The 60,948-nt window shown below is 43.1% G+C and overlaps 1 long non-coding RNA gene across 1 annotated transcript; it reads left to right on the top strand.

Moving 5' to 3' along the window:
- Positions 1–948: 948 nt before the first annotated feature.
- LOC141059767 (uncharacterized) lies at positions 949–52,925 on the top strand. Its single transcript, XR_012222593.1, has 3 exons — positions 949–1,186; positions 1,581–1,717; positions 52,245–52,925. It is a non-coding gene; the product is annotated as an uncharacterized lncRNA (long non-coding RNA).
- Positions 52,926–60,948: the final 8,023 nt, after the last annotated feature.

Genomic DNA, 60,948 nt, shown 5'->3' with positions numbered 1-60,948 from the left:
TATGTAGTCATGGTATGCCTGTATTTCTCCTTTGTATGTGGTAGTGTTTGGTCACTATGTGGTGGTAATATGTGGTCTGGTCATGGTGTGACAGTATTTGGCCCTTGTATGTGGTATTAATGGTCATTTTAAAAAAATCTATGTGACTCATTCTCTTAAAGAAAAATACATAAAATATACTTAAAGAGTATTGGAAATTTTAAGATATTTTTAAAAGGTTAGAGCAGAGTAGGGCCTGGCCAAAAGAGTCTACCTTGTCGTGATGGCGGCTTAAAAAATCTTTTGGCCAAGACAAAAGCTGCTGGCTATGTATGTGATATGGTGTTTGATAGGAACTGTTAATATATGATTGGTGAGCACGTGGTGCAGAAGTTGAGTTTTCCCAAGAGTGGACGGTGGGAATGTGGAAGGTTCGAAGTGTGGAGATGGAGCTGGGGTGGGGCTTGGGAGGAGTATCAAGGGGGACCGAAACTTTTCCAGTATGGGACTCTGAAATTCCTAGTGGCAGCCCTTCTAACTGGTGTAGGATGAGGCCATGTCCGCTTGTTCAAATCTATTAAAAGTGATAGCTTTTTGAAGCCACAAATGCTACTCCAGTCCCCAATTGGAGTAACATTTATGTCTCGGCATAAGAAGGCGCACGCCATTTATAGATTGATTTAGTGTCATGCACCATTTAATTAATTAGGCACCTTGTATTCTATCAAGACTAACACAAGCGAGCACTATGCCAGTCTTGATGAATCGACCCCAATCTCTTGACAGCAGAGAACATAGGGATTCTATCAAAATGTACCAAGTAGCCCAGTAAGTGATACATATCTGGGATTAGAGACTTTGTCCAGAAAAATATTAGAATTGGAGAGTTCTTAGTGGTTGATGCCTTTTAATAGCAAACTGAGAAGATAGTAAAGATTTAAATATTTTTCTACCTACTGGATAACATGGTACACAGTCAGATATACAGTAGTCTTTGTCCAGACATAGCAAAAACCTGCTGACAGATTCCCTTTAAAATATGCACATTTGTTATTTTCTGCATTTACATTTTTTGCAGCTTGTGAGTGAGTTTTGACAAAATCCCGTCCACCTTGCTGCTGTTGTAACCACATATTCACGGGAGCATCGAATGATAAGAATATGCCTCTATATACACGAGATCAGGAAGATCTGGGCCGCGGGTACAGTACGTGTCCATATTATATGTGTGCCGCTTTACAGCGATACGTACTCATAATACGACGGTGACTGCGAGCACTTACAGCCGTGTTATTGGCGGTATTATTATAATTATGAGGATTAGTAGAAAGCATCTGTATGAATATGATCTCCATTAGTAATACAGTCATTGTGATGATTATTAGTAGTATTTGCAATATTATTGCGGGATGAGTTATTCGATTCAATTCGCTATAATTTATAATGATTTTTAATATAGGTTATTTGAACAGAATGCCTTTTTTTTATAAAATGCAATGGTGCAGAAGAAGATTCCAGTTTAATATTGCCATTATTTCCATTTTCTTGCTTGTCCTTTAGCCCCTATTACTTAGTGACACCTTCTGTTCCTTATTCCCCAGCAGACGATGTTAAGTGGTCTAGTCTTCGAGCAATGCCAGCATGTGGAAGCCGTGATTGCAGCACAAAGCCCTGTGTGTATTGTCGGAGCGGGCGCTGATGGAACGGGTCATGTGATCCTTTGTGTGATAAGCGAATGGTGGGTGGCATGCTTTCCTACCATAGCATCTGATCATTTGCCAGAGAGGCATGCTGAGGTGTAATGTACCACCCACATGGGCAAATTATACCATTCCAGGAAAACCATTCTCCTTCCTCGTTTTCCACTTTTCACACTTGCATCTATTGTTTCCTCATAACTCCGGTGCTTCCCTCGGCTGCGCCGCCTCACACTTCATTTATATTCACTCACACATTTCAGTTCCCTCATGTTCACAGCTCCAGTATGTCTCCCATCACACATAGCATCTAACACCGCACTCATTTACTCAATTGCCATGCAGACAAGTTACTGGAATCTCAGCCATTGAGTCTGGAACCAAATGCATCATGTGTGGTTTAGCTGAAAACAATTTACAGTGCGGTTCAGTAATATGGATTTATAATAAGAGTTTGCTTTTAACTCAGTGGTTTCCAAAGCAAATGTCTCCAGTAGGCGAATAAAACAAGGACTGACACCGAGATGCACTTTTAAAGGAGCAGTACTCCAAAAGGCAGAAGTATTGCTAATAGTGATGAGAACATGCTCGGATAAGGCTATCTGGCATGCTGAGGTGCTAGCTGAGTGTCTTCGACGTGCTTGAAAAATATGTTTGAGTCCCTGCGGCTGCATGTCTTACTGCTGCTTGACAGCCGCAACATATGCAGGGATTGCCTGTCTGTCTAACAGCAGTGAGACATGCAGCCGCGGGGACTCAAACATATTTTTCAAGCACGCCGAAGACACTCGGTTAGCGCCGAAGACACTCGGTTAGCACCGAACCATGCTCAGATATCACCTTATCCCAGCACGTTCACTCTTCACCAATTGCTAATTATCTGTTAATATATATAAAAATGTTTCTGTATCAGATCATAACATAAAGTAGTAGCAGTAAGGGTACCGTTATACGTAGCGATGCACCAGCGATCCCGACTAGCGATATGACGCGGTCAGGATCACTGGTGCATCGCTAGATGGTCGCTAGTGAGCTGCCACACAGGCAGATCACACCAGCGACATAGCGGTGGTCGGGGATCGCTACTTACCTGTCAGACGCGGCGATCCTGCGTCCTCCCGCCCGGCTCCATGCGTCGCTCGTTGGCGCCACAGGAAGCCCAGCAGGAAGTGGCCGACGAGGAATGGTCCAGGAGCTTCTCGCGCGATCAGCGATAACCAGCGGGGGAGCCGGTCGGAGGTAAGTATCACATGCAGCGATATCGCTAGCAATATCGCTGCAACGTCACAAAATCGGTGACTTTACAGCGATATTGCTAGCGATATCGCAGTGTGTAACGGGGGCTTTAGTTGGTTGTTTAATTAAAAACCACCACACACATCGTCTGGCTGGCAGCATCTCTGCCATACACAAGACAGATGAGAAAATGGAAAACAGTCTTAGGAGCTCAGGAAAGAGACTCGGACAAGAGATGGGGTTAAACCACAATGCGTTTCGACCGAGGATCCGTCTTCATCAGGTGGATCCTCCATCGAAACACATTGTGGTTTAACCCCATCTCTTGTCTGAGTCTCTTTCCTGCGCTCTTAAGACCGTTTTCCATTTTCTCATTGCTCCCATCCTCCATCGGAGGTTCTCGGCTGGAGCTGCGGTGGAGACCTGACATCCTGTCCACCCCTGGGTTGCTTCCTAAGCGCTCCTTTATGACCGCTTATCACTGACTTTTATACACAAGACAGGAGCACTCACTTGGCTGAGCTCCATGATAGAGCCACTGCTGGTGCTGGACATACCTAGGGGCAGCTTGTTTCAAGGGAAGCAACAGGCTCGGCTGTCCGACACTGAAAATGCTGGATTCTTATTTCCTCTGATAATCATCTGTCTGTAACTCCCATACATAACTGTTGGCCAAACCCGTTGATATCAGCAGGTTCACATTATTCTAATGTGCATGGGGGCTTTAGGCTCAAGGTTTGGTACTCCTTTAGGCTGGTTTCACACTTGCGTTTTTTTTCGCGGTATTTTAGCGCTAAATAGCGCATGCGTTTTTTTTCCTATACTTTGCATGGGATGCGCATATGTGCGCATACACATGCGTTTGTACGCGTTTTTCCGCGCATGCGTTTTTTTGCGGTATGCGCTCGGGCGCACAAAATGCATCCTGTTGCATTTTTTGGGCGTCCGACTTGCCTCAAAAAAACGCATGCGCGCAATGCGTTTTTTTACAGCAAGACACCCAATATAAGTCTATGGGTGCGCATATGTGCGCATTGGCATGCTTATGTATGCGTTTTTTTGCACATGCGTTTTTTTGTTAACCATGGAATTTAGGGGTTTGGGTTAGAGTTAGGGTTAGTTAAGGGGGTTTAGGGTTAGGGTTAGGGTCAGGGTTAGGGTTAGGGTCAGGGTCAGGGTTAGTTAGGGTTTAGGGTTTGGGTTAGGGTTAAGTATGGTTTGGTTAAGGGTTAGGGTCAGGGTTAGGGTTAAGGTCAGGGTTAGGGTCAGGGTTAGGGTTAGGGTCAGGGTTAGGGTTAGTTAGGGTTTAGGGTTTGGGTTAGGGTTAAGTATGGTTTGGTTAAGGGTTAGGGTCAGGGTTAGGGTTAGGGTCAGGGTTAGGGTTAGGGTTAGGGTCAGGGTTAGGGTTAGGGTTATTTAGGGTTTAGGGTTTGGGTTAGGGTTAAGTATGGTTTGGTTAAGGGTTAGGGTCAGGGTTAGGGTTAGGGTTAGGGTCAGGGTTAGGGTTAGTTAGGGTTTGGGTTAGGGTTAAGTATGGTTTGGTTAAGGGTTAGGGTCAGGGTTAGGGTTAGGGTCAGGGTTAGGGTTAGGGTTAGGGTTAGTAAAGTCATGGTTTGGGTTAGTGTGAGGGGCCACCTAATGTTTGGAAAAACGCAAACGCGGTAAAAACGCACTAAAAACGCATACAAACGCATAAAAACGCTGCGTTTTTTTCATGCATGCTCATAAAAATGCTTGAAAAAAACGCAGCATTTGTATGCATTTGTATGCGTTTTTTCAATGCGTTTTTTTGCGGGAAAAACGCGCTGCAAAAAAAAGCAAGTGTGAAACTAGCCTTAATCAGACTTAAAACAAAAAATGACCGAGCCCCACAATTACATTATTAATTGGGCGCTTCATATATATATACACATTTTAACATCCCCCAAACAATAATTATGAGTGCAGTTCTGATATGGTATCCAGTCAACCGTGCTTTTAGGACATATTATACATTCCTTTTGAGCTCAGCAGATTCTGAAATAAATATTCAGAGTGAAGGAGGTTTCCCTGAAATTGCAGGAACAGAGTGCATGTGTGTGCCCTATGTACAGTCAAATCTTTTCAAGACAACAATGGTTCAGTTCGTGGTTACAAGAATGAAACTTGGTATAGACATATATTGTCCAGTCAGCATTGATCACCCAATTACCTGCCCATATAGTAGGGATATGTCAACGATGAGAGGCATGAATGGCTACTGAAGAACTTAAGTTCCATTCATTCAGGATAAGGATGTACAACCTTTTTTCCGCTAAGGGCCACATTGTCAAACTGAGCCATTCCTTGAGGGCTGCTATAAGACTTAAGGGGTACTTGACACATAGTGAGATCGTTAGCGAGATCGCTGAAACGTCACAGGTTTTGTGACGCAACAGCGACCTCGCCAGCGATCTCGCTACATGTGACACATAGCGGCGACCGTCCCCCCACTGCGAAATCGCTGATCGTGCTCGAATGTCCTAGGCCATTTTTTGATCATTGGTGTCCCGCTGGCCAGCATGCATCGCTGTGTTTGACGCCGTGACAACGATGAGCGACCTCGTTGGCGACTCAAAAGGCAACGCTGAAGCACGCCTATCGAGGTCTGTGTCGTCAGAATAGCTGCTGTGTGACAAGGTCCCAACGACTGCCGAGGTCGTTATACGGATCGCCGTATCGATGCTGCTTCGTTGAGTAGATCTGCCTGTTTGACATCTTACTAGCGACCATGTAGCGACGTACCAGCGATCCTTACCAGGTCGTATCGTTGTTGGGATCGCTGGAGCGTCGCTATGTGTAATGGGGACCTTAGAGGAGCATAACTTCTGAGACAATTACGGCTTATCAAATTATTCCATAAATGTCTGGAAGGAGCTGATTTCTATTTCTATTAAATGAATTACGCAATTTCTGGAGGGTCATATAGAGGGCAAGAGGACACCTCTATTCTTCAAAAAATGGGGGTCACATATATATGACTACTCCGCTGCATTTGTACTTCCTTCTGAATTGTGCTCTACTCCTCATCTCGCTGACATGAAAAAATAAACATTCGAGCCACCACCAAACATGTCTGTGACCAAATGGTTGATCAAGAAGAATTAACAATAGATCCAACATGGCTGATCAAGTTTTTCACCAACAAAAGTATTTGGTAAGAACAAAAGTCTTCTTTGTTTGGAATCTAAAGTTTGTGTAAGGTATGACTGTTGGGGAAAAAGGGCTGTAAGCCCCTTAGACCGGTAACATGGGATATACAGCAGATCACTCTTTCATTTCTAATTTTTATGAGATTCTTCTTTCATCCCAATGTTAAGTGTCCTAGAAATCTTTTGAACTCCTCAGGAAACAGTCTTCTAGTGTTCTGCTGATTGCTTTGCAGTATGTTGTCATATACCTGGTCAGGGAAAGGGTTAATGAAAGCTGGGCTGGGATCTACCTCATAAAACAAGGTCTGTGGGATTTAGCTGCAGATCTGTGCTCCCATGCCGGGTTTGAAAATATTCCCAGCCCCAGAGCCCAGCAAGGGGCACTTCCATTACCACACATTTTACGAGCTGCTTGTTACCGACAGCAGCTGAGAGAATCACTCAGATGTAGAGGAAGGTCTGGAAGATGCATTAGGGGTTATTAGAGGAGAAGAAAGGAAGACATAGGCTCATTAACTCACTCACAAAGAAGCAGCACATGTGAGAAGGAGACTCATGAGGTCTTAAAATTATGACTGTGAAGACAGATTATGTGAAGAAGAGACCCCACCAACACAGTAGTGTGGTCTTACCATGTGCACACTTCTCGTGTTGACATGTGGCGGCCTGTGTTGTTTGGCTATTACTCATGTCAGTGTTTGGGCAGGATGATGTACATGCAATTATGTATTAATTTCCAATTAATAATATAGCATAAACATAATTTGACATCTTGTGTCCAACTCTGTTCACCCGCATTTATACCTTGGCCCTAGCGGGATGAAAATATAAATCTCTTTACTTAACTACAACTACATGGTGTATGGATAAATGCACAGGAAGCCACTTCACTGGTTATGACTATCAAGTCTGACATGGTTTCTTGATTTGCCATTGGACTGAAAAGAAGATCCACTAGAGGAAGTGATCTGCATCTTGTGAAGGTTCAAATGGCCACTCAGGCTGTAATAAAGGTCTAAAATTTAGCGTGATCACAGGTCTGAATGCTTGCAATGCAATTTAGTGACCCTATAGAGAGGTAGAAGACTTTACACCACCACCATTGCTCCTGACAGTTCTGCTGAGTTCAGGCATTCCATCAGTGATGCGGGTGATAAGGTTCATGTGGCTCATCCTACAACAAATTCCATCACTTCCATGGTTCAGTGCAGGCAACACCCCCACTGTGACTGATACATGCCTGTTCTGCACAATGATAACAGTGGGACTATTTACGTAATGGTCATTCTCATCTATTAGCAGAGGCAGGTCATGATTAAACGTGGCCTCTGTGCATACTAACACTACTAGACCTAGACTTTTGACCTCAAGTCCCAAGAATATCAGCCTACGTGACAATTTTGTTGTATGACCATGTATGGATAAGTATAGAAATAACATGGAGGACACTGTATAAGACAACGTTCACACATTCAGCATTTGGTCAAATTTTACATCAGTGTTGGTAGGCCAAAAACAGGACTGAGGAAAAAAATACAGAAGTAGTGACTTGTTTCTATTATACTTTTCCTCTCAATCTTCCACTCCTGATTTTGGCTTATAAATGCCAAGGTAAAAAAAAACTCACCAAATACTCAACGTGTGCCCTTGACCTAAGGGACTTGTGTCTCCTATTTTCACTATTAATTATGTTTTGTCTTTTTAGGACAAAATGCCCTATTAATCACTCCGGGATTTCTAATGTCTCATTTTATTTGTCTTGTTGTATTGTTTGACTTGTTTGCACCAAATAGAAAAATGCTCAATATTTCTCTCTTTAAAGGGGGTGTCCGGCTTAACCTGCAAGTCTGCAGTCACTTTATGTGACTGCAGCCTTGTGAATCCTCACATCGTGTGCACTGTGCAATGTGAGGATTCTCCAGCACCTGGATCAGCGGGCGAGTGACCGCAAATATATGATTTGCATACATACAGTCACATGCCGACTAGATGGGCATGACCTTGCTCAGTGTAAGTATATTGAGCAGGGCCGGACACAGTCTAGATAGAATGTGGTCGAAAGGATACGAATCAAATACTTGCTGTCACATGACCACCCACTTATGGCGCCGCCACAGGAAAATCACCAAATTACGCAGTGCGTGATGAGAGGATTCACAAGTCTCCAGTCATATAGAATCACTGGAGATTTATAAAGCAACTCCTTTAATGTTATAGCGATTTTTTCAAGATAAAAAAATTCACACTTTCCTCAAATATTATGCAAAATTTGAGCAATTTTCAGATGTATAGAAAACTACTCAAGAGAAATTTTGAGACTTTTTAAAAAATCGTAATTGATGAATTAATCAAAAACATTTAGAGACCCCAAAGTCTGTCCACAATGCGAATAAAGAAAAATAAAAAAAGCAGAGGTGAACTCTATAAATGAGCAGATTGATTAATTGGACTCAGTCTAGCCTCCAGACCACTGGTAACTGTCAGTTGGCTAGTTGGGAGGCCCGCAAATCTCTTCCTCTCTGGCATTTCTCGCATGGCTTTCGATTAGCAAGGACTGGTGCAACGTCATATTTGTGATATGATGCACAAATGATGTGGCGCCAGCCCTGACACATCAAATACTGCTGGATGTCGGAAGGTAAGAAATTCTCAGGCCTCCCATCTAGCCACCAGGTACCACTGACCTGGACGCTGAACCGGAGTCCCATGAATCGATCAGCTCATCTCTAGTAAACATAAACACATATAAAGCAGGCTTTAAAAGGTACAAGTGAAAAGAATAAGACCCAAATGAAAAACAAGCAAATAAATGCCAAAAAGAGGACAAGAAGGAGCAAATGCAATAGAGTCTGTAGTCTTAGGCTGTGTGCACACGCTGCGGATTCTGCTGTGGTTCCGCAGCGGTTTTGGCCGCTGTGGATCCGCAGCAGTTTTTGTTGCGGTGTACAGTAGCATTATACCCTATGGAAAAAAAAACGCTGTGCAGACGCTGCGGAATTTTCTGCGCGGATTTGCTGCGGTTTCAAATCCGCAGAAAGAATTGACATGTCAATTCTTTCTGCGGATTCCGCTGCGGTTTGCCATCGCCTCCATTGTTGAGATGAAAAACCGCAGGGCAAATCCGCAGGCTAATCCGCAGGTAAACCGCAGGTCTTTTGACCTGCGGATTTACCTGCGGATTTTACAAAATCCGCGCGGCCAAATTCGCAGAGCATTCCGCAGCGTGTGCATATACCCTTAAAGAACAGGGTTCACAGTGTCCAATCAACTGTATGGAATCAGCCTTGATGTGTCCAGTACCTTTCACAGACCAGGGGTGAAAAACTAATTTTCCCGATGGGTCACATGGGAGACTACTCAGCTCACTCTCATTCCCTCGGCGCTCTGATCTGGTCACCGGTGTACCAAATCTCCGCTCAGCTGAAGCCATGAAGTGATGTCATTTTGTCTGCTGGCTCAGTTGCACATACTGATTGTTGGAAGAAGGGGATGGCGGCCCATCCTCCACAAATATGTTCACCACTGATTTTTGATGATGTGGATAATGGTGACAGTGGTGGGTGAGGGTATGGTGCAGCCCGTTGGCTACTGTTTCAGCCCTTTGGTTGTCTCGGTCCATGGGCTGTAATGGAACAACCAGAGGACCGGATGTAGCTCGCAGGCCCCACTTTGCCCAGCTCTGTCATAGACCATAATCACGAGTATGTGAAAAAAAGGAGTATGCAAAATGGCACACACATTGGTGCAATGTATCTGACAGTATGCAACATGTAGTTCTGCCCCAAGTAAGGTCATATTGTCATAATCTAACTGCGTAGAAGGTCATTTAGTTCAGGGCTCCTTCACAGTGGCTTCTGGGTTTCTGATCGATGCAGGTAAGCCATGGTATGGACTCAGCGTTTATCTATTGGGGAATAAAGCATGATCTATATTCTTGTGTTGCAACAATAGGTATTATTATTAGGGGGCCATTTATTCCATGGCGCTTTACATGTGAAAAGGGGTATACATAATTAAAACGAGAAAAGTAATCTGAGGGTGTGTGCACACGCTGCGGATTTTGCTGCGGTTCCGCAGCGGTTTTGGCCGCTGCGGACCCGCAGCAGTTTCTGCTGCGGTGTACAGTACAATGATTCCCTATGGGAATCAAAAACCGCAGTGCAGACGGTGCGGAATTTTCCGCGCGGATTATCTGCGGTTTTCAATCCGCAGAAAGAATTGACATGTCAATTCTTTCTGCGGATTCTCCTGCGGTTTGCCATCTCCTCCATTGAGGAGATGAAAAACCGCAGGGCAAAACCGCAGAGCAATCCGCAGGTAAAACCGCAGGTCTTTTGACCTGCGGTTTCACCTGCGGATTGTACAAAATCCGTGCGGATGAATCCGCACCTAATCCGCAGCGTGTGCACACAGCCTTAAACAATACAAGTCACAACTGGTACAGGAGGAGAGAGGACCCTGCCCGCGAGGGCTAACAGTCTACAAGGGATGGGTGGGGATACAATAGGCAAGAGCTGGTCGTGCAGCGGTTTGGTGGATCGGTGGTTACTGCAGGTTGCATCTTCTGGAATGACAGGAACCAGGAGGGTATAACTTTAGTGGAAGTCTGAGCTTCTTTCCTCCTGGCAAAAGCAGAATTTTTAGCTTTCACCTTGAAGGTCACTTTAAGTTTCAGATAGTTACTAGCCTTGGCTTTTATAGGGGCCTGGCCTGCCTGCTAACAAAGTGTGAGGTGGAGGAGTACATAAGCATTTAATGGATTGTACGGAGGAATGGTATAAGTTTTGCTGCTTAATGTTAGAGAATGCTAGAAATATATAACGACTTTAACAAAAAAAAAGTTGTAATGGCCAAGGAATGTTAAAGCGGAGCATTCAATGAATTTAATTTCAGAGACAGTTTTATGTCTCTGGCACGTTCCAGTAAGTTTAATTCTGCGTTTCCTGGAATGTTGACTGACTGTTCTGTGCACCCTCCAGGGGTCACACGCTTTTTCTTTTTGTGGGTGACAGTCTATGTGCGGAAATGAGATTCAGCATAGAGCCCCAGGTCCTGGAAGAGGGAAACAGGTTGGAAAAGACTGAGAAACCTGTGAGCAGTGGGGAGTGATGTGTGAAGCGCAGTGTAAAGTAGTAGGAGCAGTTTGGGTTTTATTTTGCAGAAAACATACAGAACTGGGGCTTAACATACTTAGAAATTCATTTATGTGCTTGTTTTGGAAATATTAATGGTTCCTGAAACGTACTGAGATACTAGCATTACTTTACGATGACAGCTCTTTATAATAAATGCACATCTATTTACAAAAAATTGTAACTCAGAAAAACGACAGAATTCTACAGTGTTATAGGGGATATTCATCTACTCATGACACACTATAGTCTCAGCTGCCTATTTAAAGGGAATCTGTCACCTATTATTTCGTATATAAGCTGCAGCCACTGCCATCATGGGCTTATCTACAGCATTCCGTAATGCTGTAGATAAGCCCCCGATGTAACCTGAAAGAGAAGAAAAACAAGTTACTTTTCCTTACTGACCTTTCCCGGCGCCTGCGCATTGCAGTACTTTGGTCTTCCCTCAACAGGGCACATAAGTACACCTGCGCAGGAGCCGCGACAGGCAGCAAGGAAGAGGACATCATCGCATGAAGATGGGAGGCGCCGGACTGGACCGTGACACTCATCGGACTGGACCGGACCCTGGAGTGAGTATAATCTAACTTGTTTTCTTATCTTTCACTTTACATCGGGTGCTTATCTACAGCATTACAGAATGCTGTAGATAAGCCCCTAATGGCGGTGGCCGCAGCTTACCGTATAGGTGACAGATTCCCATTAGTAATTGCGCCCATAAAGCTCTATTGCCTCAGCTCTGACAAACACGTTGTCTTTGTCTATCGAGAGGAACAGATATCTTACCCGACAATCAGGGGCGGGACTACTGCTGTCGCAGGGTCCGGAGTGTTTAGGGGCCCGATCGCGGAGCTGCAGCCGCTCATTGGCTGTGCAGCTCCTTGCTTTGAGTGGCAGGATGGCTGCACACAGGACCTCTGATGAGGTCACAGGAGGGGAGGAGTCAGGGGTCACATGATCAGGAGCCTCGTGTATGCAGGACTCTGCCGACCTGCTTATCACGATGCACTGCTAGCTGAAGGTAAGTTTATGTGTGGGGTCAGGAGGACTCAGGAGGGGTTTACAGGGTGGATGTAGCACAGCCGTGTGTGTATGGGGTGTACTGAAAGGTGTGCGGAGCCTTGTGTGTATGAGGTGTACAGAGCAGAGCCACGTGTATATGAGGTGAGCAGAGCAGTGTGTGTACGAGGTGTGTGGAGCGGAGCCGTGTGTGTACAAGGTGTATTGAGCGGAGCCGTGTGTGTACGAGGTGTATGGAGCGGAGCCGTGTGTGTATGAGGTGTATGGAGCGGAGCCGTGTGTGTATGAGGTGTATGGAGCGGAGCCGTGTGTGTACGAGGTGTATGGAGCGGAGCTGTGTGTGTATGAGGTGAGCGGAGCCGTATGTGTACAAGGTGTACGGAGCAGAGCCGTGTGTGTATGACAATGACATGTACGGAGCAGAGCCGTGTGTGTACGACGTGTATGGAGCAAAGCTGTGTGTATGAAGTGTATGGAGCAGAACCGCGTGTGTACGAGGTGAGTGGAGCGGTGTGTGTACGGAGCGGAGCCGTGTGTGTACGAGGTGTACGGGACGGAGCCGTGTGTGTATGAGGTGAGTGGAGCCATGTGTGTACGAGGTGAGTGGAGCCATGTGTGTACGAGGTGAGTGGAGCCATGTGTGTACGAGGTGAGCGGAGCCATGTGTGTACGAGGTGAGCGGAGCCATGTGTGTACGAGGTGAGCGGAGCCATGTGTGTACAAGGTGTATGGAGCAGAGCCGCGTGTGTACGAAGTGTACGGAGCGGAGCCGCCTGTGTACGAGGTGAGTGGAAGTGTGTGTACAAGGTGTACGGAGCAGAGCCGCGTGTGTACGAAGTGTACGGAGCGGAGCCGCCTGTGTACGAGGTGAGTGGAAGTGTGTGTACAAGGTGTACGGAGCGGAGCCGTGTGTGTACGATGTACGGAGCAGAGCCGTGTGTGTATGACATGTACGGAGCAAAGCCGCGTGTGTACGAAGTGTACGGAGCAGAGCCGTGTGTGTACGACGTGTACAGAGCGGAGCCACGTGTGCACGAGGTGGACGGAGCAGAGCCGTGTGTGTACAAGGTGTACGGAGCAGAGCCATGTGTGTACGACATGTACAGAGCAGAGCCGTGAGTGTACAACATGTACAGAGCGGAGCCGCGTGTGTACGAGGTGAGCGGAGCCATGCGTGTATGAGGTGTACGGAGCAGAGATTGTGTATTTTGGCATAGGGGGGCCCCATTTGAAAGTTCGCACCGGGGCCCATTCATTTGTAGTTACGCCACTGTCGATAATGCCTAAAGCAGCGCGTCACTCTGTCACAATTTAGATCCCCAAAGTGGGGCCACTTATAAGATGATATATTGTTGATGTGTCCTTTAATTTCTGTCCATAATTTGCTGTTTATACAGGTATGTCATAAAACATTGTGTAGTTAGCTCCATAAGCGCTTTCACATTCCTTTCCAGAAAGCGTAAAAGTACTTCTACCAGTAGAAGTTAGACAATGCAGATAGGGGGAGGAGAGAAGAAACTGTTCGGCCAAGAGAAATATTGATTTATAACTATGTAGCAAGTGAAGGTGAGTATCACTCACTATTATGGTGCACTACACTAGGACTTGGTGAGGCCCACAGAGCGTCAAAAGTTCAATGTAACTTATCTGAAGTTCAGGGGATTGTCACACTTACCTCTGAAGAGATTACCACCATCTGACTGTCACAAATGTCACCAGCATTTCACCCATCATTGTAGCCGTGAAATGTCTATGTCTGTTCCTATTAAAGGAAATCTGTAAGCAGGTTTTTGTTATGTAATCTGAAGGCAGCAGGAGATAGAGGCTGAAACACGGATTTCAGCAATATGTCACTTTTTTGACTGTGTGCTGTTGTTTGCTTACAATGAAGGTTTTATCACCAGAAGATAATCACTGCCAGACTACAGCCCACATGACTGCTAGACCAACCATGCCCCACCTCTGATAAGCAGCTCACTGTCAACAGACAATTTACATAAAAAGCTGTGGTGTAGGCAGGGTTAGCTTTCTGAGCTCTGCTACATGTAAAAACTCTGATTGCGTCACAACGGCTGCACCCAGTAAACTAAGTGATACATTGCTGGAATGAGGGTCTGTCTTCCTACATTGTGCTTCTCTCAGATGAGGTAAAAAAAACCTGCTGACAGATTCTCTTTAATTAGTTGCTTTGTTAAAAAAGCAACTATGCTATTTTATTTGTATTTAAGTGTGCTCTCATTCTCTAGATAGTGATTTTTCACAGCTTTTTTGTAAAGGGGACCTATCACCAACGAAGCCTCGCAGTAGTTGCCAAATGTACAGTGTCTACAAGCTCTTCCCTACTGAGCTTGTAAGCACTGCATTGAGGCTGACTAGGATAACGAGACGAGAGCAATATTAGCTCTGAATCCCAGCTACCTCTCTGATGCATCAATTCAGAAGAGGCAGGACTCAATTAGCAGCATCAGTGCTTACAGAATACAGACAGAAGCCTGATGAAGCTGAGCTGTCAATCAAGTAGGAGCGCTACCCCTCAGCTATTAGGAAGTTTGTAGAGTGAAAAAATGTTTTCTCCTGAAGATATAGGATTACACAAAGACTCTAAGCATTCCTGCATCTTGTAAAACTCCATAACCACAAAGCTTGTTGCCTCATGTAAGACTGTAACCATCTCGCTCATTGCCTTACTGTCGGTAACATTGTTGAATTTTCATCTGTGTGCACCTGCATTCCTTACACCATCACTTAGTGGGGTACCACTCTACCACCAAGGGCCACTGTATTGTTTAATATAATTAAAGGGGCACACAATCAGCTATCCACCCCTTACACGTGATTTTAAAACTCAGTGCATTATTTTGGTGAACGTGTGTGCTCTAACACAGAGCATTTCAATTAGCAAAGCTCCATGAATATGTTAGTGCTATATTGGTAGGATTATTGGTATTTAGCACTGGCTTTCATAGCTGAGCACTATATAGGGCAAATGTGGTGGTGATCATCATAGTCTTACATATTCTTTTTCTATATAAAATTGACAACGTATGAAACCATGTTGCACACATTTTATTATTCTTGGTCTATTGTGGACCAATTAGAGTCCAAATCTATATCTGATTTCTTTCAGAGGTGATATACCTAAAAAAAAAAGCCCACGAGAAGTGATTTTTGTTTCCCGTCAGCAAAGATGATTGTGATGAAATCCTGGCTTCTATAACATTTACAGCATAATCCCATAACTCTCCCCCTCTAACCACTAGATCGCTGTAGACGAGATAATTCTGACATTCAAACAGACACATCAGCCATGGAATTCATTTCCCAATAAAAGAAAAGAATGATTCCAGATGCGCAAGGGATGAGGGGGAGCAATCAGATACCTTCCCTTTATTAAAACAGATAAAAGACCCAGCTGGAGAGGGAGGGGTGGTCCAATCTATGGGCCTCATATCTCCGGGAATCGGAGAGGTCTGATGTAAGGGGCCGCATCTAACCATCATGTAGAACATGAAAGAGGAGGGAAAAAAGAGGCTAGGACCTTACCGTATTGCGAAGGATCAGGGAATGGGAGCAATCCAGAAAACAAGAACTTACGAAATTAAAAATAATACACAATAAGGGGCGAGTAATGCAAAAGTGTTTTTTTTTTTTAGTGTTTTTGGCCCCATATTTTGTGCTTTATACTGATACCTTTTTAAGTCCATACGTTCCTTATAGCTTTGTTACATCTTTACGGTGCGAATACACGACGTGACCTACAGAGGAAGTGAGCACGTAAAGCGTACGAGGCGGCCTTTGATATTTTTTACTAGTTAGAAAATCTTCACATATTAATAAAAACAAACTGAAGAATTGCAATTTTTTTTTTTTTAAACTGAACCGCAAATTATATAGAAAAAAAAGACAATTCTCACCTGCATATCTCAAAAATGCAACAGTCCCCAAGCTATGAGCCAAAAGAGTGCAGCGCTTGATGATTGTGAGATTGTTGTAAGTTCGAGCTTTGCTGATGAGAATTGTCATTTTTCTATACAATTTGTGGTTCAGTTTAAAAAAAGAAAAGAAAAAGTATTTTTTTCAATTTGTTTGGATCCGACCTGGCCTTTAAATTTCTAGGCTGAAAAATATGCGCTAAGTACCTTAAGTTTATAAATGTTTTATTCCCAAGATACCAACTTTTCTAAGACCTATGGGCCCGACATAGATCTTCCTGAGAATCTGCCTCCAGGATTTATTTTAAATGAAAAGGAGAGCTACAAGTGTCAGGCATGTAGGTCAGGAGAGCGCACTGTCAATCATTACATGTCTCACACTGGTAACTCACCTTCCATTTATAATGATCTCTGGAGGCAAATTGTCAGGGAGATCTATGTCCGGCCCATAGTTCTGCACAACTCATTATATCCTGGAGGAAGACATATGTAGTGTCGAAACATGTCGTCCATAAGGGATTGACTATATGCAAAATTGTTACTGAAGAAACATGGAACCTTTTTAATGGAAAAATAAAAGTTATATTCTAAGGGCCTGTCACACTAAGCGATATCGCTAGCAATATCGCTATAACTTGTGATGTTATAGCGATATTGCTAGCGATATCGCTGTGTCTGATACTTACCTACGACCCGCTGGTTATCGCTGATCGCGCGAGAACGTCCAGGACTGTTTCTCGTCGTCAGCTTCCTGCTGTGACGACGAGCGACGAGCATGGACGTGGGCGGGAGGACGCAGGATCGCCTAGTGTAACAGGTAAGTAGCGACCCCCGTCCCCAGCGATGTCGCTAGTGAGATCTGCCTGTGTGGCAGCTCACTAGCGACCACTTAGCGATGTACCAGCGATCCTGGCCGCGTCATATCGCTGGTCGGGATCGCTGGTGCATCGCTAAGTGTGACAGCACCTTAACTCTACCATTGGACTGATCGCTGAAGAAGCAATACTATTTCCTATATATATATATAGTACGATGCGAGAAACTAGTGTGAGTCTCTCGCATCACTGCTGCAGGCACTCGGTACCGGAGTGTGCGGCTGCATTGTATTTCTATGGAGCATGAGAGAAAAGCAGTGTGTATCGAAGTCATGATCACCCAAAAAAATCCCTTGCACAATCAAAGCAATCAATGTAAAGAATTATAAATTTTTATTGTATCAAAGTACACAAATCTGAACACACAAAGTTAAAACCAATTAAAAAAGCCTAAAAGAGGCCAAAATAGAACCACCTAGAGTCCACGTAAAGACCCTTATGAACACATACACACCGAGCTGGCAGTCATTAGGAATAAGATAATAGTCACATGAATATAAGCAGGTAAAAAACCCCAGTTGTGAAAATAATGTCATAATACATGTACAGCCGTCATTCATTTGGCAAACAGTATATACATGGGTATGTAAAAACAACAAGAACCCAATAGATAAGATGATAAATAGTCTGTTGTTTCCCAATCAATAAGCCATAAAACACATGAAAGGTATATAACCAAAACCAATTTGGTAACCTAAGAACTAGCTGTGACCTATGTTTGGTCTAATGAGGCTATACCAAAAAAGAACTGTGTGGAATCAAGAAATGACCTGGAGGAGAAAAAATCCTGTTTAGCACAGAGAATGAAAAAATGAGCTGAATCAATCAAAGACATAATAATACTACCTCATAATAAAGGTAGACAATGGGTTAAACCTGCAGCCAGCATGAAGGTGTGATGTGGGGACAACCCCACGCGTATCACCACTAGAAAGCGTGGCTTCCTCAGGGGAAAGTGGACTAGCATCCAGAAAACGTGCTTATAAATATAGAAATAATTAAAGCATGATTGCTTACATCTGTCAGCCAAGCGTCCGGGAAGACGGCGTCCGGAAGTTGCAGCCGCGCATGCGCGGCTACATAACAACAAGACGCCGCTACGGACGCCTCCATGGAGACGGCAAAAAGGCAGGTGAATAACCGCGCCTGCGCAGTAGTGATCATAAGCAGACAAATGGATCCGTCGTGAAATAGAAGAGAGATCGTACATGCGCAGTAAATGGAAAATGAGGAGCGTAAACCTTACAAAAAATTAACATGATAAATACAGACAAATGATTCTTATATGTGTTCTATGACGAAAACAATAATCAATAAACAAAATAAAAAGCGCAACTGCATAAAGGAAAAAAGGACAAATAACCGCGCATACACAATGGATATGAAGGGCATAAAGTTGTTATGTTTATTGTATATTACGCATGCGCAGTGAAAAACCTGAAAAAGCAATAAAATAATCATGGATTTAGAAAAAATTCATGAATAAATGAAGATGTGTCAATGTTGCATGCGTCCCATGATGGACACAGTGAACAAAACTAAGGGACATAATATTAATGAAAATAAAAAAAAAAAAAAAAACAAAAACATTAGTTAATCTTTTCTTTATTTCTTATAGAAACCGGTGAATAACAGCTCCTCATTAAGCCCCTTAGGGGCTAGGCTGTCAAGTTTAAAAATCCACCTCGATTCCCTCCTTAGTAACTCATCAGTGCACATGCCACCTCTAATTGTACTATCAACCTTCTCAACAGCGATAACCCCTAAGTATCCAGGAATGCCGTTGTGCACTGTGAGAAAGTGATTAGCCACAGACGTAATGGGTTTACCCGAGGCTTTATCTTTTTTCGCACATGTAATACTAGAGACATGATGCTGTATACGTCGGCGCAGTTCCTGGCCCGTTTGCCCTACGTAAACCTTTGGACAACTACAAACAAGAATATAGACAACATTTTTTGTACGGCAGTTAGCATAACAGTGTGTTTTAATCAGGTTGGCCAAAGCTGGAAAAGCAATATTATCACTGGCCACCATATAAGGACACGCAGTACACCCTCCGCAAGGATAAGTACCAATAAGTCGGGAGCCCCTTCCCAAAGACTGGGTTGGGCGCCTGAAATGGCTTGAACAAAGAATATCCTTAAAATTCCTTGCACGTTTGGCAATGAGTCTAGGTCGTTCGCCTACAAAGGGTAATACCCTGGGCTCACTCAACAGGATATTCCAATTCCTGGACAAAATCTCATACACTGCTGTCCAATGGTTATTATACGGTGTGATAATGTTCGTAGTGGAAAATTCCTTCTTAGGTCTTGACCGTAACAATTCACTGCGCTCCTTCTTCTCTATAGCCTGGAATGCCTGTGAAATAACACGCTTGGGGTAACCCCTCTCCTTAAAGCGTGATGTCAAAGATCTCGCCTCCATGCGAAAAGTCTCGATTTCGCTGCAATTCCGTTTGATGCGATGAAATTGTCCTCGTGGTATCCCATTACGGACATGAGGTGGATGAAAACTTCCATAATGAAGTAAACTGTTAGAGGCCGTTGTTTTACGAAAGAGCGATGTACAAATGTTACCCTCCTTCTTAGCAATCCGTAGGTCCAAGAAATCAACAGTCTCCATCGAGATACTAGAAGTGAGAGAAATATTCCATGTATTACAATTTAAATTTTCAATGAATGTCTCACAATCTCCACGTGATCCCGACCAAAAAAAGAGCACATCATCGATATAACGATACCATCGCACCACATGCGTTTGAAATAAAGTCAAAGAACGTACATACGTCTCCTCCCACCAACCCAAAAAAAGGTTGGCGTAAGATGGCGCACACCTGGCACCCATGGCGGTGCCAGAGATTTGTTTATAAAAGGTGAGGTCAAAAACAAAATAATGATTCTCCAACACAAATTTCAATAGATCAAGAACAAAAGAATCATGCTGACGATCACCTGTGGTCTTTGAATCCAAAAAGAACGATACAGCCTGTAGGCCCAATGAGTGCTCGATACTGGTGTAGAGAGATTCTACGTCCATGGTTACCATTAGAGTGTCTTCCTGGATTGTGTATTTCTATGGAGCCGCACACTCCGGTCCGGAGAACCAGTGGCAGTGCCGGGTATAGATGCGACAGACTCGCGCGAGTTTCTCGTATTACACATGCAAGTCTGACCCCGGCCTATCATTTCATTCAGCTTTCTATGACCACCATGTCCATATAGACGGCGCATGATGTTGAACCTACTGACAAATTCCCATTGGGAAATGAATGCTGCACATGACGTTGCAAATTTCACTTGAATCTCCTGCAGCAGATGCTAGCAATCTGAAAATGAAGAATTGGTGTGAAACACACACCCAGATCCCTTGCACAAAAGCACTGTGGCTCAGTGGTTAACATTGTTGCTTTACAGCTTTGAGGGGCCTGGGTTCTAATCCTGCCACTGACAACTTCTGCAAGGAGTTTATATGTTCTCCCTGTGTTGCGTGGGTTTCCTTCTGCACCCTAAAGGCATACTTATGGGAAATCTAAGGCCCATTGGTGACAATGATTATGATGTCTGTAAGGTGCTGTGGAATAGACCACAGTCCTGATATATTATTGTGCGCTCCCCTCTAAGGCCACTTTCACACTTCAGGCTTTCGGTATCCGGCATGGTGCGGCGAAGATCCGGCGCCTGTTACGACCAGATCCGGCCTTTTCCCCGTGCTGTTTCATTGCTGCCGATCCGACGTCTGGAAAAAACGTTGCATGCAATGTTTTTTTCCCAACGCCGGACCGGTTTTTCGCACTGTGCATGCCCGGAAACCTTCTCTGCCAGGAATATATCCGGCAGAAAGAAGGATCCGGTGTCTGCGTTTGCGGCCAGATCCGGCAGTCCGGTTTTTCGCCGCAACATGCCGGATACCGAAAGATTGAAGTGTGAAAGCGGCCTTATGCCAGAATTGTTGGAAATGTGTATGACATTATACAAAACTGCTGGCGGTCCTTCCCTATAAATTCACCATGCTTCATCTTTCGGCTGCCTTTCTCCTGACTCATAGTTTAGACTCTGTTTACACATGACCCTCAATATATCAGCAACGTGTATGCTTGATCATATGTTCTTCTAACCCATCCAAAATACAAAGAAAAACGTTGGCACTGCCGTACTACAAGTGAGATGCAGTTAGTCCCAGCAGATACTCTGAAGCCTTTTATCAGACACGGTGATTCCACAAATTCTGGTGTGTTGGCAGGAAAAAAGCTGCATAAAATATGAGAGTTTGACATGCGTTTTTGTTGTGTATTTTTCCCACTGCTCCTTAAAACATAGCAAAAATTGACACACTGCAGATCTGAATCTGCTGCAAATCTGAATGGAAAAAATTAGCAACATGTGCATGAGACTTTAGAAATCTCATACACTTTGCTGGTACTGTAAAACACTGAGTATTTTCCGTGAGGAAAAAAACAATAAAAATGCATTGTGTACACAAAGCCTAAAATCACAATAGGCGGTGGCGTAACAACTGCAGTCGCCGATACCAGCCTCTACTTCAGCTGGATGTGCATCCTCAGATGCACATCCAGCTGAAGTCTATTGCAGCGCACAAACTCGCTGGAATCGTGAGCCGCAATGCTAGCTGCTGGCCAATCAGAGCCCAGCAACTGACGTCCGGATGCGCATGACTGGAGGCACATGGCAGTGAAGTCATGTGCTCCTGTTGCTTGTATGCCGAAGTCAGTTGCCGCCTTCAGAAGAGGACGTCGCACAGCAGGGGAGAGGAGGGAAGGTTAGTAGGAGCGTTTTTTTCCCATGCATTACATAACAGCGGCGTTGGCAGAATGAAGAACATATACCAGGGTGGGTTTATATACCAAGAGGGGGGAACATATACATTTATGGGGAACACATAGCAGAAAGGGGAGCATATACCAGGATCGGGAACATATACCAGGATGGGAACTGGGAACATATACCAGGATAGGGAACATATGCCAGGATGAGGGATATAAACCAGGAATGGGAATATATATAAAAGAATGGGGGACTTATACCAGGATGGTGGACATATACCAGGATAGGAACATATGCCTGGATGGGGGAACATATTCCAGGATAGGGAATATATACCAGGATAAGGAACATATACCAGGATCAGGGACATAAACCAGGATGGGGAATATATACCAAAATGGGGTACATATACCAGGATGGTGGACATATACCAAGATAGGAACATATGCCAGGATGGGGGAACATATTCCAGGATAGGGAATATATACCAGGATGGAGAAACATGTACCAGGATGGGGGACCATATACAAAGATGGGGAACATAAATCAGGATGGGGAATATATACCAGGATGAGGGACATAAACCAGGATGGGAAATATATACCATATTGGATAACACATACCAGGATAGAAAATATATACCAGGATGGGGAAACGTGTACCAGGTTTGGGGAACATATACCAAGTTGGGGGACATATACCAGGATGGGAAACATATACCAGGATGGGGAATATATACCAGGATGGGGGACCATATACAAAGATGGGGAACATAAATCAGCATGGGGGAACATAAATACGAGGATGGGGGAAGATATAACAGGATGAGGGACATATTCCAGAATGGGGGAACATATATCAAGATGGGGGACATATATAACAGGAATGGGACCATGATGGGGGGCATATATACCTAGAAGGGGCCAAGAATGAAGTTAGTATTTAATGGGGGAGGTGGTGCAAATTGTATGTCCTTATAGGAATTAGAACATCACAGGGACCCAAGCATTTGACCAACATGTGGGGGGGGGGCAGGTCCAAATTTTGCATCGGGGCCCATGAGACTTTAGTTACACCACTAACAACAGGTTTACACTTATTGGGAAGTGATGTGTATATTAGAATATTTTATATACTTGCTGCCATATCACAATAATGCCGAAATCATATTTTTTGTTTTCTTCATATTTTACATAGCAGAAATAGGCAATTGCTGAGTTCTGGGCAGTATGACAGACTGCTGATTGGATCCGCATTTCCAGGCGTGGAGGCATGGTCCTGGTGGCTCACATAATGTCCTGGACTCGTGTTGTTGCTTATCTCCTGTTTTTATCAGGCTTGTGCAATTCTGGCTTCCAGCAGCGTTTTCTGTATTACTTTGCTTTTACTTTATATGTGAAATTGTCATTTCTAAAAGGCCAAGGCGAGACATATATTCACTAGGTCTGTTGCAGCATGAGAATGTACATGTGGTTGTCTTTTTCAGGCCTAGATCCATGGTGGACAGATTGCAGACAGATGCTGAACAGAGGAAAATTGCAGCCAATATACTTCAATCTATTTTTAATTACTACACACATGGATGTTTTTTTAATGTGTCCAAGATCTGTTGCATCTTCTGTGGCCTCTATAAACATGGATCTCTGCTGTTTCCCAGAGTTTATTCGCAACATTTTTACTACTCAATCAATGTGATAGAAAGGACAAAAAAATCCTGGTATTAGCTACTAATAGCTGCGGTAAAAGCTCATTAACCCTGCGTGCAGTAATCCAGAAAGTCCAAACTTCCATCACTTGTGTCCAGCACAGAACTGTATTATAATTGATTTTTCGCATAATCGTAAGACTAAGGTTAAGTTCTCGCCATCAGTTTTTGGTGAGATTTTGACGCTGTGTCCAATCACTGCCTCAAAAAAAGCAGCGTCTTACAGTTCCAGCAAAGATGATGGGATTTATAGAAATTTCATGCACACTGTACTTTTTAATCTTACAAAACGTAAACTGATGCGTGGGGTAATTTTAAAATCTGCAACATGTCAATGTCACTTTTGATAAATATGCATTTTATTTTTTTTTTAAAAACACATACTAAAAATGCTTATGTTTCCACAGCAGTAAAAAACGGAAAAACTTAAAAATGCATGTTTTCTGCACATGACTTATCAATAAAGTTTTATTAAAAGAAAGTAACAGGAAGTATCAAAAACAAACAGCTTTATTTTAATACATGACATTCCAAAAAGAGACAAAAACTGCAGCTGAAAAAAACACAATAAAAACGCATGTAAAAAAGCGTACTCTAAAATGCAGTGAAAAAGCACAATGCTAATCAGTGCAGAAATAATGCAAAAAGATATGTAACATCAAAAACTCACCAAATACTCATTGTGGGAACTTAGCTTAAGGCTATGTGCACACGTTGAATATTTGTTGCGGCAAAAACTAAAATGATAGCAAGAAAAATATACCCAATCAGGAAACGCGCGTCGGGGCTGGCACATCCCGGGGACTAAAGCAGCTGAAAGGTATCCACATTGTGCTCGTAATTTTATTCATTGTTTCATCACTCTATTTAAATTACTTGTGTTGATTCACTTTATTATCGTTGCACATTGCACTTTATGTGTGGCATTTTATGTATTGTTTAATCTGCTATGCACTTTATTGTGGCTATATATTTATGTGTATATATACACTCACTGGCCACTTTATTAGGTACACCTGTCCAACTGTGTGTTAAGACTTAATTTCTAATCAGCCAATCACATGGCGGCAACTCAGTGCATTTAGGCATGTAGACATGGTCAAGACAATCTCCTGCAGTTCAAACCGAGCATCAGTATGGGGAAGAAAGGTGATTTGAGTGCCTTTGAACGTGGCATGATTGTTGGTGCCAGAAGGGCTGGTCTGAGTATTTCAGAAACTGCTGATCTACTGGGATTTTCACGCACAACCATCTCTAGGGTTTACAGAGAATGGTCCGAAAAAGAAAAAAAATCCAGTGAGCGGCAGTTCTATGGCCGGAAATGCCATGTTGATGCCAGAGGTCAGAGGAGAATGGGCAGACTGGTTCGAGCTGATAGAAAGGCAACAGTGACTCAAATTGCCACCCGTTACAACCAAGGTAGGCAGAAGAGCATCTCTGAACGCACAGTGCGTCGAACTTTGAGGCAGATGGGCTACAGCAGCAGAAGACCACACTGGGTACCACTCCTCTCAGCTAAGAACAGGAAACTGAGGCTACAATTTGCACAAGCTCATCGAAATTGGACAGTAGAAGATTGGAAAAACGTTGCCTGGTCTGATGAGTCTCGATTTCTGCTGCGACATTCGGATGGTAGGGTCAGAATTTGGCGTAAACAACATGAAAGCATGGATCCATCCTGCCTTGTATCAACGGTTCAGGCTGGTGGTGGTGGTGTCATGGTGTGGGGAATTTTTTCTGGGCACTCTTTGGGCCCCTTGGTACCAATTGAGCATCGTTGCAACGCCACAGCCTACCTGAGTATTGTTGCTGACCATGTCCATCCCTTTATGACCACAATGTACCCAACATCTGATGGCTACTTTCAGCAGGATAATGCGCCATGTCATAAAGCTCGAATCATCTCAGATTGGTTTCTTGAACATGACAATGAGTTTACTGTACTCAAATGGCCTCCTCAGTCACCAGATCTCAATCCAATAGAGCATCTTTGGGATGTGGTGGAACGGGAGATTCGCATCAGGGATGTGCAGCCGACAAATCTGCGCCAACTGTGTGATGCCATCATGTCAATATGGTCCAAAATCTCTGAGGAATGCTTCCAGCACCTTGTTGAATCTCTGCCATGAAGAATTGAGGCAGTTCTGAAGGCAAAAGGGGGTCCAACCCCTTACTAGCATGGTGTACCTAATAAAGTGGCCAGTGAGTGTATATATATATATATATATTTAGTCTTTTGCACAGTCTTTTGACTACACTTTATATTATTTATTTTGGCTCTTTTACACAAAGATATTGTATTGACACTAGTATTTTTTATTTATTTATTATTTATTATTTATTATTTTTTAACATTGTGAGATATTCTTTGTGATATATTGATATTGAGTAATTACTGTTGTCCCCAGGGTGTGCCTTTATTTTGGCATTGGCCTCCCCTGATTATCATTAATTTTAACTGTATTCTAATAAAATAAAGTATTTTATCATTGGACATTTTTTCGGTTTTTTCGTTTGTTTTATTCTATTATCCGAGTTGTCCTTTATATCTCCATGGGTGCATTATTATGATTTTAGGTTAACTTATTATATATTGCACTTTCCTTGAGTCATTTATTTTACATTTATATACGGTAGCTTCCCATTCCTGGGTGTCCATAGTTGGGCACCGGTCTTGCTCGGCCCTTATTCACATTGAGGTCACTTTTGACACATGGTGAGAATTTTAATATTAGAGATTAGGACTATCCCGACTGGGTCACCTTGACGCTGGTGTGATGGGTTTTATGCTTTTTTTTTTTTAATCAAAAACAATGTTTAGTAAGTACCCTGTGTTATGTATATGCCCTATTGATTTTTACTCACAGCAGTGTATATGTTCATTTAGATCTATCTTACATTTTCACCGTAGTTGTGAACATACGGTTAAGGTCCCAGTCAGATATCTGGACTCCCCTGTGCTGGACCCCTAGCTGTGCTTCAGTGTACGCTATAAACTCTATGTGTGAATCCATTTTTATGGTGGCTAATTTTATTCATGTCTGTCTTCATGAAGGTTTTCTTTTCTTCTAAACTGTTCTATACCTAACTAATAATATTTGCTAAACTTGCATATATCAAGTCAGGTTGATGTTGGATTCATGTATTTACCTCGTCTTCTTCTTTCTATATTAAAGCTCCTAAGTTCCTTTTTTTTCCACAGCAGCCTGTTTCTATTTTTCCCTGAGACGTCAATCAGAAGAAAGGCACCATACTTACTCTAAAGGACCCTTTGTACATGCTGTAACGTCATGTAAAGAGATAATGACTTAATTCCTACGTTATTTTTTTTAGGGCGAGACTGATGGGGCATTAACGTTGCAATTTGCTGAATTTGTTTTGCATTAATGCATGGTACTTGTATGGTCCATAAAAATCCTGAATTATGTTGCATAGCAGAGTTATATAGCAGAACCAGACATGAAGACAGGTGTACAATCTATATTTTATTACACACTGACAGAGTGTACAACAAGGAAACCATACTGTCAGAGTTGAACATATGGCTACAGACTGAGGTTGCTTTGACATGTAGAATTTATTGCTATAATATAGCACATGTTGCCGATGTCTGTAACTGTGCCTACATGGTACAAAGAACCTGGAGAATAAAATGATTAAAAATTACCCCATAGTCTTAAAGAGTAACCATCATTTTAGTTTTTATTTTAGAAATCAATGTTACATAGAAACTTTATAATATATCTTATCAGAGCAATCTGCTTCCCTATTCTCCTGGATTTATCTTTCATTCACAATTCAGTTTTATGTCCTTCCACATTACTCTATAGATAGTAAGCCTGTTAGGACAGGACCCTCTCACCCATCTGTACTAGTCGGTCACTGTTAGTTTATTATAATTTATATTTGTATTTTGTATATAAACTCTTTTGACATGTACAGCATCATGGAATAAAAAAAATAAATAATACAGATCTTACTTATTATTCAGCATAGCCAGATTTTCTAATTTCTGAGATAGGAATGACAGTTGGTGCTCATAAAGTTCTATGGTGAGTAGCTAAAAGCACTCACAGCCGAGTTTGTATCAGAATGTCTGTGTCTGCTTGGATGTTTTTCCAGGTCAGATAGATAAAGAATACGGGATATTATTGTCACATACAGTTGTGGCCAAAAGTATTGACACCCCTGCAATTTTGTCAGATAATACTCAGTTTCTTCCTGAAAATGATTGCAAACACAATTTCTTTGTTATTATTATCTTCATTTAATTTGTCTTAAATGAAAAAACACAAAAAGAATTGTCCTAAAGCCAAATTGGATATAATTCCACACCAAACATAAAAAAGAGGGTGGACAAAAGTATTGGCACTGTTCGAAAAGTCATGTGATGCTTCTCTAATTTGTGTAATTAACAGCACCTGTATCTTACCTGTGGCACCTAACAGGTGTTGGCAATAAATAAATCACACTTGCAGCCAGTTGACATGGATTAAAGTTGACTCAACCTCTGTCCTGTGTCCTTATGTGTACCACATTGAGCATGGAGAAAAGAAAGAACACCAAAGAACTGTCTGAGGACTTGAGAAACCAAATTGTGAGGAAGCATGAGCAATCTCAAGGCTACAAGTCCATCTCCAAAGACCTGAATGTTCCTGTGTCTACCGTGCGCAGTGTCATCAAGAAGTTTAAAGCCCATGGCACTGTGGCTAACCTCCCTAGATGTGGACGGAAAAGAAAAATTGACAAGAGATTTCAACGCAAGATTGTGCGGATGTTGGATAAAGAACCTCGACTAACATCCAAACAAGTTCAAGCTGCCCTGCAGTCTGAGGGTACAACAGTGTCAACCCGTGCTATCCATCGGCATCTGAATGAAAAGGGACTGTATGGTAGGAGACCCAGGAAGACCCCACTTCTTACCTCGAGACATAAAAAAGCCAGGCTGGAGTTTGCCAAAACTTACCTGAAAAAGCCTAAAACATTTTGGAAGAATGTTCTCTGGTCAGATGAGACAAAAGTAGAGTTTTTTGGGCAAAGGCATCAACATAGAGTTTACAGGAGAAAAATAGAGGCATTCAAAGAAAAAACATGGTCCCTACAGTCAAACATGGCGGAGGTTCCCTGATGTTTTGGGGTTGCTTTGCTGCCTCTGGCACTGGACTGCTTGACCGTGTGCATGGCATTATGAAGTCTGAAGACTACCAACAAATTTTGCAACATAATGTAGAGCCCAGTGTGAGAAAGCTGGGTCTCCCTCAGAGGTCATGAGTTTTCCAGCAGGACAATGACCCAAAACACACTTCAAAAAGTACTAGAAAATGGTTTGAGAGAAAGCACTGGAGACTTCTAAGGTGGCCAGACCTGAATCCCATAAAACACCTGTGGAGAGATCTAAAAATGGCAGTTTGGAGAAGGCACCCTTCTGAGGCTAGTTTCACACTAGCTTATTTTCCACGCAGTGCTCAGCACCGTTAAGCCCCGCCCCCTGCCGGCTCCCTGCCCGCCCCATCCGGTCATCGCCGCCTACTATCGCACACGGCTGCATGCGATCTGCGCACCCAATCTTTAGCATAGGGTGCGCAGACTGTGCGCTGGCCGTGCGATAGTAGGATTTTAGCGTGCGCTGTGCACTTTTGAAGGTGCGCCGAGTGCGCCAAAATGCAACATGGTGCGTTTGGCGCACACCGGCGCACCTTCAAAAGTGCGCAGCGCACGCTAAAATCCTACTAGCGCACGGCCAGCGCACAGTCTGCGCACCTTATGCTAAAGATAGGGTGCGCAGATCGCATGCAGCCGTGTGCGATAGTAGGCGGCGATGACCGGATGGGGCGGGCAGGGAGCCGGAAGGGGATGGGGCTTAGTGGCGCCGAGCGCTGCGTGGAAAATAAGCTAGTGTGAAACTAGCCTAATATCAGGGACCTGGAGCAGTTTGCCAAAATTCCAGCAGAGCATTGTAAGATACTCATTGATGGTTACTGGAAGCGGTTGGTCGCAGTTATTTTGGCTAAAGGTTGTGCAGCCAAGTATTAGGCTGAGGGTGCCAATACTTTTGTATGGCCCATTTTTGGAGTTTTGTGTGAAATGATCAATGTTTTGTTTTTTACTTCATTCTATTTTATGTTTTTTCATTTAAAACAAATTAAATGAAGATAATAATACCAAAGAATTTGTGTTTGCAATCATTTTCAGGAAGAAACTGAGTATTATCTGACAAAATTGCAGGGGTGTCAATACTTTTGGCCAAAACTGTACAGTACTCAAATAGTACAAGTAGTACTTGCCAGAAATTCCTGCAGCTCCTTTAATGTTGCTGCAGACCTCCTGTCATCCTCCTGCCCTCCTGCATCAATTTACTTCTTGTGTTTTCATATATCCAGTTCTAGGTAATGTAACGTTTGAGACAAATTAAAGCCACATCTTCATGACCATCTTCCCAGGGTTCCATTGTTTTGTACAATGCCTTGAAAAGGTATTCATACCCTGTGAAGTTTTCCATATTTTGTTTTCATGTTACACCCGCAAACTTAAATGTTTTTTATTGGGATTTTTTGATATACTGTACTAACAAAGTGGCAAGTATTTGTGAAATGTAAAGGAAATGATACATGATTTTCTAAAAATGATAAAAGCCTAAATCTGAAAATATTAATGTACATTTGTATTCAGCCCTCCTGAGTCAACGCTTTCTAGGAACATCTTTTGCTGCAATTACTGCTGCAAGTCTTTTGAGATATGTCTCTATCAGGTCTAGCTCAGTGAGATTGGATGAAGAGCATCTGTGAGCAGCAGTTTCCAAGTCTTGCCACAAATTCTCAATGGTATTAAAACACATGACTATGCTTTGATCTAAACCATTTCATTGTAGCACTGGCAATATGTTTAGGGTCGTTGTCCTGCCTGGAAGGTGAACCTATGCCCCAGTTTCAAATCCTTTCCAGCCTCTGCCAGGTTTTCCTCCAGGATTTCCTTTTATTTTGCTCCATCACTCTTCCCATCAACACTGACTAGCTTCCTTGTCACTGCTGAAGAAAAGCATTTGCACAGCATGATGCAGCCTCCACCATATTTGACAGTCGGGATGGTGTTTTCAGGGTGATGACCACTATTAGTTTTCCGCCACACATAGCATTTTGTATTTAACCCAAAAAGTTCTACTTTGGTCTCATCTGACCACAGCACCTTCTTCATGCTAGCGGTATCACCTATGTGGCTTTTTGAAAATTGCAAATGTTTCTTCTTATGGCTTGCTTTCAAAAATAGCTTTCATCTTGCCACACTTCCATAAAGGCCAGATTTGTGGAGTATACAGTGGGGCAAAAAAGTATTTAGTCAGTCAGCAATAGTGCAAGTTCCACCACTTAAAAAGATGAGAGGCGTCTGTAATTTACATCATAGGTAGACCTCAACTATGGGAGACAAACTGAGAAAAAAAATCCAGAAAATCACATTGTCTGTTTTTTTTTCATTTTATTTGCATATTATGGTGGAAAATAAGTATTTGGTCAGAAACAAGCAATCAAGATTTCTGGCTCTCACAGACCTGTAACTTCTTCTTTAAGAGTCTCCTCTTTCCTCCACTCATTACCTGTAGTAATGGCACCTGTTTAAACTTGTTATCAGTATAAAAAGACACCTGTGCACACCCTCAAACAGTCTGACTCCAAACTCCACTATGGTGAAGACCAAAGAGCTGTCAAAGGACACCAGAAACAAAATTGTAGCCCTGCACCAGGCTGGGAAGACTGAATCTGCAATAGCCAACCAGCTTGGAGTGAAGAAATCAACTGTGGGAGCAATAATTAGAAAATGGAAGACATACAAGACCACTGATAATCTCCCTCGATCTGGTGCTCCACGCAAAATCCCACCCCGTGGGGTCAGAATGATCACAAGAACGGTGAGCAAAAATCCCAGAACCACGCGGGGGGACCTAGTGAATGAACTGCAGAGAGCTGGGACCAATGTAACAAGGCCTACCATAAGTAACACACTACGCCACCATGGACTCAGATCCTGCAGTGTCAGACGTGTCCCACTGCTTAAGCCTGTACATGTCCGGGCCCGTCTGAAGTTTGCTAGAGAGCATTTGGATGATCCAGAGGAGTTTTGGGAGAATGTCCTATGGTCTGATGAAACCAAACTGGAACTGTTTGGTAGAAACACAACTTGTCGTGTTTGGAGGAAAAAGAATACTGAGTTGCATCCATCAAACACCATACCTACTGTAAAGCATGGTGGTGGAAACATCATGCTTTGGGGCTGTTTCTCTGCAAAGGGGCCAGGACGACTGATCCGGGTACATGAAAGAATGAATGGGGCCATGTATCGTGAGATTTTGAGGGCAAACCTCCTTCTATCAGCAAGGGCATTGAAGATGAAACGTGGCTGGGTCTTTCAACATGACAATGATCCAAAGCACACCGCCAGGGCAACGAAGGAGTGGCTTCGTAAGAAGCATTTCAAGGTCCTGGAGTGGCCTAGCCAGTCTCCACATCTCAACCCTATAGAAAACCTTTGGAGGGAGTTGAAAGTCCGTGTTGCCAAGCGAAAAGCCAAAAACATCACTGCTCTAGAGGAGATCTGCATGGAGGAATGGGCCAACATACCAACAACAGTGTGTGGCAACCTTGTGAAGACTTACAGAAAACGTTTGACCTCTGTCATTGCCAACAAAGGATATATCACAAAGTATTGAGATGAAATTTTGTTTCTGACCAAATACTTATTTTCCACCATAATATGCAAATAAAATGAAAAAAAAACAGACAATGTGATTTTCTGGATTTTTTTTTCTCAGTTTGTCTCCCATAGTTGAGGTCTACCTATGATGTAAATTACAGACGCCTCTCATCTTTTTAAGTGGTGGAACTTGCACTATTGCTGACTGACTAAATACTTTTTTGCCCCACTGTATGACTAATAGCTTATGACTAAAAGTTGTCCTGTCGACAGAATCTACCACCTGAGCTGTGGATCTCTGCAGTGCCTCCAGAGTGACTATGGGCCTCTTGCAGTTCCTCTATTTAGTACTCTCCTTGCTTGGGATGTCAGTTTAAGATAACAGTTATGTATTGGTAGGTTTGCAGTTGTGCTATGCTCCTTCCATTTTTGGATGATGTCTTGATCAGTGCTCCATGAGATGTTTAGAACTTGGGCTATTTTCTTATAACCTAACCGAACTTTACTCTTCTCCACTACTTTATCCCTGACCTGTCTGGTGTGTTCATTGGTCTTTATTATGCTGTTTAATCCCTATTATTCTCAAAAAACCTCTGAATCCTTCACAGAACAACTGTAGTTAAACTAAGAATAAATTACACACAGGTGGACTCAATTTACTAATTATCTGACTTCTGGAGGCAATTATTCACTCAGGATTTTATTTAGGGTTATCAAACTACAGAGGACTGAGTACTAATGCACGTAACAATTTTCAGATTTATATTTTTAAAATTATTTTAAAAAATTCCCATTACACTTCACAAATACTTGCTGCTTTCTGTTGGTATATCATAGAAAATCCCCCAAAAAATCTAAGTTTGGGGGTGTAACGTGAAAAAATGTGGAAAAGCTCAAGGTGTATGAATACTCTTTCAAGGCATTGTACAATACAATGGAACACTGTAAAGATGGTCATCAAGAAGTGGCTTTAATTTGGCACAAAAGTTACATTACCTAGAACTGGACAATCCTCAAAAATAGATGAAACACAAAAAGAAAATTGATGCAGGAGGCTGACACGAAGTCTGCAGCAACATGAAGGGAGCTGCAGGAATTTCTAATTTTTTTCTCTATGGATTTGTACAGAATATGGGTGACATTAAAGGTGGAAAAAGTTAGGAAATAATTTTTACTGATATGATATTTTTACATGACAAAAACCTGGCATTTTAAAATATATCCATAAATGAGCCCACACTCCCCTGTCTGTTCTCACCTTTGGCACTGAAGTCAATCCCCACATGATTGACATTATTGCCCTGATATAAAACAGACAGAGCTCATTTAATGGGTAATAAAGTCTAAAAAAAGAGCCACTTCAAGTGAAGGAAATTGAGCAGTCCCTAGTCTTATTGACTCACAAAATATGTAGCTTTGAGCACAGAGATCACAAGATCCATGGGACACTGTGTATTGAATTCACTTACCGCCCTTTTTCTCAACCATAAAATTCAATGGATTTAATCTCAAGACGAAAGATATGATATGTGGAAGGGAACTGAAGGTGCCCTGATCATTCTTCTGTATGGGACCCAGATGCTTTTGATGGCAGTCCTGCCTTCAGTAGGCCGAGGTGAGATTCCTCATTAGATGGAAGCATTTTAAAAAGCTGTTGAAATTATATTTCCTTGGTTTCCATCGCCATGCTGAGACAAATTACATTTGTGGTGGCTCCATTTTCGTTGAGCGCATAGCCTCCTGCTGACATATATTCAATTAGCATTACCAGTTGATTTAGACTTGTCAATTAAACAGTTCACTTTCTCCTACATTACCGTAGTATGGATCTGTGGGCCACTCTCGATGGTAGAATGGAGTTATTACTACAAAGCAGCACAATTTGAGAACATTTGTTAGCAAAAAATTTTTGCTATGATGTATTATTCTTTGTTTTTTGCTTTTTTTACTATATTTAAGTTGACATTTGTCATTAAGTTGTGAAATGATTGTGTTCCCAATACAGTACAGATATATGGAAGGTCAAGGAGACAAATGACCCATCATACCCTCAAGATGACTTATAGTAGTGGCAATCCAAACCTTAGAGGTCCAAGTATTTGTGCTCAGTATTTCTCCAAAATGAGCAAGAGCCTTCATGTTCCTAAGGCCGTCTTTTCACCCTGATTATGTGCATTTTCCTTTACCCGTGACTCCTTTGATGTGTGTCTATGAAAAACGGAGTAGATGGCAATGTTGATATGACATGTGATATGTACATTTATCTATAACTAACTTTTGATCTTCTTTAGGGTGCAGTCAGTTGACCGTATAAATCGGACCAAGTTCAGACTGCAGCACATGGACTGGCTGCGGCTTGATATCTGTATATAAATACATGTAGCTGTCATACTCAGGTCGGGAGAGCTGCCGGGCAATGTGTGCATTGCGGTCCGATCTCGGTCCGATTTATAAGACCGTCTGACTTCACCTTTATTCTTTGGATCGTTCTCTTACCGTAGAACACTGATCACCTGATTGGTGTTGTAAATCTACTGTCAGTACCTACTAGGAGTTGTTGTTTCACAAGCTGGAGAAGCACAGATTGGAGACCACCTGATATTTCCACAATATATGTTGATGCTTGTCTTGCCTTCTACTCCCCCGCCAGTTCCCTCTAATACAATAATTAATGTGGTTACCACATGCACAAATGTGGGCACGTTTTACTTTTTTCTACCTGCGTTTCCTCAGTTCCTGACTATAAAGATCCACAAGATGAAGCTGGGTGATCCTCATAATTAAAAGCAAACCACAAGATGCTTCTTCAAGCTGCATAGCCAGACCCCAAATCCCCTCACCACATTTTTGAGGTCAATTAGCAGCATTTGGCTACCCACACAGGGGGTGTGGTGGGTTAAAGCTCTGTGCAGGCAATCAGCTTAGCTAAACAGTACCTCCTACCGCATTCAGGAACTGAAGTATAGTGACAGCAACTTGTTTTACTGAGCTCCTGCCCTGATGTAGCCACATCATTCACCAAGAGACCCCTCGAGAATAATTAAAAACACAGCGACATATATCAAAGTATCCAAACTCCACATAAACACACATTTCTCTAAAACACCCATATAATTCTTCTAAATTGTGGCTTGTGAGTTCAATTGAAGGCACTAAATTCTGAGTAGAATGGCAGAAATAGCTGTATTTCCCCTTCTGTGTAGCTGCTGGATGAATGATCACACGACAATCTGTTGTCACCACTGACTCGCTAATTAACTATACATTTGTATGTGCCAAATCAACGATATTTAAATGGACGGGGTGCAATCTGCAGCTGGACACCCCTGCTAATGCTCATCTCCAGGTGCAACAAAGAAATGAGCAGGTAAAAATCCAATTTGCTGTTCTTATAGTGCCCTTCATGAAAGCCAAGATGAGGTGGGCTAGTGGTTCCTCTGGGTGTTGGAGTATCAGCAGATCCAACCAATCCAAAAAAATCTAATGTCTAAAGTTTATATACATTCAATAAATGTAGATGGGACCAGATAACCATGTAATGTGGGTGGGCATGTCCTAATATTCCACCCCAAAATATATCTCAATTTCTAAAATCCCTGGTCTACTTGTGCAAATGGTCGGTCAGTGTAGACAGCAACGAATGTATTTTTGTAGGGTGAAAATATAAACAAGTCTCACAAAAAACATACAGGTTGATCCCCCAGCATTAAAAGCTAAATTGCTAACTACATGATAGTGGATCGGTGGGGGTTGGCCTGCTGGAACCTGAGAACCGTTGTCTAAAATGCTTCACTGGAATGAAGCATGCGACTTCTGCTCCCCTCCTTCTGTGTTGGTCTGCTGGAGATAGCCAGGCACACTTTATACCTCCAGTCGCATAGAGAATGAATGGTGATTGAGCACGTGCAACCACCATTTCATTTTGTTGGGGAATTTCAGAGCCCAGTTCTCAGGATCAATGAGGGCCCAGATGTCAGACCCTCACCAATCTGAAAGTTACTTATCCTGCTAGGGATAGCCCTTTAAAAAATCTATGCACTCTGAGATGAGTGTGTATATGCAAAGTGGCATCAGGAAGGGCATCTGATGGCCTAAAGGCCCATTAACAAGTGCCGATCAACTGTAGAAAAGTCAATCAGCGCTCATTACTGGTCAGTTCAAACAAGCTTCATACAAACTGATAGGGACAGAACGGTGGTTAACTTAATAGAATGGTAGAGATGGAAGAGACCTCAAGGGTCATTTTGTCCAATCCCCTGATCAATGCAGGATTCAGTAAACCATCTCAGACATGTCTCTTTGAAGGCTTCCATTGAAGGAGAACTCACCCCACTCAACTTGTTGAAGACCAGGATAGTTCCCCCATTGGTGACCAGGAACACAATTGGGTTTTAGCGTACATGCAGTTTTAACAGCTCTAAACGTTTTTCTATTTCAGATATACAAAAATTCAAAATTTGAAGCCCCATTCCCCCACAAACATGCACATTCAGCCTTTCTTTTCTTATAAAAGCAAGCATAAAATATGGTCCTACTTCTAGCTTTCTTTGAAAATCACATGTGCACTACAGTATGTACAAACACCAACACATGTAAGTGGATTTTTTTCTTTTGAGGCTTCTAAGAATAGAAATGAAAAAAAATAAATAAAGCACCCTGCTACAAAAACAGCAAAGTCTCAAGACCGTAGCATGCAGTATTGTTATGCATGAATATGCAATCATACATTGCTATTAAATCCCATTCATTTCTATTAAGAAATAAACAAGATATACAGTGGGTTCGGAAAGTATTCAGACCCCTTTAAATTTTTCACTCTTTGTTTCATTGCAGCCATTTGGTAAATGCAAAAAAAGTTCATTTTTTTCTCATTAATGTACACACTCTGCACCCCATCTTGACTGAAAAAACAGAGATGTAGAAATTTTTGCAACTTTATTAAAAAAGAAAAACTGAAATATCACATGGTCATAAGTATACAGACCCTTTGCTCAGACACTCATATTTAAGTCACATGCTGTCCATTTCCTTGTGATCTTCCATGAGATGGTTCTACTCCTTCACTGGAGTCCAGCTGTATTTAATTAAACTGATAGGACTTGATTCGGAAAGGCACACACCTGTCTATATAAGACCATACAGCTCACAGTGTATGTCAGACCAAAATAGAATCATGAGGTCAAAGGAACTGGCCAAGGAGCTTAGGGTCCCGTTACATTTAGCGATGCACCAGTGATCCCAACGACACGACCTGGCCAGGATCGCTGATGCATCGCTAAATGGTCGCTATTGAGCTGCCAAACAGGCAGATCTCACCAGCGACGCAGCAATGATCCAGCAATGCTCGGCGGTCGCTTTTACCTGTCACACGGCAGCGATGATATAGAATTCCGCCTGTGTCCATGCGTCGCCAGCGGTACACCAACGAGGAGAAAATGGCCCAGGATGTTCAAGCACGATCATCGATATCCAGTCAGCGATATCCAGCAGGGGGGAGCGGTCGGAGGTACGTGTCAAATGCAGCGAGATCGCTGTTGTGTCACAAAATCGGTGACGCTTGAGCGATATCGCTAGCGATCTCGCTATGTGTAAAAGGCCCCTTAGAGATTGAATTGTGGCAAGGCACAGATCTGGCCAAGGTTACATAAGAATTTATGCAGTACTCATGGTTCCTAAAAGAACAGTGGCCTCTATAATCCTTAAATGGAAGAAGTTTGGGACCACCAGAAGTCCTCCTTGACCTGGCTGTCCAGCCAAACTGAGCCATTGTGGGAGAAGAGCCTTGGTGAGAGAGGTAAAGAAGAACCCCAAGATCACTGTGGCTGAGATCCACAGATGCAGTAGGGAGATGGGATAAAGTTCCACAAAGTCAACTATAACTGCAGCCCTCCACCAGTCGGGCCTTTATGGCAGAAGCCTCTCCTCAGTGCCAGACATATGAAAGCCCACATAGAGTTTGATAAAAAAAACACATGAAGGACTCCCAGACTATGAGAAATAATATTCTCTGGTCTGATGAGACGAAGATAGATCTTTTTGGTGATAATTCTAAGCGGTTTTTGTGGAGAAAACCAGGCACTGCTCATCACCTGTCTAATACCATCCCAACAGTGAAACGTGGTGGCAGCATCATGCTATAGGGGTGTTTTTCAGCTGCAGGGACAGAACGACTGGTTGCAATTGAAGGAAACATGAATGCGGTCAAGTACAGAATTATCCTGGATGGAAACCTTTTCCTGAATGCTCTGTGTCACGACTGCAGCCGCAGATGCGGCCCAGCAGGCTCCTCCACGCCGATGGCGAGGGGCGGGCATCCCCCGGGGACGCAATATGGACCCTCTATACCACAGAGTGGAACCTGGGCCTACCCAAACTAGGGAAGGGCAGCGACCGGGATTCTGTGGCAGCTGAGCATGTGGACAAGGACACGTAGGACTTGATGACACCGCACAACTTCAGGTATAAATAAAGTAACGTTTACTTAAAGTAAAGTCACAGTACATAGACAAAACCAGGACAAACGAGGTCATCAGGACTCACGAGGTCATCAGGACATCAGGACACACGAGGTCATCAGGACACACGAGGTCATCAGGACACACGAGGTCATCAGGACATCAGGATACACGAGGTCATCCAGATGCAGGCAGGACATCAGGGTCACCCACAGGATATCAGAGTCACTGGCAGACATCAGACGGGAGTCGTTTGGTTCCGGACATCCAAAACGACCTACAGGCACCACTGCATTCATCCAGCTCCAGGCAGCGGTCATCAGGTTCCAGACTGCACTCGTTAGGCTCCAGGCATCGGACCTAGGAAGGAGCTCAAGCGTGATGGTACTAACACCGCAGGATTGCTGGGCCTGCATGGAGCTAGCACCGCATGGTAGTCAGAGCACAGCATAATAGATTCTCAGCAGGAACACCGGTTGCAAGAGTCTCAGAGTCACTGGGTGCGGGGCTCCAAACACAGAGGGATTCCAGGAACATAACACAGCAGACAGTTCAGACATAGTCAGGTAAGGGATAGGTGCTGGATCAAGGATTCAAGCCTGGATACACCACCTTCAGGCCAGGGCGAATTTAGACGGGGTCAGGTACATGACAGGTACAGGATCAGGGATTCAGGCCCGGATATACCGCCTCTGGGGCAGGGCGAGCGAACAGGACAAAGCAGGAATCAAGGCAGGGAATTTAGTACCAAAACAGAGACAGACGAGGTCCAGGGACACAGACACGAGACACACATGGCAAGGTTCAGGAGCTTTGTGAGTAGCTCTGGCCCCGCCCATAGGGCAGGTAAGTTTAAAAAGGAGCTGCCCGTCAGCACCATTTTAAGGCGGGGGACAGCATTTCAAGTACACACACTAACCCTGATAAAAGCAGGGAAGGTGTGGCTGCGCACGCCCTAAGCTCACACAGAAACCATTGCAGCACCATCAGTGCAGGAACTGCAGCTTAGAGCACCTGGCCATGGCTGCCAGCCAAGACACACGTGGAAAGTCATGCACCAGCTGCAAATGACCTCACAACCCATGGACAGCTACCACAGCGGCGACCAGGGGCTGCACATGTGAATGGTCAAGCAGCAGAGCAAAGACCTAACACCACATGTGCAGCTACGCAGCAGAGCAGGAAACTGAGCAGGCTCCACACAGGTAAGCCAGCAGTATCCCAGCTCAATTAGGGGGAAAGGAGTAAGGGGTTAAAGCAAAAAACATGCATTGTCACGCCGACAATCAAATACAAACAGAACCGCGTGACACTCTGGACCTCAGACTTGGCCGAAAGTTCACCTTCCAACAAGGCAATGACCCTAAGCACACAGCTAAAATAACAAAGGAGCCCAGCCAGAGCCCTGACCTAAACCCAATTGAGCATCTCTGGAGAGACCTGAAAATGGCTGTCCACCAACATTCACCATGCAACCTGACGGAACTGGAGAGGATCTGCAAGGAAGAATGGCAGAGGATCCCCAAAATCCAGGGGTGAGAAACTTGTTGCATCATTCCCAAGAAGACCCATGGCTGGACTAGCTCAAAAGGGTGCCTCTACTCAATACTAAGCCATATGACCATGTGATATTACAGTTTTTCTTTTTTATAAATTTGCAAAGATTTCTACATTTCTGGTTTTTTTTTTTCAGTCAAGATTGGGTCCAGAGTGTACATTAATGAGAAAAAAAAATGAAATTTTTTGAATTTATGAAATGGCTGCAATGAAGCAGAGTGAAAAATTTAAAGGGGTCTGAATACTTTCCGTATCCAGTGAAATCAGCACCGTGAGATTGACTTTAGTTATATCCCTGCAAATATTGATAGCCACAAAGCCTCGATTACAGAAGCCACTCATGAAATACATTTTTTCTTCATTTTTTACTTAAAAGTTACTCTCTCCTGATCTGATCATTCATCATGGAAAGAAAGTTCTCTGTCTAGGAGTCTAGGACTGATTGAAGGCTACATACTCTCAGTTATTTTGGAAACTAGCCTGCTGCTTTGGGAGTTGAAGAGATCTCTCTTTATTTTGGAAGTCTCCTCCTGGACTTGCTGGTGGGGCAGGCAAACATCAGTAAGTTAAACAAATGACTTTCGGAATGCTGAGGAATTTACAGAAATATGGCAATGAGAAACAAGCAACTTGTAAATGGTTTTCTGTGTAAAATGATCTACTCTGGTTTCTGAGGAGCAATAAGATCACTTACGCCTCTTGTTTATATCAAATATAGAGCTTGAGTTTGTCTTCAAAAAGTAATTATCGCAAATCTGTACAATTCAGGGCGTCCTATTACATTCCTCCCCCCCTGAAAAAAGTTGTATCATCACTGTCCTCGAGTGTAGGATTATTAGATGAAATCCATCTTACTGCCAAAATGTCTAGTTTTGTAGTTTGGAATAGAGCCAAAAAATAAACAAAATGGGATTATCGTCTACGATTGATGCTCCAGCAATGCTAAGATATTGTACTTAATGTCCAAGGGGATATAAATATGATAAAACGTTTTGGCGAGAATGTGAAGTACTGGAAGAATAATGAGCAAGAGTTAAAACTCCCTCACTAGTAAGATTCACTAACAGTGACAATGTCTGTACTACAAACTTGCTAGGAGTGGAAGGTAATTTATACTGCACTTTATACTCACATATACCTCTTTCTTTTATGTTGACATCTGTATCCATTATCTATTGTGTCCTATTCTTTCTCCAAAGTAAATAAGAGACTTCAATGAGAAGGGAGGATTTTGCTATTTTTATGCTATATATTCCCAATAATTCCCACCTTATTTATTTATTAATTGCCCAGTGCACATTTTAATGAAGATATCACTATCACTGTGCATCTATCTCAAGTAAAGGCAGCCAGAACGGCAGCGAGCCAGAGTGATAGGGCAAGCTTGATGGAGCTTCAGATGTTACAGCTTCCAGATGTTACAGCATAGTGGATGGTATTTCATGAAATCCCATCTCCACTATGCTTGCAGGGACGCTTCCGGCTTCCCTGCGTAGACTCATATGCAGCGCATCTTTCCAGACCACAGCATGTCTATTTATGTTGCAGAGACGCTCCATCTCAGCATCATAAATTACCCATAGACTATCATTAGATGCAGTATAACCGCATTATCTTTATAGTCACTTGCTTATTAAGTGCGGGAACACAGCTTACTACGCATGTGTACTAATTTAAATAATGTCTTATCTTGTGACACAGCCAGAAGTTCGTGTACGCTGCAGTTCTCGCGATGAGCTGACCACGAGAACTGCCGTGCACGTGACTGCTGGTGAACGGGGTTATCTCTGGTGACTAGCCAAGTTCTCACTGTCAGCTGACCGTGAGAACTGCAGTGCATGTGACCGCCAGTGACCGAGTTATCTCCGGTCATCAACGTTCATCATCTTCCAGCTCTGCTGTGTCTGGATGTCAGGCTGAGTGGTGGCATAATGCCACCGTTCAGCCAATGGCATCCAGATGCAGCCGAGCTGGACTCGTCGTGGGACAGTACTTAAATCTTCTCGATATTGTTGCTTTTTTATTTTATTTCTCTTCCAGGACACAAGGGCTTTGGTGGAATAGGCGATGCAGTAAGTATAGTTTAATTAAGATCTATTAAAGGAGTCTGTGTCCTTATTTCAATTAAAGGACTTTATTCTGGCTGTGTCTTTATTTACCATGTAACAATAGGATTAGTAATGGATGGGTGTCTTATAGACACTTCTCCATTACTAAGCCATGGGCATGATGTCACCGGACAATACAAAGGTGACATCAACCCCCAAAATATGAATCCCACTTGCCACTGCTACAGGGCAAGTGGGAAGATCTGGGGTAAAGTTCCACAATTGGTGCATCTTTGGATGTGCCAATTGTGGGGTGACTTCGGGCTGCTATTTTTAGTCTGGTGAGGGCCAAAATCCATGGGCTTCGCCATCCTGAGAATGCCAGGCTGCAGCTGTCTGCTTTTTCCTTGGCTAGTTAACAAAAATAGGGGGATACCACACTATTTTTTTGGAGGGGATCCCACTATTTTTGCTAACCATCCAAGGTAAGCAGACTGCTGCGGCCTGGTATTATCAGGTTGGCCCAGGTTATGGATATTGGATCCTTACTAGCCTGAAATACCAGTCCTCCACTTTCTTTGTCATGTACAGTTGTGGCCAAATATATTGACATCCCTGCAATTCTGTCAGATAATACTCAGTTTCTTCCTGAAAATGATTGCAAACACAAATTCTTTGGTATTATTATCTTCATTTAATTTGTCTTAAATGAAAAAACACAAAAGAGAATGAAGCAAAAAGCAAAACATTGATCATTTCACACATAACTCCCAAAATGGGCCAGACAAAAGTATTGGCAACCTCAGCCTAATACTTGGTTGCACAACCTTTAGCCAAAATAACTGCGACCAACCGCTTCCGGTAACCATCAATGAGTTCCTTACAATGCTCTGCTGGAATTTTAGACCATTCTTCTTTGGCAAACTGTTCCATGTCCCTGATATTTGAAGGGTGCCTTCTCCAAACTGCCATTTTTAGATCTCTCCACAGGTGTTCTATGGGATTCAGGTCTGGACTCATTGCTGGCCACCTTAGAAGTCTCCAGTGCTTTCTCTCAAACCATTTTCTAGTGCTTTTTGAAGTGTGCTTCGGGTCACTGTCTTGCTGGAAGACCCATGACCTCTGAGGGAAACCCAGCTTTCTCACACTGGGCCCTACATTATGTTGCAAAATTTGTTGGTAGTCTTCAGACTTCATAATGCCATGCACACGGTCAAGCAGTCCAGTGCCAGAGGCATCAAAGCAACCCCAAAACATCAGGGAACCTCCGCCATGTTTGACTGTAGGGACCGTGTTCTTTTCTTTGAATGCCTCTTTTTTTCTCCTGTAAACTCTCTGTTGATGCCTTTGCCCAAAAAGCTCTACTTTTGTCTCATCTGACCAGAGAACCTTCTTCCAAAACGTTTTAGGCTTTTTCATGTAAGTTTTGGCAAACTCCAGCCTGGCTTTTTTGTCTCGGGGTAAGAAGTGGGGTCTTCCTGGGTCTCCTACCATACAGTCCCTTTTCATTCAGACGGCGACGGATAGTACGGGTTGACACTGTTGTACCCTCGGACTGCAGGGCAGCTTGAACTTGTTTGGATGTTAGTCGAGGTTCTTTATCCAACATCCGCACAATCTTGCATTGAAATCTCTTGTCAATTTTTCTTTTCCGGCCACATCTAGGGAGGTTAGCCACAGTGCCATGGGCTTTAAACTTCTTGATGACACTGCGCACGGTAGACACAGGAACATTCAGGTCTTTGGAGATGGACTTGTAGCCTTGAGATTGCTCATGCTTCCTCACAATTTGGTTTCTCAAGTCCTCAGACAGTTCTTTGGTCTTCTTTCTTTTCTCCATGCTCAATGTGGTACATACAAGGACACAGGACAGAGGTTGAGTCAACTTTAATCCATGTCAACTGGCTGCAAGTGTGATTTAGTTATTGCCAACACCTGTTAGGTGCCACAGGTAAGTTACAAGTGCTGTTAATTACACAAATTAGAGAAGCATCACATGATTTTTCGAACAGTGCCAATACTTTTGTCCACCCTCTTTTTTATGTTTGGTATGGAATTATATCCAATTTGGCTTTAGGACAATTCTTTTTGTGTTTTTTCATTTAAGACAAATTAAATGAAGATAATAATAACAAAGAATTTGTGTTTGCAATCATTTTCAGGAAGAAACTGAGTATTATCTGACAGAATTGCAGGGGTGTCAATACTTTTGGACACAACTGTACGTCTGGCTGTTTCACAAGATTTACCATTATGTAAATTAGTACACATGTGTAGTAAGCTGCGTTCCTGCGCTTAATACACATGTGACTTGGAAGATAATGCGGTTTTACCACATCTAATGATAGTCTATGGGTAATTTACGCAGCGGAGACTGAGCGTCTCCGCTATATAAATTGACATGTTGTGGTCTGGAAAGACACGCTACATGTCCGTCTCTGCGGGTGAGCCGCGGGCATTGGTGCATGCATAGTAGGCATGGGATTTCTTGAAATCCCATTCACTATGCTATAATAGCTGCACGCTGCAGGTTGAATGCTGCGAATGTACGCAGCGTCCAACCCGCAACATTTACTGACCGTGGGAACATACCCAATATATCTGCAGTCAAGAAATCATTTTTTTCCTTCCCAGAAGCCAACTTTCAATTAGCTTTATTTCAAGTGACAAAAAAACGTATGCAATGAAAAAACGCATCAAACACACATGTAAAAAAATGCATGAAAAAAACAGGTGACTTGCCAGTGACCTCAGATGCAGATTTGGTGCAGATTTCACTCACGTCAAATCCTGAGCCAATACTTAGCCATTCCTGACCGCGTGAACATACCCTTAGGGTTTGTTCCCACAGTCAGTAAACGCTGTGGATTGGACGCTGCGTACATCCGCAGCGTCCAACCCACAGCGAAGAGTTTTGTTACAGCATAGTGGATGGGTTTTCAAGAAATTCCATCTCCACTATGCCTGCAGAGACGCCTCTGGATTCCCTGCATAGACACACATGTGGCACATCTTTGCCGACTGCTGCATGTCTGTTTACCTTGTGGAGACGCTCAGTCTCTGCAAGATAAAGTCACCCACACAATGTAATGGGACGCGGTGATTCCGCACGGTTCAATGAACACATGCGGAAACACCTGTGTTGAAAAGCCAGCAGCACTCAGGACGGAGCAGACATGTGCTGCGTCCAAAGCGCTGCTTGTTACTGACCATGGGAACATACCCTTAGATGTTGTCCATGTCCGCTGCAGGCAGGGGTGCTTGGAGTGGTGTATAAAATTATTATTATACAGGGTGGGCCATTTATAAGGTTAGACCTGGGTGGGCCATTTATATGTATTCACCTAAATTAAATGGGAATGGTTGGCGAATGGTGATATCAACTTCCTTTTAATGGCACATTAGGATATGGGAGGGGGAAAACTTTTCAAGATGGGTGGTGACCATGGCGGCCATTTTGAAGTCGGGCCACCCAGGTGTATCCATATAAGTGGCCCACCCTGTAGATAAGAAAAGCATTGAAGAATATGCCCTAGAGGAGTGTTCCCCAACTCCGGTCCTCAAGAGCTACCAACACGTCATGTTTTCAGGATTTCCTTAGTATTTCACAGGTGATTGAATTCTTGCCTGTCCAGGTGATGCAATTATCACTTGTGCAATACTAAGGAAATCCTGAAAACATGACCTGTTGGTGGCTCTTGAGGACCGGAGTTGGGGAACACTGCCCTGGAGATTTCTTCTTTTGCAAAATTGATTCTATTCAGTTGTTTGCAAGTTACTTTGGACTCACAGATTTGGGGTTCTTGCTTTGTCACGCGAGTAAAGAAATGGAATTCATGCCATGATGGATCCGTGACATGATGGAAACCAATGACTCCCGAAAGACCCTTATAATGGTGTCTGTCATTTTACTGAAAAAATAATAGTGTCACATAGATTCAAGCCAGTATTGTGGAACATGCAATAGAAGCTGCAAACAATGCAGATGTGAATAGAGCCTTATGAGTAGTCACCCACCTTTCTACGTACCATGAAGAAAGGCAAAGAGATGTACATTACGGCTAGATTTTTTATATATCATGTAGTTTGTATTATGAAATATGTTGAAAGATTTCCTCCAAATATATGGCACAGATTTAAAGCTTCTGCTGCAATCAAGCAGGAATAGGTTGACTACCTGGCTAACATGATAAAGCTCCTTGAAGATATGATATAAATGGCATATTACAACCTCTGACTGCTTATTTTTGGCGCACAGGGTGCTCAGTGGGGAGCAGTGTAATTAAAAGTATACTGAATGGAATATTGAACAATGAACATATGATCACTGGTGTCTTCTGCGTGAAGTTGCTGCTTAGACTTGGCAGACGCAGATCACCTCTGTCTTTAATTATCAAAATGTAGCAAATCCTCAGCACTCTGTGTGAGCTGGAGCACATAATAGATCCAAAGACCTTGATGTATCATAGTACTCCAGGCAAAAATGCCAAGCTTTGTACTAACAAAGACCATAAAGAGTATACTTGATTGTGTAGAAAGAAAGCGTGTGACCTATGTGGCTCCACGTTACTGCGCACGTTCAGTGATAATTGGCCAAATGCGCGGTATTTGTAGGCAGGACAGCTTCCTGTATAAACGTGATATGCCGCAGACAAAATGCAAAATGTAGGGGGACTGAACAATTGTATTAATGGTTGTTGATCCTTTGGATGTGTAAAAGGATCTTTAGTCAAATTATCAAAGATCACCTTTGTTATACTGCCTATCGGTGCTCGTTATGGACAGAAATCTGTCAGTGGAGGACCTTCACACTTTCAGATCTGGGCGATATATACTGTTGTATTGAAGAAACCCTTGAATTTCAGTATCTCAACTTATAGGTCTCTCAATTATTATATCCTGGATCTTGTATGATTTGGCATCAGATCTGTGGACCCTAATGCAACAGCCCAGAATCCTGGATGATTAGATTGTGACCTGAAAAAGGAGCATAAGGATGCATGACATCTGCATGGAAACCATCGGGCACATCAACTACGTACCCTGGTTTATTAATAAAGTGCATTGTTATAGGTGAAGGGAGGGAGAGCTTTGTATTGCTATAGGAGAGCTTAGTGAAGGTCACTGGTGATTATTAGCACTATTATTGATGATCTATTGCAGTCTCTCCTGTCCTTTCTTCACCCACCATGATCTTCTCCGAGAGAAGTCAACTGAAGATTAGTAATAGAGCAGAAAAAATTGTGGATTAGACAAGAAGGACAATAAATGAAATTAATGTAATATATTCCTACTTTTTCTAGAGAGAATATGGAGTGCTGTGAGACTCTTACATTCTCTGTCTTGCCATGATTTCCATTGATGCTCACTAGCTGTCTTCAAGAAGCACTGAGTAAGGAATTGACTCCTATTTATGCTATATATACTGTATATGTAACTCTAGACCTTACTTCAGTCATAGGAATTAGAATACATGTAATAGTATTGCAGAACAAGAAATAGAGGATGTTTGGTAATATCATGTGAGGGAATGAGGTGGAGACAATATCAAGAGCCCATAGAGTCCAATGATCCTGCATCGTCTAGGCACCAGCCATACATCCCTTGGGTGAGTGATAAGAGGATGTGACAGATAAAGCTCTCTGATATGTAATATATAGCATAGAAGGTATTACTACAGGAGCAAGAGTGGAAGATAGTGAAGATGAACGCAAGACGCAAGGAAAGGAGCTCATGGCCTTGTAGAAGAGGAAGATGGTGATATTACTGAAGTGTCCTTACATCATTTATTTATTAGTAGCAGTTGATGATGAAATTTTGAGGCAATAATGTGATGATGCTGGAAAAGTGGTTAATCCCTAAGGACAGATGTGATGGAGGAAGCAGCTGGTGAAACTCATGTATGTTATGGGGAATGGTTCTGGGGAATTATGAAATGCATATGAGATAATATTTTTGGAGAGGTAACCTTCAGGGACTTTCGATAGTGTTGGAGAAGGTGTCATGGTTGGGGAATGGGAAAAGTATTCAATATTCTTGGTGGTATACTGGTGCCTTCTGAGTGCGCCTCAACTTGTTGCTGACATAATAAAAGTAGCAAAATGGCCTAATTCTTCTGTTATTCGGGATGTCTGATCTTCTGTGTTGGGCATCACAACCAAGACATCAACCAAATTCCTAGAAAAAGAAGACATAGAAATCGTTTTTAACAAGTAATTAAATGAAGAAAAGACAAGTTTTGCCATATGCCTGTTTGTTCCCTTTAGTAAATGATTCAGGCCCGATCCCAAATCCTCATAGTCTTTGCACTTTATTTCTGGAATAAAAATGCTTCTCTGGACGGCCGTTAAAATCGAGCCAAGACCAAAGCACAGTGCATGGACTGGCCAGCAGCTCTCCCTACCCAACCGTGACAGCTGCATAAAAATACATGAAGATGTCACACTCAAGTCGGGAGAGCCACAGCCAGTCCTTGCACTGCGTTCTGATCTCAGTCCAATTTACATGGCCATCTGAATGCACCCTAATAGAGAAATTTGTGTTTGTGTCTTATTATTTAATTTATGCCTTTATTTAACTTTACTTGTCTAACTTTGTTGCTGCAAGAAAATTGTATTTTTGCACAGACTAAAATGAAAATATTAAGAATTATGTAACTTTTTGCACTAAAAAAGAACAAAAACACTAAAAAAGGCAACAATAAACTGAAAGCATCCTTATCCCACTAAATGAAAATGCATCAATCATATTTTTATATTATTTCTGTAAAGTGAATGTACATTTATTCTGCTATTAAGTGCGCTACAGTGAATTTGACAAAAAGTTTTATTAAGGAAGGGAGAGGGATAGGTGTTAGAAGTTGTTTTACTATATAATCTAAAATATGATCATTACTAGTTTAACTGGTTTGTTCCCTAACAAGGGACCAGCTCATATTTCTTTGAGGTTTGTATATTGAATCTTTGACCTAGTAAAAATATCTAAAAAAAATTAATAAGAACTTCTTTGATTTTTCACAAAATTCATCAAACTAGGTGCAATATTTTGAAGAATTTGGAGCAAAGACAGCAACGATTACAAGGCAAAAAAGAAAAGGCGCAAATAATTAAGGCCTTAAGCTAGGTTCACATTATGTTTAACCAGCCCGTTCAGTGAATGACGGCACATCGCGAACGCGTGCCACTTTACGGTATGCGTCGCGATGCGCCCGACAATGAGGCTGAATGGCAGCATTAACGGACTGCATTACACCGCGTTATACCTCGGTGTAAAGCAATCCATCTAACGGACTGCCTAAATGTAATGTGAACCCAGCCTTAGGGTCTCATTTAGTACTATTTGTAATGAACTGTAGCACTCTGTATTGAACTGTAATCCCACATATTTACCAGCAGGGGGAGCCTGAATTAGTAAAACTCATATAACTGGATGACTATTGGCGACAGTGTGTCTATTGGGCACATTCAGCTGACATTTACAATTGGGGACATAATTTTCCCTTCTCTAATTCCATCCAATGAAAGGCAAAAAAGAATGGATTTTCCTTGCCATACGTGACTCACCTCTCCGTAGGTGCCTTATACAGGAGCTGTGAAAAACTAATATCCAGGACATTATATACTCATTGTAACAAAAATGAAGCAGTTACAAAATGTTTGCTTTTGTGTTTCATTTGCCTGGTAACAGCTAGTCTGTTGGGTGACAGGTGTCGGACCTCACTGGTCTAAAATTATTGGCCTCTCCTAAGGATAGGTAATCAGTATCCTACAAGTGGAAAAACCTTTGAAATTGTCTTAAAAATGCATAATTTGGGGCAGGCCTATCACATCAGATCGCTGAGCTAACTCTTCTCCATTTTCCCCATCTATATGTTTCCTCAGAACCTGGTCCAGTCTTTCACCATTATTTCCACAGTCCATGCACTCGATAGCTGGTCATATACAGATACTGGCTGATGACCGAGTCCTGTAGCTTTACAAGTATAACCTTATTTATTATAAAGATGGCTGGACCGGACAATATAATACAAGCATGCTCTATCTTTTCTGTCACCCCTATTTCCTTATATATTGTTGAATATGTGATCCTGGTTAAAGCCTGAAAAATTATTGAAACACCCACAGGAGCATGGATGACATCCTGTTCTATATCTGCAAGCATTAATATGAGAAGACTTTTTACAAGATTTTGGAGTGTGCCTGCAGGATTTTTGCCCATTGATTCAGACATGCACTTGGAAAAGAAGGCCGGGCTAATGATCTCTGTTACAGCTCAACACAAAGGTGTTGAATTTGGTTGAGTTCAGGGCTCTGTATGGACCAGTGAAGGTCTTCTCCATCAAATTAGTTCAACCATACCTTTACTGACCTTGACCTGTTCACAGGCACCCTCCCCAAACTGTTCCCACAAAGTTGGAAGCAAAAATGCCAACAATGTCTTGTATGCTGAAGCAAAGCCCAGACTATTAATCTGTGCTTTCGGCATTTGCCTGGTGGGCCACGGCGTGGCACTGCTTGGGGGACCACCAGTCGTTTTAATGGCTGCCAGCCCCTTTAATTATCTGGGTGCTTGGTGGTGCAGCATATTGCCTGGACATGAGGCATATGTGGCTGGAGCCAGAAATGCACTGATTCTGTCATACGTCTGAGCATTCTTTGTGGGCAGAGAGCGCGGGATCTGCTCTCCCATCCCAGTAACCTTGCAGCCACTGCCCGATCAGAGCAGTGGTAAACAGGCAGAGGTGATTATTTTTTTTTTAATCAACCAGTACTTTGTGGGGCCATCATACTATATGGGAGACTATAGTATATGGGGGACTATATTTGGGGACTAATTGTTGGGCCATCGTATTATGTGCAGCACTATATCTGTGGTCATCATATTTTGTGCAGGACTATTTGAAGGGCCATCAAATTATGTACAAGACTTTATGTGGGGCAATCATACGATGTGCAGGACTATATGTGGGGCCATCATACCAAAAAACTTTTCTAAAATATAAAATGAGCATAATGTACCAATAGATCACAAAAGTATAATGAGACATATATAGAAAACAATACAAATACCAGATCCAATATAGGTGTGTTACCTTATAGTACTACCTAAGAAAAATAAGATCGGGAAAGGGTGTGAGTGTAAGGAACAAACAGTTTGTGGGATGCAGGGAGTAACCAAAGACAGAGAAGGGGTTAACAAGGATTTATTGAACAACCAATAACAAGTAGTACTCCACGCAAGGAGGAAAAGGCAGTCAGAGAAATGAATATACCAGAAAACAGGAAAACTTATAGGTTGCAGTTCTCGCAAGGGGAAGGCTGGAAAATCTCCTGACGGTGTCTCAAATGATGAACAAAGTCTCTGGCTCTGCTACAGGGAAACAAGTAACACTGTCACCTGACAATGCTGATGGATTCAGTCCTGCTTGACTTGGGTGCGCCGGAATGTGGAAACAATCCTTTATGTGGATTCCTCAGAAATGGCGCTGGGCACGGGTTGTGAGCACGTGTACAAGCCGTTTGTCCTGTATCTCAGGTAAAACAGGGGTATCCAACAGTGCGGGAACAGACGGTAACTTAATAGCGTCACGAGCAGTCTCAAGGTCAGCACACGGAGGTCTGGAGCAAGTGGAGTTTTCAGTGTAAACAGCGGAGAGGGAGTCAACCGTCTCTTGTCGCCTTGTCGCCAAGTCTGAACCGTTCCCACGCTCAGGTCTCCGTATGTAGCCCACGGCCCCTGCTGTCTGACAGAAAGGTCTCTCCCTTTCAGATGAAATCTCTCTCGCCAACAGTGGTGGCAGCCCCTATAGTTCCAGCCTTAAAGGGCACCGCACACCACTGACTCTGTCTCGACTCATCTTCTTACATGAGCACCATTCATTTCGCCGGCTACTGTTGATTTGTCAGGGGGATTACTTAGTGCCTTTTTTCCACCATTTTCTCTTCCTTCTCTACTCTTATTTTTAAGGATGCTGTGTTAGGATGTGCTGCAGAAGGCCAGAGAAGAGGGAAGTCTGAAGAGACGAGCTGTGGATATGAAAAGTCATCACAGTGTCTGGACTAAATGAAGAAGTAAAAGGGCCGACCTGACATTGCAATTGACTGCTGTGCTAAGTTGGGTGCTGTATTCATGTACTGATGGAGATTCTGGTGCTGGCTGTGTATCTGTATTGGTGGTATCATGCTGTGTTCATGTACCTATGATGGTTCTGGTGCTGTATTCATGTATCAGTGATAGTTCTGGGGCTGTATTCATGTACTTCTGCTGCTTTATGTGATGTATTCATTATACTGATATTGGTTCTGATCATGCAAAGATGTAAATATCAATAACTTGTCAGATAACATGGCTACATTAATAAAGCAGTGTCCATCTGACAAGTTAAAGATTACTACATCTGTATTTATATTAGGAACTTTAAAAACTTTGTATTTGGTGGGGGGCAGAAAGACAGGAGTCCATCCTCGGCATGCTGTGCAATGTGTTCAGATTCTGTAATCTTATGAAAAGACATCTACAAGAAGTTTGTATATTCTCCCCGTGTTTGTGTGGTTTTCCCCAAGGTATACCAATTTACATCCACTGATGACAATGTCTCTAAAGCGCCGTGGAATATGATGGCGCTATATATGTGGGTAAAATAAATAATAATAAATAATGATACTCAAAGAGGTATAACTGTGTGCTATTTGCGCTATTACATAGGACTGCAGGAAAACATGTGCCACATAGCGCTGGAGTAAAATGTGCCTTTCATATTGATTACCATTTTCTTTTTTTTATGGGTGTGGCCTGAAAAAGAGGCATGGTTTCCTTCTCGAAAACAGTGAACCCATTTTAAAAAATTTGAATTCCACCCTTGGATAAAATAGATGAATGAGATATAATATAGAAGCACTGCTATAAATGTGACATTTTTCACTGTGGGATGTTTCTAAACCAGGTATCTACTTCCAGTGTTAAATGTGGTTTTTTTTCCAGTTTCTATGCTGTATACTTATGTTTTTCTGTTCATGTACGTTCCAACACACCTTCACATGCGTACATAGTGTGTGCATTGGGTACACTTATTTAAATTTGATTTCTTATTTCTGGCCCTTTAGTTGTTCCTGGCCATGGGGAGGACAGGGCCAGTCAATGGGCAGGATGTGGCGTGGGGGTTATATACCGTAATACCCAGGCGTGTTCTAGAGGGTACTGCTCCTCTTGCGAAGACTGCCAAGCTGGAGTAGGGAGGCCAGGGAAAACTTTCACACTGGAAAAGGTATGAAAATGTGCTGTTCTGCAAGAAGAAGAAAGTGGTCTCTCTAGTGCCACTGATTTTAGCTAGCCTTGCCACATACATATTTATCCAAACAAGAAACTTTTACAAAAGGAAATGACACCGACAACTTTCAGAGTTCGTGCTCCTCATTAGCGCAAAGCAAGGAACTAGTTAGCAGAGTAAATTCATGTGCGTAGTCAGTCGCATTGGTAAGGGTGGTAATGTTTAAAGTTAGGAAAAGCAGAATGTAATTATCTTGAAATGTTTTGAAGAATAATTTAAAGATTTAGATTTGTTGTCAGTAAAACTTGGTCAGAATTCATAACAGACATTCTTGTATTCTTGGGGTGTCTCAATCTTGTTCCAGCACATGAACAGAGCCTACTCTCCATATCTCATAGGTAGTAATGCATCATTCAGCAAATCTTTAGTTGCAAGATAATTCCCCTCAATTAGGCACCCAGAGCGGACATGGTGTCACACACCTGACCTTTAACCAGTGCAGCCAGAATAATCCGCTAGTGTTTTATTTTAATAAAAGCTGCACGCTGCGTCCTGCCCTCTGCCGAATTCTGCAGTTTAATTCCAGAGTTTAATCACTTCCAGCTGCCGGCAGATGCAATGTGAAATCAGATTGGGGCCAGGACTGCACCGAATCCCACTGCCTGTCAGTGATTGGAATAAAAACTGGCGACTTAACCCCTGAAGCGCTGGCCTGCCGAGTGCCAATAATTGCGTTATTCCTCGCGGTGCTTGGATCACGGCGCAGGGAGGATATATGGACATTAGGCCGAGCTGCGGTTCACAATGAACAAAGCTATGAGCACATGTGTGTTTATTCCAGCTGCCAAATGTGTTAACTCTTTCATGCCGGAGCCACAGATTGACAGATGTTATGGTAATCCTAAAAGCTGAATAGAAAGAATGGCTATTACGCCCATTTACTCAGCGCAATTATCGTTCAAATGTGAACAATAGCGAGCGGTCGGAAGGATAATTGCCCCCCGTGTAAATGAACAAAATGATCACAGATGACAAATGAAACATTTCTTTAATCATTGCAAAAATTGACCATGCATACATAAAACTTTAAATGGTTCCCAGTACATGCATTTCAAGCTACTTTATGTCTACTTTCTGTAAGCTGGAGTGCTAACAAAGAATACTGCTGCTACACCTTTGGGTAAATGAAAAATTGAAATTTTGTCTAAATGTCGTTATCAAATGCTTGACATTGGAGATCTGAAGCCCACCACATCCATTCTCCTGTGTCCCCATCATATAGTCATTGAAAGGACCCTCGCCAACTTCTATATCAATTTCTACATATATACGGACATGTATAATGACAGCAGGGTATAAATATGTGTGAAAATTGATGTGTACAGTGATATAGAGACACACAACTTGCTTGATTTTTTTTTCTCCCATTAATCTGAAGGGAGTGAGCCATGTGCACAACCACCTTGTCATTGTCTACTTAAAGAGAACCTGTCACCAGGTTTGGCTGATATGAGATACGGCCACCACCTCTCATGCCTGATATACAGCATTCTATAAAGAAATGGCCGGAATGAGCCTCCCAACCCCCTGGAAGAGGCGTGGGCGGAGGCCATCATGACGGGGGATTGGAAGTTAGTGAGGGAAGGGGAAGGGTTAAAGGGGAGGGGGAGCTAAGGGGTATTTAAGACAGGGTTTGGGGGTGCCCGCCCTCTGTTCCTGTTTTCCCAGCTCCAGAACAGTCCCACAACTTACACAGAGTGGCGGCCTGCCAGGCGGCAGGGCCGGGTCGCGTCGCGTCCCACAGCGGTGGGGGGGAACTAGTTGGAGTGGGGGGCGCTGCTGCGGTGCCCCTGCAGCGGCGCTTGCTTCTGACCCCCCCGAGGATGTGCCACAGCCCTTTGGCTGCAGCGGGACCGGAGGGCAGCCCGGCGGAGTCGGGGCCGGCTGCCAGAAGATTGGAGCGGAGGACACTGTCGGGCTCCCAGTTGCCGTGGGGGGCCCTGAGCGACCGGGTGCCTCGCGATGGCTTGGCTGAAATGACTCTCGGCGGGGGGGCAAGAACCTTCATATGTGGGGGTGCCGCGGCCCAGTTCCGTTGCGGGGTTCAGGCCTCCTACCCCGGCTCAGGCTGCAGGGGTGTTCGGGCTGCAACAACGAGGCGGTGAGTTCGCCGCCGGGAGGCGCGAGGTCCATGAGGCGTCAGGGGATCCAGGATTTCTGGCTGGAGGGCACACAGCCCCCTCGCAGCCCGGTGAGTATGCGTCTATGTCCCCTGTTTGTCACCCGCTTTTCTCTTAGTTAGTGGTGGTAGGGGGCCCCTTAGCAGAGTCCAGGGGTGGTGGGGTTGAGGCTGGGTTGAGCAGTTCAGGGTCGGCCGGGGGAGTATGTGATATGTTGGCGGATGTGCGTAGCTTGCTTTTACGTTTGGAGCAGGGTTTTGTGGGGTCGTCACCGGTAGCAGCGTGGGTTGGGCCACAGGGTGGCGGGTTGGCGAGTCAGGGCGCGGCTGCATCGGGCCCTTGTGTTGGCGCGCCGGTGTCAGTGTCGGTGCAAACCGAGAGGGAAAAGGAGTGTCATGTGCATCTGGATGATCGGGCGCATGGCGAGGTGTATGTGTGTTTTGAAGGTTCGTTGGGGGCCCATCTGAAAAAGGAGGTGAAAGAGCGGATTTGAAAGGATGAAATGTGGAAATATTTTCGCTATTGCCTCTTGAGAAGTTTAATTTGGATAAAAGTAAGAAAGAGGATAGCAAAAAGGAAGAGGAGGAAAAGCGGAGGTGGCGCTTGATTCCTCAGACATTTGTAAATTGGCAGCAGGCGTTTGCCATTTTGGCGAGTGTTATCGGGGAACAGGCCCCTGATAATTGCTCCATGTTATTTTGTTATTTGGATGCTATCGGGGAGGCTTATAGAGTATATGGCGGTCAGGCGTGGCTGCGGTATGATGAGCAGTTTAGTCAGAGGAAAGCTGTGCGTCCGGCTATCCGCTGGACCAAAAAGACATTGGTTTGTGGATGCGTGTGATAGCGCAAAATAAGTCTGGGAGTTCCTTTCTTGGGGGGGCTGGAAGCACCAGCCAGAATAGCGGCACTTCCGGCTCTACGAGTGGCGGGGGTCAAGGGCAGTCGGGAACGCACAAGGCGGGGTGTGCTGGCAGTTTAATGACGGCCAGTGTAAGTTTGGGGCCAACTGTAAATTTAAACACCTCTGTTCAAACTGCAATGGTACTTCACACGGGGCATCAAAGTGTTTCAAGAAAGGGAAGTCCAAATCGGGTGGGGGTAATTCGCAAGGGGGAGACTCCAGTGAAACTGGAAAGGATGGTCCCCTATCTAAATAGATACCCTGATAGGGTAAGAGCGGGGCTGTTGTATTCAGGTTTTCAGGAGGGTTTTCCCATTCCGGGTCCTCCGTTTGAAATCCTGTTTGTTTTAAAAAATTTGCGCTCTGCTTTGGAGCATCCGTCAGTTGTTTCGGAGAAGATCCAGAAAGAAGTTTTGTTGGGGCGCATGGCGGGCCCTTTCATGTCCCCTCCTTTTCCGAATTTGGTCGTTTCCCCGTTGGGGGTGGTTCCGAAGAAGGAGCCCAATAAGTTTCGGCTCATTCAGCATTTGTCTTACCCACGTGGGAGGTCGGTTAACGACGGTATTGATCCGGAGATTTGTTCAGTGGTATACTCTTCATTTGACGAAGCAGCAAGTTGGGTCCGAAAATGTGGTCGCGGGGCCCTTATGGCTAAGACTGATGTTGAATCCGCTTTTCGTTTGCTTCCGGTCCACCCAGAAAGCGTGAGGTTGTTGGGCTGTTTTTGGGAAGGCAGGTTTTTTGTAGATAGGTGTTTACTAGAGTTGAGCGATACCGTCCGATACTTCAAAGTATCGTATCGGATGGTATCGGCCGATCTTTAAAAAAAGTATCGGTATCGCCGATTCCGATACCGGAAGTCCCATTCAAGTCTATGGGACTTCCGGTATCGGAATAAGAAAAACCCTTTCCTGCCCTTGTACAGCCTCTCTGGGGTCTGTACGGGCCTTTCGGGGGGCTGTGCCGGCCTGCCAGGGGGTCTGTGCAGGCTCCGGTGGTCTGTGCCGGCCTGCCGGGGGGCTGTGCCGGCCTGCCGGTGGTCTGTGCCGGCCTGCCGGGGGGCTGTGCTGGCCTACCAGGGGGCTGTGCCGGCCTACCGGGGGGCTGTGCAGGCTCCGGGGGGCTGTGCCGGCCTGCCGGTGGGCGGTTTCCCGGCCTGCCGGTGGTCTGTGCATGCTCCGGGGGGCTGTGCCGGCCTGCCGGGGGGCTGTGCCGGCCTGCCGGTGGTCTGTGCAGGCTTCGGGGGTCTGTGCAGGCATCGTCCGATGGGACTACAAGTCCCATCGGGCGATGCCTGCTACCATGACAGTGATTGACACATTAGCCAATGATGGGACAGTAATAGTCCTATCAACCGGCTAATGTGTTGAATGTAAAAAAAAAAAAAAAAAAAATTACATGCTACATACATACAACATGCATACTACATACATGCTACATTCATACTACATACTACATACATGCTACATACATGCTACATTCATACTACATAAATACTACATGCAACATACATACTACATATATACTACATACATACTACATATATACTACATGCATGCTACATACATACTGCATGCTACATACATACTACATGCTACATACATACTACATGCTACATACATACCACATATATACTACATACATACTACATGCATGCTACATGCATGCTACATGCTACATACATAACACATATATACTACATGCATGCTACATACATAGTACATGCTACATGCATGCTACATACATACTACATGCTACATACTACATATATACTACATACTACATATATACTACATGCATGCTACATACATACTACATGCTACATACATACTACATATATACTACATGCATGCTACATACATACTACATGCTACATACATACTACATATATACTACATGCATGCTACATACATACTACATGCTACATACATACTACGTATATACTACATGCATGCTACATACATACTACATGCTACATACATACCACATACATACTACATACATGCTACATGCTACATATATACTACATATATACTACATGCATGCTACATACATACTACATGCTACATACATACTAAATATATACTACATACATACTACATATATACTACATGCTACATACATACTACATATATACTACATGCATGCTACATACATACTACATGCTACATACATACCACATACATACTACATACATGCTACATGCTACATATATACTACATATATACTACATGCATGCTACATACATACTACATGCTACATACATACTACATATATACTACATACATACTACATACATACTACATGCATACTACATACATACTACATGCTACATACATACCACATACATACTACATACATACTACATGCTACATACATTCATACATATATACTACATGCATGCTACATACATACTACATATATACTACATGCATGCTACATACATACTGCATGCTACATGCATGCTACATACATACTACATACATACTACATGCTACATACATACCACATATATACTACATACATACAATACATTCATACAATACATACATAGACATACAGTACATATAACATAGAGTAACATACTTACCAATACTTGTCACATTGTTCCCCGAAGCCATTGTCTTTTCCGGAATAAATATTAACATAACAAACCACAAAAATACTCACCCACGATCCGAAGCAGTCCACGAGTGTGTCCCACGACGATCTTGGGTAGAGAACTGCAGCATCAGCTGATGCTGCCGTTCTCTACGGGCTGCAGGAATCCAATGACGGAAGGTAGGTATCCTTCCGCACTGTATTCCTCCGCCACTTAAAAAAAAAAAAAGTCCCTAGTCTCACTTTATGCCATTGCTGTGTGGGAAATTCCCACACAGCAATGGCATAAAGTGAGACTAGGGACTTTTTTTTTTTAAGTGGCGGAGGAATACAGTGCGGAAGGATACCTACCTTCCGTCATTGGATTCCTGCAGCCCGTAGAGAACGGCAGCATCATCTGATGCTGCAGTTCTCTACCCAAGATCGTCGTGGGACACACTCGTGGACTGCTTCGGATCGTGGGTGAGTATTTTTTGTGGTTTGTTATGTTAATATTTATTCCGGAAAAGACAATGGCTTCGGGGAACAATGTGACAAGTATTGGTAAGTATGTTACTCTATGTTATATGTACTGTATGTCTATGTATGTATTGTATGAATGTATTGTATGTATGTAGTATATATGTGGTATGTATGTAGCATGTAGTATGTATGTAGTATGTATGTAGCATGCATGTAGCATGCAGTATGTATGTAGCATGCATGTAGTATATATGTAGTATGTATGTAGCATGCATGTAGTATATATGTAGTATGTATGTAGCATGTATGTAGTATGTATGTGGTATGTATGTAGCATGTAGTATGTATGTAGCATGCATGTAGTATATATGTATGTATGTAGCATGTAGTATGTATGTAGTATGTATGTAGTATGTATGTGGTATGTATGTAGCATGTAGTATGTATGTAGCATGCATGTAGTATGTATGTAGTATGCATGTAGTATGCATGTAGTATGTATGTAGCATGTATGTGGTATGTATGTGGTATGTATGTAGCATGTAGTATGTATGTAGCATGCATGTAGTATATATGTAGTATGTATGTAGCATGTAGTATGTATGTAGTATGTATGTAGTATGTATGTGGTATGTATGTAGCATGTAGTATGTATGTAGCATGCATGTAGTATGTATGTAGTATGTAGTATATATGTAGTATGTATGTAGCATGTATGTGGTATGTATGTAGCATGTAGTATGTATGTAGCATGTAGTATGTATGTAGCATGCATGTAGTATATATGTAGTATGTAGTATGTATGTAGTATGTATGTGGTATGTATGTAGCATGTAGTATGTATGTAGCATGCATGTAGTATGTATGTAGCATGCATGTAGTATGTATGTAGTATGCATGTAGTATGCATGTAGTATGTATGTAGTATGTATGTAGTATGTATGTAGTATATATGTAGTATGTATGTAGCATGTATGTGGTATGTATGTAGCATGTAGTATGTATGTAGCATGCATGTAGTATATACAGTGGGGAAAAAAAGTATTTAGTCAGTCAGCAATAGTGCAAGTTCCACCACTTAAAAAGATGAGAGGCGTCTGTAATTTACATCATAGGTAGACCTCAACTATGGGAGACAAACTGAGAAAAAAAAATCCAGACAATCACATTGTCTGTTTTGTTTTCATTTTATTTGCATATTATGGTGGAAAATAAGTATTTGGTCAGAAACAAAATTTCATCTCAATACTTTGTGATA

Source organism: Dendrobates tinctorius, unplaced genomic scaffold (genome assembly GCF_039654945.1).
Source record: "Dendrobates tinctorius isolate UK_male_01 unplaced genomic scaffold, ASM3965494v1 ptg000231l, whole genome shotgun sequence".
NCBI classification, from domain to species: domain Eukaryota; kingdom Metazoa; phylum Chordata; class Amphibia; order Anura; family Dendrobatidae; genus Dendrobates; species Dendrobates tinctorius.
This window is presented reverse-complemented; position numbering and strand designations above follow the sequence as displayed.